Source organism: Epinephelus moara, chromosome 2 (assembly GCF_006386435.1).
Source record: "Epinephelus moara isolate mb chromosome 2, YSFRI_EMoa_1.0, whole genome shotgun sequence".
Taxonomy (NCBI): Eukaryota; Metazoa; Chordata; class Actinopteri; order Perciformes; family Serranidae; genus Epinephelus; species Epinephelus moara.
In genome coordinates this window covers 30,115,480-30,176,427 of record NC_065507.1, presented here as the reverse complement: position 1 = coordinate 30,176,427, position 60,948 = coordinate 30,115,480, and the positions used below count along the sequence as shown (strand labels likewise).

Here is a 60,948-nt window from a genome sequence, read left to right as displayed (position 1 = left end):
ATATGTATCATTTTGTCATATGGATTATTGTTAATGTATTATGTCATAATCATCATCCCGGAAGAGGGATCCCTCCTCAGTTGCTCTTCCTGAGGTTTCTACCATTTTTTCCCCCTTTATTTTTTTTTTTTTTTTTGGGGGGGGGGGGGGGGGGGCGGGTTCCTTATCAGCTGTGAGGGTCCAAAGGACAGAGGGATGTCATATGCTGTAAAGCCCTCTGAGGCAAATTGTGATTAGTGATATTGGGCTTTTTAAATTAAATTAAATTAAAATTTAAATGGTTGTTAACCTTTATTTTAACTCAGAAACACATTGAGGTAGAGACCTCATTTATAATATAGCCAAGTGAAAAACAAATAAACAAATAGGGTATTCACTGGTACCAAGAACACAAGTAAGAAACTGAGTTGAAAATGGCCATAAAAGTAAATAAATAAAGCTAGTAAAATGAATAAAAAACTAAAATAATGGGGCGTCGGTGGCTTAGTGGTAGAGCAGGCGCCCCATGTACAAGGCTGTTGCCGCAGCGGCCGAGGTTCAACCCCAGCCTGTGGCCCTTTGCTGCATGTCACTCCCTCTCTATCTCCCCCTTTCACGCTTGTCTGTCCTATCAAATAAAGGCTAAAAAATGCCCCAAAAAAATATCTTACAAAAAAAACTAAAATAATAACTTTATCTCAGTGGACAGAATTATCAATTATCCAAGTGATATCTTACATTATATAAATATGCCACAATTAATATTAAACTGTGGGGCTGTAGAAGGGTTCTTCAGTTTTTATTATTTATTATATGCAGATTAAAGACATAAACCCCAAGTGCTACCACAAGAAAGTGAGAGTCATTGCGTACTTAAGAATAGTGAAAGCAGTAATCAACATGCCAGGAACTGGGTCAGAGGAGTCTTTGGCAATAGCAAACATCATTAACAAACATGTGGCCCAGATTCTCAAACCCTCACTGAACATAAACCTTTGTAGGAAGTTTATGTGCTTCTCAAACAGTCTCCCTGTTATTCACTCAGCGGGAACCTTCTTAGGAAATGTTTTGCCTCTCAGGAGAAACCAAGTATGGAGCTGCCACTAAAGAGCAGATGAGACAGACAGTAATAATATATGTTTTTTAAATGTTATTGGTAGACTGGTGGCCTTAGAAATCTGTGCAGCAGATGAGGCTCATCAGCATTTTGGCAGGGAAGGAAATCTCTCTCTGCCCTCTAGTGGCAAGTGAGTTCAATAGTTCATTGAGTGAATTAGATTTTGACTCTATACATTCACATATAATTAAAGAGTATGACTTCTCAATAATAATAAAAAATAGCAGCTGTGTGTTTCTCACAACTGATAATAACATACTACACCTGTTTTACATCTGCATTTCAGAATATTACTGATGCAAACATCAGAAACATTAATAGCTTAATTTATCGTTGTCCTTTAGAGCAAGTTAAAGTAATGAAATAACTGTTGATCAGTTTGAGGGTGATAATACGTTTCAGTCCTGAGTTCTGAAATTTGGAGTTGGATAGCGTTCTGTTTTGATTTGTTTCAGGGATTGTGGCTTTAAAATGGTTGGACTGCAGATTTACCAACAGAGCCTGCTCTCTCAGTCTTTGACATTATAAGGCTAAACACAAATAGCGCTTTGCCACCATACCTGTATTTGTGGCATTACATATTGTCTGGGTAAGGAAGAGGAAATATATTGCAGCATAGGTCACACTCTGCAGTCTGGTGTCAACTAAACAACAAAAAGGTATCAAAAATAAAAATACAGTGAGCTGATTATATGAGTGTGACCTTAACTTAAATTGACAGGATAGTGTTATGGCATGCAATTCAACCAGGAAACTTTTATATTTAAAAAAAAACAACAACAAAAAAACAGAGCATTTGAAACATGACCACATCACGGCCCTTTCTTATCAAATGGAATAAATAGAAAAGACACTGAATGCTCCTCAGGGCAAAGAACTGTACAGCAGCTGCCTCGACTGTGCTCTGCAATACTGAGAAGAAACTGGACAAAAAGGAAGGATATGGCATCTGCTCATATCATAACAGATCTTTTTAAATGTCACTCATGAACCTATTGATCATTTTGATCTTCATTGCACAGTAGAATGAGAATTTCAGCCTGAATCATTATTGGTTGAATTAATGAGTTTACTAATATAAATCATTTTTACACAATTTTTTTTTTTACGTTTTTCTTATGTTTCCATGAGGAATATTTTGTTCTGAAGTCTCATTACTACTCATTAAATTCATTTCTCAAGAAAGAAAAAACACACAAAACACTAATTCGATTTTTATCAATTTTCAGTGGACGAGACTGCCTATACTCCATATTCAGTTAAGCAACTTATCTTACTTCTGTTCTTGTTCCAAAGAAAATGACAGGGTCAGTGTTGCTATACATATTCTGTTGGCCACAATGCTTACTCAGTTAAATAAAACTATGTTAAATAAATAAATGGAATAAATAATGTAAATTACCTCAGCAGACAGAAAAACATAATATGTTCTGAGTAGCCTATTAAGCTGTCCAAAACTGCTTGTAATTGACATAAAAAATAAATGTGCTAACTTAAAGTAGACCCATTTGAAACTGACCCACACTTGCAAGACCTCAGAAGCACAGAAGCAGGAAGCTGTTATCTATTATTGATGTCAAGATGTTTACAAAGTCTTGTTTGTGGTGCAACTGCAACATGATCTTTTCTCTTCAGAAGTCCATTTCTGTGGAGTATGGGTGTATTCACTGTGGCCATAAAGGTTTTACTGACTTTTTCTTTCTTTTATTTTTCTGTTTTATGTTACTTTAAACTCAGTCTTGAAAGAACTCTATGTGATCACTTTGTGGGAATCCACAAGTCTGAACTGCCTTAAGTAAGAAACAGAAAGTCTTGGATTGAAAGACTCCCTTATCTTAAGTCAGACTGAAAAACAGGAAAAGAGATTTCATCACACTGAAGTGTGCAATAAGCTGCATGGAATCTAACACTAGTCCTCATTTTGTCAATAAAGTACTTCAAAATTCTAACATCTTTTCCTTGATGTCACTTTTGGTCTATAGTTTAAACATGCAAAGTTGTGACAACCCTTTTGAGACAGGTTTACCTCCATAGTCAGTTCTTGCAGGAGCATGTAGGGTAGTCAGATCATTAAGGAAATTCAGCTTACCTGGTTTGACTGCCTTCAATACTACTTAAACTGGTGGCAGTCAATCCCTCATCCCCCCGGGTTTGGTTTGTTTATATTGAGTTTGCTTGCCACTTCAGACAACATCATCACATTTTCCACTCGGCCAGTGCTGAATAGAACATATTTTCACTTTAGACAATTTTCAAATTAAATCTGACATCTTATCTCCTTTTGTTCTTCCTCAGATGAAGTTGTGCCAAAAGTACGCTTTTAACTAATCTACAAAATTTAATGAGTTTCGTTTTAAAGTGATATTGTGCAAAGCATGTTGGGCCAATTAGAGCCATTTGGTCCAGCTGTGTAAAACCATCATAACTCTTGACCAGCTTTTAATGTTTAAAGAGGTTTTGCAATACATACATAGTATGTCCAATTCAATATTGTGTTCATAACATATTATCGCATGGCACTGCTAGATAATGGTGCTGGCTTAATTGTATTGATAAATGCACCAACCAGATTGCCTTGCAGTTGTCTCATGATGATTGTGGTGTGATAATAGCTGCAGTGATGATAATAATGGCCGCAAGTGCTGTAAATGAGAGATTCTGTCAATTCAGAGGGAAGAGAGTGTATCTTATCATACAGTGCATCCTTTCAGACTCATACAATACAGTATCTGCCAAAAGCACCCACATTTCTCCTGAGCCCAACACATACTAATTGAAATGACTATGAAAAAAAGGAAGAAATAGTGAATGTGAACTCATGATACATAAAGCATGATGCACTTTGTGAAGCGCATTAATACAACAGTGTCTTCTTACAGTGATGGCAACTGATGAAAATTAGCTGTTACCTGCACAACACAATTCACAATGTGCAAATGCTTGAAACAAACAAACTAAAAGCATCATAAATATAAGGTCTCAGCAGGATTTCAATATCAAAACAAAATGTATCAAACATAATCAGTTTTGACATTTTATTATCTTATTAACGTAAGGTGTCTTTTGTTCTGTTTGCCTCTGGATTTGGAAGAAAGAAAGAGATGCCTTGGAAAGAGGTTTCTTAGCAACTGTGTATGCTCACACTAGCCAGCTAAAGACTGATGTTAAACATTTTACAGCACATTTTACATAACTGCATTCCTTACTACAGTAATTAAACTTTAAGAGGTCAATGGGAAAACATATTGGGAGATATGAAAAATAAATAAAGTTATTGCACATCTTTCAGGCTCTGTGGCAGGCAGTGTTTTTCAGGGCTAGTGTCTCATCCAAATCAGTTTTAATGGCCAAGTATGCACATAGAAGGAATTTGACTCCATTTTTTTTTTTTTTTTACTCCATTTTGTTGCTTTCAATGTATAAACACAGAAAAGGACATACAACAAAAGCAACAACAACAATGCTGAGCAAGGTAAACTTAAACATTTGACTAATTTGTACAGATATGAATATTTATACATTTTATGAAACACTCTTTAACTCTTGTGAACATTTCATCACAAACAGTCTTTGCAATTAAAATATAAGATGGAGAAAGGTTGGACACAGAGCAGTTAGTCTGGGGATGTTGGATTTCCAAAAGACCCTTAGTCTACAAAGTGGAAAAGTGGTGATTGTGGGAATGCAAATTTTGGACATGCATGTTTCAGTCTCAGTAAATCATATTGTAATGACAGCCAATAGGGCCACTGTGTGTTTTCATATCCTCATCATCTACTACATGTGTATATCTTCCTTGTGGTTTCCAACAAACAGCACATGATAAATTTTCAACACTGTACAAGTTCCCTTATAAAATAATTAAGCTACTACAATAGTAATGCATGCCTGCATTGTATCTTTAACTAACTATTAATCTTTTTGGTGTAAAGTCTCTCTGCTACTGGCATGTTTGTATCGGACGGATGGAGGCAAATGCATAATTTTTAAATACTGAGGGGGACATGTCCCTCCCGAAATCTAGACATATGCATATGCAGGCTGCATAGTCCAGGGTGCTTAACCAAACTTAAACACTGTTTTCATTCTCTTGGCATCCCCAGTCTATTAGAGAACTAATAGCCTACCATATTGTCTAATAGAGGCCGGGGCCTTTATTTATGTCAGCTAGAGAGTACCAAGTCTTATTTGAAACAGGCAGAGGCCAGTCTTTATTTCTATTCCCCTCAGTTTGATACGTGTATTTACTCATAATCTTCACTGTTTTCTGATCTGCTCCTTTTTTCACTGTGAAATTTATGTTACTGCATTTTGCTGTTATTACAAGCTCTGACCAGATGCACTTGCTATAGCAGGTCTACAATATTTTCGTGTTTTATGTTTTATATTCATAAAGTCATCCTAATACCAGATACCAGAAGCCTCTAGCGGGTGTTTGGTAGAGCTGTTGAGCTTCATTATGTAAAACACACGTCGCTTCCTTCCTCCAGTCGATTCACGCAATTGAGGAAAGTTAATGTTCACATATCCTTTATTCAAATGTTCTTCTTTTCAGGTAGGAGTCCCTGATACTACTGTAATGTTTATGTGTCAGGTAAGTACTTGTGAAGGAGACATTTGTAGCCTATTCCAGTCAGTGTTTTTTCATAACACAAGGCAGTTACTTTCATGATGACATGACTGTGGTAGCCAGCCTTCAATACCGCAAACCACAACTCCATCATGGGGACAACATTATTCCTGTACAGCTCATGTAAAATATGACAACAGGATGGGGTCTAATCACCAAAAACTCCTAATATTTCCTCAACTTTCCAACTCTGCACTAGGCCAACCTTTTATCAGTTAATAAATGTGTTACATCTTGTTACCCTGTGCAACCTCAAACTTAGCCTATCTAGAAAAAATTTGCTCTGTGACTTTTAAAGTTGGAAAACAAACATTTTTGGAAATGCCACAATAAATATGTCACATAATGCATAAATCTCATTAACAATTTTCAGAATATGTTGATTCAATGCATGTATCTCCATATGTTCTGAATATTCTGTCAGTGTTGTTTTGTCCACTATAGTATGAAATCGTACATTATTTATCAATCTATATGAAAGAGACAAGAGTTTAAGGTGCTTGGGTTGAATAAATGTTGATCAGTTCCAGTGGCATCATGATTTTAATCTATCAAAAAATGATGAATACATGCATAAATATCACTGCAATTTCAGTAACCCCTCAGTCCATACATTTTGCTTTAATTAGCCAGCAAAAACTTAAAAAGATAAAAATAAACAAACAATGATATGGGAATTTCTTTACTGTCACATGTGTTACTAACAAAACGCCCAGTTGTTTTTGGAAAGAAAAAAAAAAAAACTACTTCAGCATGACTATCCGGAAAATGTAATGGCATTATACTTTACTATGAAAATGAACAGCGGGCAGCTGTTTTTCTTTATGAGAAACACTTGTTCTAGTGTAAAACAGCAATCCAAAGTGTAAAGGGGCGGTGATGGCTGAAGATGCGTTTTCTGCCGATCAGTTTTGAGCGCGCAGTTTGTGCGAGAGGATACAAGAGCCAACTTGTGCTCCCACCTCATCCGACGCGTGTATTATGCAGAGACACATGTAGGGCAGTAGTGTTTCCGTAATGCCCCTCCAAGCAAGAGAGCGAAAGGGGTGGGCAGGGGATTGCATGACATGCCAATAAGTTACGGTGTCTCCAGTGGAGGATCCGACCGCTCAAGTTGACAGCTGCACCCTCTGGTTCTCGGTCGAGTGGGTCTTGAGTGGGTCTTGAGTAAATGAAAACTCGAAAGCAACAGGAGGTAGGTAAAGTTCCAGTGTTTCTTCTGTGCATGATCATTTTGGGCGTCAAAATACTGTATGGGATTAAGCACTTTTCTTACAAACTGTTGAAATGGTTTTCTTTCTTAGACAACATGTATTTTAACCATGTTTCAGATTATGTTGACTGTTGTGGATTTGCACAGACAGTGTGTGCAAAAAAAACTCTGACTCTTTTTTTGGCCAAACACCTTATGTCCTAAAAATACCATTATAAACTAATTCTGAACTACAATACGTTATTCCTCCATTCGATATTTAAAATTATATTGCATTGTCAGTGTGTGTCTTCATGGATAGCTTTGATGGTCATATTTTTCCACCTTCTGAAACATCAAAGCTAACACTGAAAATTGATCTCCTATCTTCCCCTGTTTTTTTATTTCTCATCCATTCTAAGTAGAGTATGTGATGCTGGAGCAGCAATGTCACAGCTGTATTACAAGAAAACTGAAAACTCCTCATACAGGGACCGCATCGCTCTGCGGATCGTGCGAGCTGAGTCTGAGCTCTCGGCCCTGGAAAAGGCCTACCTGGGGGCTGTTGAGAAGGGGGACTATGCCAGTGTGAAACAAGCCCTAGAGGAGGCTGAGATCTACTTCAGGATCAACATCAACTGCATCGACCCCCTGGGCCGCACAGCTCTGCTCATTGCCATTGAAAATGAGAACCTTGAGATCATTGAGCTGCTGCTCAGCTACAATGTATATGTGGGAGATGCCCTGCTCCATGCCATCCGCAAAGAAGTGGTGGGTGCTGTGGAGCTGCTTCTCAACCACAAGAAGCCACGTGGGGAAAAACAGGTAATGTTGATCCATGATAACATCTCACATACAGTTTAAATTCCCACAGGCGTAAAGTCTTATAGACATATTGCTAACCTTTCTTGCCAATGTAATTTCTTGTACAGCCTTGCATTCACAAAACTTCCTCTGCCCACACAATTACATCTCATACAATTACTGTTCTGTATACTCAAATTTGTATTTGTTACTAACCCGTGTCCAGAGTTTCCAGGAACCTCTGATGAGGTAATGACATCACTGAACATGGTTAAATTATGGCAGAGGAATCATGGTGCCTCACTGTCAGCTACTCACTCCAGTTAGGCTTATGAAGTGGTTTCCATTATGTGATATTTTCTTCAGTCTGTGTGCATTGCAAATGCTTACATGTCCACGCCTGCACAGAAAAAGGAGTCAGTGGGCAAAAATACAGTATCTGATATGGTTAATCTGCATCGAGGAGAAATTTTTTTAACTGTCCAGTTTGGCAACAACTGAAATGTTGTGGCAGATTTGTAAGATTGCTAATGTCAGTTAATATTAGGTTGTTTCTTTCATCTTACATGAATCAATTAACCCTTTAGAGCAAAATATACAGAGTAGAGTATAGTATATTACCCAGCTGTTAAGTTTATCTGTATTATTTACTTCTGGCAGCGTTGTCAAATGATCTCTGCTACCAGCTGGTCATATATGTTCATGTGATTCTGATAGCGTCCTTGGGATACACTTGCAACCTTTCCAGACTCCACCCCGCTCTCCTGCACTAGATTACAGCGCTCCACAACTCTGTAGATCAAAACCATTTTGGAAAATACATTCTGAGATTGTGGTAACATGCCTGCCTTTCATTAACACCCGTACTAGCTGAACAGCAAATTTTTAAGTTGCTAGAATGGTACATTGAAACCACTTTGGTCAATATTGTGTCAGATTGATTAAAATGGCTTTGGCAGTGAGATGTTTTCAGTCATTTTATTCTTTGGTCTAAAACTGATGAAGATACAGAAAATATGTAATTACTTGCTTTCCTCTGTTCTTAGTTTCAGACCGAGCTGTGTCTATTTTAAGAATCCAACTCTAATTTTCCTGCTTGAAAGTTGCAGCACTGATACTCTTTGATGTGCTGCTTTGGGTCTTTTTGCCACAGCTTTTACAACAAAAAGTAATTCTCCACTGTTTGGTTTGCGTTCAACTTCTTGACATCTTTGTAAATATGTTTTTCGACGCTGCTGGGTCTCGCTGTAATAGATTTGGTGTATTCTGTGAAGAGAAGGAAAAAGAAAAAAGGCTGTAGTTGCTTCCAACCAGCAAGATGTTTTGAGGCCAGCTGAACCACAAGCCATTAGCTGTGTGCTTGCTGTTAGACAAGATGTTCAGAGACATGAGACAGATGAAATTAGACCCATTCAAACCAGCTGTTTCAGATCCTGTGATGGGGTTTAAAAAACTTTTTCTTTTATGAACTATCTGATAAAATAGTATACTGTAAAATGATTCTTTTTCATGTCATGTTTCTTTGTTTTGTCCCCCTTTGGCCTCCTGAAAAGGTCCCACCAATTCTACTGGACAAACAGTTTTCAGACTTTACCCCAGACATCACTCCAATCATCCTTGCGGCCCACACCAACAACTATGAGATCATCAAACTGTTTGTTCAGAGAGGTGTTTCCATACCTCAGCCACATGCTGTGCGCTGCAACTGCTTGGAGTGTGTGTCCAGTTCAGACGTGGATGGTCTACGTCACTCACGCTCTCGTATAAACATCTACAAGGCCCTTTCCAGCCCATCTCTCATCGCCCTCTCCAGCGAGGATCCTTTCCTCACGGCTTTTCAACTCAGCTGGGAGCTGAAGGAGCTTAGCACAGTGGAGAACGAGTTTAAATCAGAGTATGAGGAGTTGTCCCATATGTGTAAACAATTTGCCAAGGACCTCTTGGATCAGACCCGAAGCTCTAGAGAGCTGGAAATAATCCTTAACTATCGTGATGACATTAACCCTCTGATAGATGAGAACACTAATGACCTGGCCCGCCTGAAGCTGGCTATCAAATACTGCCAAAAAGAGGTAAGCTCTTTGTTGATTATGATGTCCTCTTTATCACAGGATTGCTGTTGCCTACAGCAGTACAATAACAATTGTCTTGGTAACACTGGCACACATACAGACATACTGCAAACTGCCAGGCTTTAAAATATTGACACTTGTGGAACAAGTAAAACAAAGATTACATTCTTTGAACAACATGGACTGGATAACAAGGACAGTGCCAAGATGAGTTGTTAATGGCCTGAGATGGGTGGAGATGTCCTTTGGGAGTTTGGAACAACACATAATTGCCAGGCTGGCTCTTAGAAATGCATTACAGTAGCACTCTCAGACAGTCCCATGACAATTAGATAATTGGGGATAATGATGGAATAAGTGATGCCCATTTCCCCGAAATACATACTCATAATATTTTAATTAGGGAGGGAACCTTTTACTGTCCTTTAACATCTTTTGAGTATTTATCCCCTAGATGCAATGCCAACTTTCTGTCATTTGTTGTGAAATTGAGCCACTAAAATGTAAACATTTTGATTGCACTGACACAGGAACAGAATAAGATGTGTCAAAAGTATTTTATGTTGCTAAAGCACATTACTTATAAAGTTTATAATGGATTATATCTGTAAATGTACATATTTTACATGGATATTTGCTTAACACAGCAACAGGTGACAACAACGGGGCTGGTAAACAATGATTTCTATTCATAGAGGCAGGTCAGATAATGTGGAATTATTTCCTTTTACTACATTTACACAAGTTAAAAAAAAAACAGGTCGGGATTGTTCTGTTTGTTTCGTCGAGCTTATGGGTCATGTTTGTACATAGCAGTTGTGTAGAATTTGTAGAATTAAAGGCTCATAAAATCTGTGCATAATCTTTTACATATAAATTTGATTTTGTCCTTCAGCATTTAAGAGTCTTTGCATGCAGTGTTTTGGCTTTTCATATTTATTTTTTAATTAGACAGTTAGCAATGTCAGGAAGGAAGATCAGTGTGACTGTTAACAGCTCGATGTGCCACTATTGGTCTGTGGCAAAAGGTTTTACAGCTGAACTTAGAGGGCTTAGTGGCTATTTGTTTTGGACAAGTTTTATTTGGTCGATTTCAGACTACATTTTACATTAATCATCTACTACCTACATGACTACTTCTACTACAAATAACAATAACCATAATGAAAAGAATAATACTTATAATAATGATAATGGTAATGATGACAGATTTATCTGCAGTGTGACTGGACTTTCCTTAGACCTGAATGCCTGAAGACTCAACTTCACTTGAGCTGTGGAAACAGAGATGCTTTCAGCTTTGAACCAGTGAAATCCTGGAGCAACTTTATCTTGTGTTATTAAGTATTTGGCCAATGCAATTCAGAGTGAGGCTAAATAAAGATAAACCAGTTAACCTGGTAAAACAAAGAGCTTAATGTTTTTTCTCCATTTGTTGTTAATACCTTCATTCTTTGTGATTACATCTAAGTCCTGCTTAAGAACATGTTAGCTATACAAGCTAAATATTTTAATTGTTCAATGAGCCAGGGCCACTTCAAACAATGTTTTACTCTGACCCCCATCTTTAAGAGCAGGTGGTAAAAAAATCCTTTTTGTGTCATTTTCTGGACCTTTTGTTTTACAGATGTATCATCAGAATGCATTGAAGAGATTTGTTCTGAGCCATTTTAAAAGATACAATTAAGAAAAAACAATAAGTTAAAACCATAGCATTTCTGCTGTGTCACTGTAATGGCTTGTATTTAGAGAACTCAAAACTTGTTTGCTTATGAAAACTTTGTTGTGACCGACTGTAGACTTGAGGTGGACTTATCTGGAATGATAAGTCTTGGACTTGTCCTCAAAGAGGTTAACAATTTAGACTGCATCCACACCACATAAGGGACTGCAGGGTTGTTTGGCAATGTGGGGAGTGTCACTTAAAATGGCCCATTTGTGTGAGTGTGGAGGGTGGAGTCTGACTATAGAAGGCAAGCCATCTTAGCAACTGAGCATTTGACTTTTTTTCAACACCCCTTGCAATCCCACCGCCACAGGCTTGCCACACTACCTACATTCAAATGAACAGGAGTACCGTCGTTTTCGCTGCAACGCCTGATTTTGTGTGAATGCCGCCTTAGGTTGACTTCAGGTTTTTTCTGTAGGTTACATCATTTTTAAATACACAAACAAACAGACGTCTGAGCGAGTTTCATTTTCATTTTAAGATTGGATATTGAGGAAGTTGACTATCCCTTGGATCAGATTGGAAGATAAGTGTCATCATTTTTGGCCATCAGTATGCATGTGAGGAAACATAAACTGAATGTTGCTATCTACCAAAAATGACAGAATAACATAAGTATTTTCTGTGGAACCGATTCTGATCATGTTCAAGTAAACTGATTAATTATTATAATTTGAATTAATAGTCATTATATGGTATGTCATCAATAAGAATGTGCCTCAGGACAAAATTCATATTTCTATTTGAGGGGAAGGGTGGTGTGACATGTGGATGGGGTGATTTTCACCTTCCAAAAATGTCCTCAGACAAACTCTGGTACTGCCAGATGCCACTTTTTGCCTCCAGTCATGCTATAGCAAGTCAACAACAAGGACAGATAGGAAACATTAAACTCATCAGATTCTGCATTGATAGATGACCTCATCACCCACAATTTAATGCTATAGTACCATAATGGGGATCCATTTGGCTGTAACTTTGTTAAGATGAAATTAACTTCAATCACTGTCTGCAGATGTCGAGCAGATGTTTCTATCAAATCTTACAGTTCATCTCTTCTTAACAGAGCATTAGAGAACACTTCGAAAATGTTTGCCCACTTAAAACTTTTGTCTTTCATGCTTACAAGATAAAAATCTGTCATTAATTTTGTGTCTCACGAACCATGTGTAGTGTTTTACAACTCTTGTGATTGGATGTTAAATAACTTGTGCTAAAATAATGTAAAAAGCATAAGCAATTGCTTTGCTGCACATTATTTCATGAGTACCTTGACTTTTAAGTATGGCCTTTGCCTCTTTCTCTCCAATGAAGTGAAGAATGTTGAAGCATGTGTTTTACATCCCCAAATGTTGCCTTTGTAGCAGAAGGTGGCTTTGTAGTTTTCGTCATTTTAATGTCATACATGGGAGAGTTTGAGACTTCTGGAAAAAACAATTTATGTTACATCTGTGTAACGAGGTGTTTTTGGATCAGACATTTCCCAAATGTCTGCTGGTGCTACCTGTACAATTTAACAGTGTATGCTAGGCAAATGATATGTGCAGACACATGGTGTATCTGGGGAGAGCTGTTGTTTCTGATTAGCAACTGAAAATCTTTTTACACATGTTGGTTCAATGTCCTCACTTGGAGGGGTTCCTGATGGATAGTTTTAGAGACTTCAGGAAGATTCCACATATTGGGTTGTTAAACAAAAAACTGTGGGAGCTGTGCATGTCCTGTTGAGCCTCATGTAAGGGACAGACAAGCTTGCTATTTTGAGGAAGAATTGAATGGTTAAGTGGCAGCATTACTGTGTCTTGTCAAAATATTAAGGGATAACCACTCCTGCTTAACATACTTGTGGACTAGACACCACAGCATAATAATTAATAAAGATTTATCCAATGGAGTAAGATTTTTTTTTTTTTTTTGCAGAGACCAAAAACAACAGAAGAAGTTGCATATTTGTTGTTCTAAAGAAAGTTTTTTTTGCATGTATTTCAGGAATCATGCTTTTTTACACAAAAACAAAGATGTAAATGCCAGTGCTATTTCTAGCCAAGATAATCATATACAGTAATTAAAGTTTTACAAGCCGAAATGCAGCAATGGTGTGATACTATGTAACGCAAACATGACACTGAAGTTTTGAATACAACCTTTATGGTCCTGAGATAATGTTTTTGTCTGGTTTTGTGTATAATTTTGTTTTTCAGTGCTGTTTAGAGGTTGTGGATGGAGGTGGTTTAAGCTTAATGGCCTGTGCTCTGATTTGTTCATCAATTTCTAAATGGATTTCTAAGACATGCAGGTAAATAAAGCAAAAGTTTAATTTTAGTTAACATGTCTTTCTTTGTCTGTCCCTTTCTCTCAGTTTGTTGCTCAGCCCAACTGTCAGCAGCTGCTGGCGTCTCGGTGGTATGATGAGTTCCCAGGCTGGAGGAGGCGTCACTGGGCAGGAAAACTCATCACATGTATCTTCATTGGTCTCCTCTTCCCACTGTTATCCATCTTCTACCTGATCTCTCCAAAGAGCCGCTATGGTTTATTCATCCGTAAGCCCTTCATCAAGTTCATCTGTCACACTGCTTCCTACCTGACCTTCCTCTTCCTGCTCCTCTTGGCCTCACAGCATATAGCCACCACAACTGCGAACTATCAAGGCCCAGCTCCCACCACTGTGGAATGGATGATCCTGCCCTGGGTGCTTGGTAAAAACAAACACACACACACACACACACACACACACACACACACACACACACTAACAGACAGCTGTTTATCCTCATGTTATCATCCACTTTTGTACATTTGTACACAAACTGTAGTAACATACATTTGGAAAACGTCAAACTAAGGAGTGTGATTGTGCAGTATATGCTACTGGACTATCTGCACAGTGGTTGTTTATCACATTGTGTTCCTGTGGATACTTGAGTGACAAATTACAGTGACCAATGACCTTTGTTGTTTTTTCATCCCTCCAAGGCTTTATATGGACTGAGATCAAACAGATGTGGGACAGTGGTTTTGAAGACTACATAGATGACTGGTGGAACTTAATGGACTTCATTATGAACTCATTGTATCTTGCAACCATTTCTCTGAAGATTGTTGCCTATGCAAAGGTACTGCACATCTTACAGTGCAAAGTCATTCTAATCTCAACACAGTATTTTTAAAACTGGTATATTAACCTCACCTTTTAACTTTGTTACAGTCTCAATCATGATTAATCTAAAGTTGAATAAATTTAAATGGTATTAATAAATGTTTTTTCTTGAATTTTGCTGTAGAGGAGTCACCTTGTGCGCTAGAAAATAAGAAACTTTGCAGCATCTATTTTGGTGCAGTCTATTTATTCATTTTATTCATTACAGTATTGTATTCATTACAGTACAGTGGGCAGAAACCCAGAGACAGCTGGGAAATGTGGCATCCAACTTTGGTTGCAGAGGCACTGTTTGCCATCGCCAACATCTTCAGCTCCTTACGCCTCATCTGCCTTTTCACTGCCAACTCCCATCTGGGCCCCTTACAAATCTCACTGGGACGCATGCTCTTGGACATCCTCAAGTTTCTCTTTATCTATTGTTTAGTGTTATTAGCCTTTGCCAATGGCCTCAACCAGCTCTACTTTTATTATGAAACAAAGGAGGACTGCAAGGGTATTCGCTGCAGTGTGCAAAACAACGCCTTCTCAACGCAAGTTGGAGTTCTTAAATAAATTGTTTCTGACAAATCTGCATTCTTAATAATTAATGTGTTTGTTTTTAACCAGCGCATAGTGTGATTTATGGTTGTTTGTTTTTCAGGCTGTTCGAGACACTGCAATCATTATTTTGGTCTGTATTTGGCCTGATTTCCCTCTATGTGACCAATGTGAAACCAAAACATGAATTCACTGAGTTTGTGGGCACTACCATGTTTGGCACATACAATGTCATCTCCCTGGTAGTGCTTCTGAATATGCTCATTGCGATGATGAACAACTCCTACCAGCACATTGCTGTGAGTACCGTAGCTTACCTATTTTACAGTTTTACCACACTCATTTGTATTTGTATTCATTTGTAAATGGTTTTGAAAAAATGTTGTTTGTCTTTTCAGGATCATGCAGATATTGAATGGAAATTTGCAAGAACAAAATTATGGATGAGCTATTTTGAAGAAGGAGGAACTTTGCCATCTCCATTCAATATAATACCCAGTCCAAAGTCAGTTTATTATCTATTCGGATGGATAAAAACACATTTACTGATGAGAACAAACATAAAAAAGCTTGAAACCTTTGAAACCTTGGGGGTAAGGAGCTTCCAGAGATTCACTTTTATCAGTATTGCCACAGCTTACATTTTCTCTTCAGAAATGTATTAGTCAATAAGTTAATGATCGTCATGACCTCCTACTGAGAAGTAAAGTAAGAGCATTTCACCCTACCATTGTAAAAACAAATAACATGTTGCTCAATGGAATTTTTTGTCTTTTATTTAGAGACGTGCAGCCGAAAATGTAAGATTAAACCATGAGTATCAGGTTTGCAGCTTCGTTTTCTGTAATACACTGTGAAATTTTGATGTATTGTTTTTGGGTTGTCATTGATATTTTGATAAAACTTTATGTAAAATGAATGTGTAGTTTTACCTTAAAAAATAATTTGTATTTTATAGGAGGTTTTGAGGAACCTTGTGAAGCGGTATGTGGCCGCAATGATCAGAGATGCCAAGACAGAGGAAGGGCTGACAGAGGAGAATTTCAAGGTAATATGCAGTCAGTTACTCTTTTTTTCATTGCTGTGTTTTCCCTGCTGTTGTTTAATCTCTAGTTCTCAACAACTGATAGGAGTTAAAGCAGGATATCTCCAGCTTCCGCTATGAAGTCCTGGGAATGATGAGGGGTAAACCTCAAGGTGGGGTCACAGGTAACGTGGCAAGCTCCACCTTGGCTTATCCTGGAAACTCGTTCAGATATTTTCCCAAATTCCCAACTGATGATCCTCAACAGAAGCTGAATGTGTTTGATATGCCCACCCCCACCCTGCAGAGTGGAGCTGCCACCACTAGCTCTGTGGGCTCTAACAGACAAGCCAATAGCTCATTTGTTGCGTCCTGCAGAGAAGAGACTCAGAATGAGCTTTCCAACAATGTCTCAGATGTTGGGTCCCTTCAGAGACAGAACAGACCCCCCCTTCAGAAATGTGATGAAACATTTTCGCTGTCAAAGGAAGACACATTGGGAACTGGTGGACAAAACCAAGAACAACAAAAGACTAAGAAAGTAATCGTGGAAGTCTTACAGAAAATGGAGGAGGACATTCAGAAGACTGAACATTCTTGCAAAGAACACATTAAGAAAGTGCAAAATGGGCCAAAAAAATATAAAAATTGATTGTGATTGCAAGTGAAAGATGTTAATCATGTTTTAAAACATTTGTGGATTGAATTTAATTCAGAATCAATTCAGAGTCAGAATCAAAATAACAAAATTCTCTCACAGTAAAAACTTACACTATACATAAAGTTTAAATAATCTTGTATTCTGTAATATAACGAAAGGTATAATAATGTCATGTTATCTCACATTATATTACATGCATTGACCTATGATTGATAGAAGATATACAACAATACTGAGTGGGAACTGACCTCAGTAAGTGCTAACTTGATGCTCAGGGAAATGTGAAACAAGTTAGTCATGCATATTTTACCTTGAGCATTTAATTCCAAAGAGCCCTGACACCCTGCTGCCTATGCTATCCGCTTCCACCCTGAACTGTCCTCTTACTGTGATATGCAAAAGTATCCAAAATATCTGTCTGAAAAAATATATTACTTCTCATATGCTGACAGTATATCCAGTCATTTTTGCTGAATACAAATCAAGAAAATTAACACAGAGTAAAAACAAGTTTAGTTGTTGGACAAATTATCCCACTGATTAGCAGGCAATGTAGTAGCTAGCCAATTCAAAGATATGGGTCAGCTTCTGTGTCACTGCCATTGCCTCCCTGACCGTTATAGTATGAGAGGAAATGCTGTACTCACAATTGTGTTGTTGGAGCAGAGGATGCACACCATGTAATCCAGTTGAGATTTGTTGCACTTATTACTTACTATTATTACTAAACTAGCTACATCATATACTATACCTTGCTTACTGTGCAATTTTATTGCTTGTACTGTAATGCAAAGAAATTGTTCTGAAATTAAATAAAAGAGTTTGCTGAATCAAAAAGCAGTGTTTCAGATTTGAGTTAATTACAACACACCGTTTTACTCACCTTTCAGCTTGTTTTCTGTGTTAAAAAACATGCAGACTGCATTTAATTAGCATTAAGACAGAGAGTAGATGGCACAATGATAGAGAAGAAAACTACTAAAACTTGTTGAGTTGGCCCTTCTTTTGGTTTGCTTTACTGATTAAATCTTCTCTCTCATCTTGTTTACTGCAGAAAAGAATCAAGTAAATAGTTTGTTACCTTCACTCTGGCTGTATATAGAGAGGTCCCTCCGACATAGTGCACAAGACATACAGTTTACATGGGCATACTCCTTCAGAGAGATTTGTCTCTTGTGCGTTTTGTCCTGTAACAGGAGCATTATGCTCAAGGTTTTGTTGCACTGTTTATTGTAGAATAAATGCTTGTTCGGTATAATCATGTCCTCCCTATCCAATCAGTAAGAGCACTACTAATGATCCAGTAATATAATAACATAATCCTGAATGGGGCTATTCCACATGTTGATGTTGATTTAATAAGCTTCTAAGTTAAATAAGGAGCTTAACCACTGTTAAACTTTAACACTTACCATCAATTATGTTATTTACAGCTCTCTAATGATGTTATGATCATGGTTAAAAGAATAAGTGTTAGATTATTACCACCTATCAAGCATCAAGCGCCCTCTAGTGATGTGTAAGCTTGTAAAACACTAATGTAGTGTGGTCAGCTAAATGCAGATAAGTACACAGTAACATCACTGTGTAGAGACTGTACACCCACTGATATAACATACACATTTAAAGTGGAAAACTTCTAAACCTGTGCAGAACATGATGAAGGCTGTGTTCAAAATCATATAGGCCCACCTTCTGCTTTTAACCTGCAATCACTAACATATTAATTAGTGACTAAGTATAGTCTTAATTGATAGTACTTGCAGTTATTTATCAGTTGTAATGATAATTAAGTTTTTATTACTTATATATTTGCACAGATATTCAACTCCACACCTTCATAGCTTGAAGCTGCAGACAACCTGGGGTGCTGGATGAAATCTTTAGCTTTCTGTTACCATAGCAGCTGAGAGCAAACCACACTATCTTTAGAAAGCCAATCAACAGACTGTTTGGGGTTTTGTAGTATATCTGAAGAGCTTTCTCAATTTAGATTGATATTTCTTCTTTTTCCACTTAAAAGGAGCTTACCACCAAGATACAAAGGGAGGAAACCGCACTTAGGATCAAAACGTACTTTATCCGTTCTTTGAGGCGCATGCAGTGTTTGTGTGTGTGTGTGTGTGTGTGTGTGTGTGTGTGTGTGTGTGTAAGTAAGTGATTCAGAGTGTTCTGATTCAAAGTGTAAAAGCCACACTGCATTTCATTATCACTGCAGCATGTTCATCTGTGCCATTATTTCTCCATGCAAGTGAAACGAGTACGAGTCTTTAGTTAGAAAATTGGCTGCTCATTGGAATGTTGGGATTGTAAAGTTAATGTATTCCAGTCTTTGAGAGACGGAAAGCCCGGGTAGGGATTTTATGTCTAAGTGCTTTTCTAAAGGCCTTCACTAATCAAGTTCATAAGAGGCTTGCTGCCTTGAAAGTATCATCTTTTTAATGGACACGTGGTTGCTGAATGGATGATTTTCTGATCTTTTCAAGTCACTGGTTAAAAATACACACGTAATAGACAAGCATAACTGAGGCCACTGGTTTTCTGTTTCAGAGCTGTGACTCAGTATTGGATCCTGGGCTGAGTATTTTCCCTTTTTACAATCCATTGACTTAGTTGCCAGGAGGACATGACTTTCCTGCTCACATTTGTAACATCTGGCTAGCCAGGAGGCTGAACAACATGTGGCACAATGAATAGTGTAAGTGATGCCACTTGGGTATGCTATGGGCAACAACAACTTCTGCTTAAGCTAAACAACAGCTGCACTTTCAGAACTTAATGTTGGATGCTGTGGTTCATTTTGCTTATTAGTAATCAACCAAAAAAGACAGAATACTACAAATAGCTGCCTTTATATGTTTGACAGGTGTGCTCATGCTGTTTATAAGGAGTAGCTTATTATCATCTTCTTTGGCTATTTCTAGGGCTTGAAATTATGCGTGTGAGCCATTTCACAGACAATAATTTTCAAAGTTTGTCTGTAGTTGTAGCTATGGTACTACTGCATATATGAAGGTACAAATGGCTGTGCCCTGTTAGTTCTTCACTTGCCAAACAGTTTGAGAAATGGATCAGGTTTTGTTGCCTTGAAAGGCTGGTGTTGCTCCAATAAGAATTTGACAATTTTATTAAAGTAGTTTGACAGATGTCCAGGCTGAATTAATGAGATACAAGTACTAGCTTGCTGGTAATTAGCTACATTTATATTTACATAGTGACTCAAGTAGTTTAATTACTTATTTCGACCTTTTTTTGTGTAGTTAACTGCAGAAACTACAAACAATTTTGAGCCATAAATGGAAAGGAATGGAAAATACTGTAATTCAACCCTGTATGGTCACCATTAGTCGGAAGTATTGATAATTGCCATTCATTAACAAAAAACAAATGTTCAAATAAGTTGTTGCATGCCCTTTGATGCACAACATATGCACACCCCTTCTAATGCACAACATGGGTCAAAAACGACCCATATCCATTTCCCATGTTATTTCATGCTGGCTGAGTGTTTCTTTGCTCTATCTTTTGAAATCAAATTATTTTATGATTGAATATTCCAAGTATTCTTTAAATATCTTGTTTTTGATCACAACAGATCATTATTTCCATTTTTCTTTTCACACTTTACGAACAAGAATAGTTTTTGTATTACTACTTAAAGTTTCCACACGGATCAAAAATGACCCATTCGTCCAAGTGTGATTTAAAATTAAATGACTTAATACTATAATAATAATTTGTTTCAAATAATTACTTTAGCAGTGAGTGTGGCCAAACACTCATTCAATATTTGCAACATGTTTATTTATCATTTTGTCACCTCTGATAACAGATAACATGGCTATGTAGAGACAGAAATGACATGCTGTGGTGTTAATTAAATAAATAACATAGGGCTATTGAGTTTGTTTAATAAAAGGACAAGGTATAGACATGTTCTATAGGAAAGGTAACCTTAAATAACTTCTGTTGTGATCTGGTTCATTCTAGAACATGCGCTTCAACTAGTAGCAGCAAAGTCTGGTAGCTCTGCAATTTTACTTAGTTTTACTGAATTTTTATTATATTTTTCTCAACTACTAATGGATACTTCTGTGAAGAGAAGAGTTTATTCAAGAGAGGAGCTTTTTCGTTGAAACGGAGCAAGTCTGGAGGACACCATCCTATTAAGTTAGTTAGCCTATCTAACTACATGGCTAAGTAGCTTAGCTAACTACTTAGATAACTACTTAACTAACTACTTTGCCAAGTAGCTTAACTAACTACTTGGCTAAGTAGTTAGTTAAGCTAACTACAATAGTTAGCTAACTACAAAGAACTAAAATAGAATATGTCAACAGCTAGCTAGCTAACAGTAATTACTTACAAGTAATGTACTCACTCTCAAGGTAACCTAAACCTAATCAAATATTATGTACAACTTTATTTCACAATTATCATCAAATATTTTCTTAGGGTATTGTTTGAACAATTGTAAAACAAGACTTACATGTATCGGATGTGCAAAGGGAGCTGTGCTGAGCTGTGAATAGTTGTCCGAGGTAAGTGTGTTCCTACTTGCAAACAAACAACTCAGCCAAATGCTGACCCATGTGTGCAAACTTGATGTAGAAATACAAAAGCTGTGCTTGTTCATAAAATAAGACAGGAAAAATAAAAATGATGATTTGTGCTCAACAAAAACAAGATATTTACTGAATACTTGGAATAATAAATGATAAAATACATTTATTTCAAAGATCTATCATAGAAACACTCAGCCATAATGAATTAACATAAAAAATGGATATGGGTCATTTTAGACCCATGTTGTGCATTAGAGGGGTAGTGATACAAAAAAGGTTTTTATTCAAAAAGTAAGAAAGGAAAACATAAAATAAGGATGTATAATGATCAAAAACAAGTTAATTGAGGAAAACCTAATACTGAATGATGAAATTAATTTATTGCAAAGATATAGAACATAAACACTCAGTCGGGTCACTTTAGACCCATGTTGTGCATCAAAGGGTTAAGAAGCTACCTGGTAATCCTGCTTGGTGCAAAACCCCAACTTGGTCTCTGGTTTCTGAAAGGCTGGTGTCTGACTGATGGACATTGTATACAAAACCAAGGCTGACATTCCCTGCACTTTCTGATCATCATCATCATCATCATCATTATCGTTATTATTATTATTATCGTTATTATTATTATTATTATTATTATTATTATTATTATTATTTTGTTTGTTTTTTACTTTATTCTTTTTTTATTTTTTTATTTTTTTGCAAACTCAGTTGAGGGGCATTTTTTGCTGGCATGTGACTTTTATGTACTATTATTATATGTTGTTATAGTTTCATATCACATGTACATTGTCAATTCGATCATTTTACAAAATAGTATGAACTATTTTTTCTAGGTAACTTTATTAATCAAAGTAGATTTCTCACGAGGGTGTCTCTGCAGTTGTTCACCTTCTTCCAGTGTTGCTTTAGTAATAGCTCCCCTAACACTGGAAATATCCACTTAAAATAATGTGAGACTCACTGCCTGCACTCCCTCCCACCACTAGGTGGTGCAAACTTCATTCTGAACGATTCATACGATAAATTCTCTGGCTTTTGTTTAGACCAGAGATTATGCAATGTTTCTTTGTTTGCGGTCCAAATAAATGACACGTTTACAGAGAAGATGCTGCTGGATTCTGTATCCCATCTGCTCATTATACGTCTCTTAATGTGGTGCTGAGTTTCAGGGCCCTAAAAAATACACAGAGCTATTTGAAGCAGTACACTGAGAAGCATATTTGTTTAAGCAGTTCGTTTAAAACTTAATATTAAGCCTTAAAATCTTTTTTTTTTCTTCTTCAACATAAACTGCTAACATGTGCATACAATGTTACTTGTTTTCAATGCAATACAATCAACTTTTAAGGTAAAGAATGCTTTAATCAAGTAACACTTTGTGCAGGATTTTGAATGTGACTTCTAGAAAATTCTGGACTGGAAATTTTACTGAGATTACAAAAGCATTTTGTGAATGTAAGCATGGTCCCATTTTCAATAACAGCCCTCCATGAATTATTTAATATATTAAAATGTTTTTACTAAATATAATTAATCAAACAAAAATGATAAATCACAGTATATTTGTATAAAAATGTGGCTGAGAAGTTCTGGGTGGTCCACACATGCATGAAATGTTGCCATCCTCCTTGAGTGGAGGGTGAGACTTGTGGTATATAAACTCCCACTCTAAGTCTGCTCCCTCTACTCTGGGTCTGGAGGGGCTAGCTAAGATATCAAGGATGAAGCTCCTTTTTGTAGCTGCCTTTGCACTCTTTGTGCTCTCTACATTTGACAAGGCTGACTCTTCAGCTTATGACAAAATAGTCGCCCACAGTCGCATCAGGGCAAGAAAAGAAGGGTAAGCTTACTAATATTTTTCATTATGATTATTTTGAATGTTTTTTTCATACCTTTGTGATGTTATCCTAGTTTATTTTGCATGCAGTAGTATTGAGCTTTGAGCAACAACAATCATTAGCTTTAATCATTTGTGCACATTTGCCCCTTCTCTATTTTTATATGTAATCTGCTGCATTATAATGCAGACACATTTTATTTTACAAATATCAATTGTTCATTTATGGCACATGTTACTGAATGATGTTACCTCTACTTGTTATTTCACTTAGAAGGTTGTGCACCAGCAGGGTATAGTTGTGGTATTATAACTCAAATCTGACAAACCAATTTCATCTCTAGTAGGCGTGGATGTCTTTATTCATATTTGACAGTCTGGTTTCAGAAGCACCAGGGACAGTTGCCAAATCATTATTCACACTTCACAGTCTGGTGTCTCACCCAGCAGGGCTGTTTGTCAAATAGTAACTTAAATTTATTTAGTTTCCATTAAACTGTACTCTTATGTTTTACCTGCTAATTAATGCCTCATCCCCTTTTGACCCTCAATTCTCATCAGACCCAATGTCTGCGCGCTCCAGCAAGTCATGGGGACCAAGAAGAAGTACTTCAGCACCTGTCGTAATTGGTACCAAGGGGCCATCTGTGGAAAGAAAGCGTGAGTTATACTTTTTGTGTTTCCAACAGGTTGAGTTGTTTCTTCTGTTAAAAGAAAAACATTACAAGCAAATTCAGTGACTAAAAAGTTTAACCTGACAGTAAATTCTGTAAGTTTTTTGAAAATGTAGCATTTCTCTTCAGTGTCTGCTTCTTCTTCTTCTGCTGCTTCTTTAAGGGTGTTCATGGAAACTTGAATGTTTCCATAGAGACAGACATCTGTTATCTTACTTCGAATTAAACTACCGCCTAGAATGAAAAACACATTCATGGACGTGGCCCTAAATCCTTTGTATTGGAGACGGTCCTGTTCGATCCTATAAACTGTACATTAGGGTTTTCATAACTTAGGAAGCCTGGTCGTCGTTGAATGCCACTGTGGTGAACCACTGATTCCAGGATATGATGTGGCGGCAAAATGTTGACTCTATTCATGAATGGAAAAGAACTCTGCTCAATCATTCTAGACAACCTCTTTTTCTCTTATTGTTCCAGCCCCCACAGCACTTTTGTGTTTAAATATGGATCGAAGCCATAGCTATTTTACAGTCTTTCTCCCTCCTTCACATGCACAAACACACATTCAGCCTTCCCTCTATGCTTGCATTATGCCTAAGTCATGCTTAGCACTCTAAATAGGCTTAGTTCTTCATGATGAATACACACTGCTCATTGAACTTGGCAAATGATAATGTTGGAAACAGCCAAAGAATTTTATCTATTTCAATGGGAGTCTGACATGAGACTGTGGGATCAATTAAACCTAGCTGGGCCAAGGTTGAATTCACACAGTAAGCTGGTTTACGGATTTATACCTGCTATAGTATGCAAATCAAGTTCTCCTGAAAGCACAACTTATAACTGGTAGATTCCAGTTTGAGTTACACCAATGTATTCAACCCAGAGCTGCACTGGTGGCAGGAATTTGCAGAGATTAGTGGGTCGATTGAAGATAAAAAATATATTTTTGGTAAATAAATGTTAATTAACTTGGTTTCTGATGCAGTGAATGGACAAAAATGGTAAAAAGCAAGTCAATTTAAGATTAGGTACAACTTATGTGTTACATGCACAGAATGATACAAAAAAGTGGGGTACATGCAGTATACATTTGCTAAGATCCACATTGTACATATAGGCTGTACTTGACTCTCAATTATGTAAGTCGAATCAGATTTGGCTGTTCAATATGAATTAGTCGACTATTAGCTTATTTTTTTCTGTACAGAGTTTGCAAATTTAAATGGGGTTCAGCTGGATGTTCAGTGTTATTGTGACATTCGTGTAATATAGTAAACAAGCTAATTATGCTAATGACGGATCAGAAATGTGCAACAACCTTTTTTGCTGACGCTAGATATCAAACAAAAGCCAGAAGCTGTATCGTATTAAGTTGCTGTGAGCCATAAATGTACCACTTATAAGCAGAAAGCAGAGGATAACGGTATCTCAGAGCATTAGAAGGGAAAGCCTTTCTTCCTCCAGGCAGCTGCCTCTGTGTCTGCAGCTGCCTGGAGGAAGAAAGGCTTTCCCTTATAATGAAAGTAAAGAGCACTCACTTTGTAGCAAAATACTGATACCAGTACATTGCACAATGACTGGCCAAAAGAAAAAAAACTGCTCAACCTGACACAATCTCAACTGAGGGGTCACCCACTGATGATTTGAATCTCCAATTTTCAGTTGCAACTGTAATATACATACACATATATATCAAGTAAGATTTCCTAAACGCATTAGTTATCGTGACACAGATCATATTACCTTCCCCAACCAAACCTATAACTCTGCCATCATTCCTCCCACCCTGTCTTCTACAAGCTCCCAGATGCTTCCCAGCAGTTCACAAGCATGACAACAAAATAGAAATCTGTATTTCAGTTCAGCCATACGTTTAATTGCTTCAGTCAGCATACATGTAAGTGGTGCTGATTTAAAAGCAAACAATTTTGCTAATCATCAGTAAATTTCGCATCTAGCAGAGTACATACAACTTTGACAACAGCATCTGTCTGATTTAGACCAATCGGGACAACAAAGTTTATTCTTAATGTAATTGGTGTAGCTTGAATTGTAGATGTAAGATGTAAGAGATCTTGCCTACTGTACATAAAAAGCAATAGGGAAGCACTACCATCTTGAACATATAAAATAATTCTGGCAAAGTCACCGACCAAGATGATCTAATAGTGCCTATATTGCACTTTTTACAGTAGTTTTTGGCAAGTGTTGCAGAATCTTACTTTATTCAGCCAGCCAAAGTACTCGTACTTGTCCCAGTGAGGTTTGATTCAACAAATGAGAATATTACTGCTTCCAGAGCAGCTCTGTCTCGAAGAAAGATTTGTACAACCAAACTGCCCATTAGTGATGGGTTGAATTGGAATAAAGCCACATACAGCTTATATTATGTTAGACAAAATTATCATCATTCTTAGTGGAACAGTTCTTTTATAGAGATGCTGACAAGTCAAAAGTTTCCAATGCCATGGCCAAACACAATCCCTCTGTGTGGAGGAGCAATGTAGCGAGGGTTTTGCTGACTCTGCCCCAATGGGGCTTGTGTGATCTCATCACAATCCCTCCAACTCCATTCAACTGAGGTGCAGTTAGCCATGACCCAAAAGCCTCGGTCTCTACCCTGTCTGAATTAGTTGACATGGTTTTTCTTTTTGCTCAAACAAAAACATGATTTATTTTTAAGAGATGTTGGAAACCTTATGTCAGAAGGCTTTTTTCCCAAGAGCATCTTTTGGTTATTAATGATGATAAGTAGGTATAATTCAATCCAACTACATCTTTGTTTGTTCCCAACCCTGGTAATGGAGTCACTATTGCCCATTTTGATCTCCACGTGGCACACATATGGAGCTTTCCTGGTGTGCAGGTCTCACAGGGAAGCTGCTGATGAAGAGGAACTGCTGAACCATGGCGCACTCCTCATCTTCAATCTTCTTTTATGTTATGTAATACCAGTACAGTACTGTACTGTACATACACAACCAAATATAATGCTACTTGTTACACTGCGCCATTGTAAGTGATCAATTTGTAAAAGTCAATGACTTATTATTTGAATCATGTTGAGCTGATAAATGGAAGAAGAGGCTGTTTCCTTGTCAAAAGTTTTTTTAACAATAAAAACTGAGCAGTCTGCAGTAATGAACTCACCAGCCAACTCTTGACGCATGTGGTACTGTTTACCCCTAATAGGTACATCTGTGGTGTTCTTCATGTTTTGTCGGTCTTTTTATTGTTGCATACCGGTAAGTTATTTGAGATTTATATCTTTGTTTATTTGTTAACTTGGATCCCCTTTAGTTGCTACCCTGGTAGCAACTATTCCTAATGGGTTCCGCACATAAAAACTCAACACCAACATACAACATACATAAACACTCAACACACCAACCCACATACTGTACTTCTCACCCAAAACCCATATTCCTCTCCCACTGTAACTGAAATGTACATTTCCAAATGTCTGGCTTTCCTAGAGCTGGAAACAATGATATAGTTCCAACATGTTCAAACCTGCTGACGCAAAGGGTGCAGTCATGTTTATATGTAGCAGCTGCACTTTGAATTTTATTATCCTCCTCGGGCTACAGTGTCCAGCACTATTTACAGTAAGTGGAGAGCAGACACTGCTTCACACATGTTTGTCCAACAGCAAATAAACATTTCTCATTTGTATCTAATTGATCTAAACAGAAATCACAATAGTTATTCTCTAAATTATAAAAATCTGTAAAAGGAAAAGCTCTAAAAATCTGGTGACAATTGTTTTTCAGATTAGCTCAACTGTTTCCACAAAGACCATTGGACCCTTTAAATGTTCCTGGTGTCAACCAACATTTCCTAAAACTCAACTGTAATTACACTGTAGCTTTTCAAGGCCAAAATCCCAATGTTTCTGAGGTTAACCTAATGCCAAGTGGAGTCCAATCTAATTATTTAGCTTCAAAGAGGAGGTCTTGGTTTTATAAATACACAACTGTAATGGTAGCATAATCCTTGAGGCACACTTTCCCTTTCCATTAGGTTTCGACCTAAACTGTAGGATCACATGGTCTGTTTGGGTAATGAAGGAGATGATGAGTAACATCTGGAAACGCTATAAGACTAATGTGAAATGATGATTTAGCTCAAAACATGGCAGCCCCCCAAAATAAAAATTCCTTATACAGCTATGTAAAAAGATGCTTGTAAACAGTCTTTCAAAGGATGTGCTACTTATTTGAGATGATATCTACACTTCTGATCTGTGTGTTTTTCCTCCAGGACTGTGCTTTATGAGTGCTGCCCAGGGTACATGAAGCTGGAGGGCATGCGTGGTTGCCCTGCAGGTACAGTGGGTTAAGTGTAACAGTGTGGTCAATGTATAAAGGTTAGATCAGGCCATATCCTCCAACTGTAGAGCAGCTGTGTGCTATTTTTGAAATTAAACCAAATAAACTAGAAGAGGATGGTGCAGCATATTGTCAACAGATGTTGAGTCTTTCTTTCTAAGTCTATTATCAGACTGACAGGCTGACATCTAATAATGCTTACTGTAAATCTCTTCATTAGTGGCTCCGATTGACAACGTGTATGGCACCCTGGGTCTCGTGAAGGCCACCTCAACCCAAAAGTACTCTGAACTTTCTGAGCTGAAGCCTGAGATTGAGGGATCTGGATCCTACACCTTCTTTGCCCCCAGCAACGAGGCCTGGGAGCTTTTGGATGAAGTGAGTCTAAAACAAAACAAAAGGCTGTGGGAGCTCTCTGTCTGTGAGATTTTAACATATAATTTTCTTCACCTAACAGACAGTAAGGAGTGCACTGGTCAGCAATGTCAACATTGAACTGTACAACGCTTTACATTATCACATGGCCAACAAACGCCTCTTGACCAAAGATTTGAAGAATGGGATGACAGTCACCTCCATGTATAATGACCTCGGTCTCCTAATTAACCATTACCCCAATGGGGTGAGTATTATCACTCAGTATTATCATAGCAGTCCTCTTACTGTATAACTGCACTAAAATAACTTTAATTGGTATAACATTAAAGTGTACATTATGTGCAGGTGGTGACTGTGAACTGCGCTCGGATTATCTATGGCAACCAGGTTGCCACCAATGGAGTTGTGCATGTCATTGACCGTGTCATCAGTGCTGTTGGAAACACAATCCGGGATGTCATTGAGATTGACGATGACCTGACAACTCTAAGTGTGAGTAATGCATGTTTTGTCAAGGAAAAACATCCTGAACTAAGTGCAAGCACATGTTGCATAAGTTATTAGAATAAATGATTAGTATGCAGAATTCAGAAAATATTGCCGATGCATCAAAAACAACAAAACTGGACAAAGTCCACAGACTAAAATTTACCTATGCAGGGATTTAGAAGTAAATGAAAAACACAGACAGACTTTACATTTGTGATTTAGTTACTTAAAAAAATTTCTTCAGGTGTTGGGGTTGTTATGTCTATCACCTGCAAATGATTCTGTTGTTCTCCATTGTATATTGAATTCCACTAAACATAATCCTGCTGGTAAAATCACCATTTAGGATGTGGCTCAAAACTCTGGACTTCTGGAGAAGCTGGGTCAGCCAGGACATTACACTCTCTTTGCCCCCACCAACGAAGCTTTCGAGAGTTTGGGCAGCGACGTGTTGGAAAGACTTCAGGGTGACAAGGAAGTCCTTAAAGGTAAACCAGAGTTTCAGTCATAGAATTCTATTGCTGTTCCAAAAGATCACTCAAGGCCAGTCAAAAAATAGCAGTCAGCAGCAGAAGAAAATGATTTATATTAACTGTTACAAACTAGACCCAAATTTACATTTATTGATGAAAGTACAGGAAAAAGAAATGCTGTGATTCCCTGGCGGCATGTTTCCTAGACTATGTCGCCCATAAAGTGATTTTTTTTTTTTTTTTTTTTTTTTTTTTTTTTTTTTTTTTTTTTTTTTTTTACACGTTCAACTTCTTTCAACTCAAAACAGATGATGCTACAATGGATCTGGAACTTAAACACATTTGGCAGCAAGCTGTACATAACAAAGTTTTGTCGAAGAGTAATAAGAATAAGTCTCAAGTTTCAAGTAACACATGAAATTGTTGGTGGGAAGTCAAACGATGCAATACATAATTTGACGCTTTGGTAATGTTTTTGGCATTCATTTAGAGTTACTGGTTGTGAGTAGGTCAGGATCCATACACTGTAGCTGTTAGTATTTTTTTTTCAAACATTTGCAAGAATTATACCACTATAATCGTCAACTGGGGCAAGTTAAAGCCTTCAAATGTACTGTAAACTCTTTTAACTATCCCGAAGAAACCAACAAAAAAGTGCAGAATTTCAACATTTTTAACATTAGCTTGTTTTGCGTCAATACTGAGAGGCAGGAAACAGCTGCTTTATTGAGCAAGCTGGTCATATTGGCAACAACCCAAAAAATTTTATTAGCCCACAGCTTGCCTTATGATGTGAGATCAGACCATTTCACACAAAGTTAAACAGAACTGTGATGAAATCTCAAGTCTTCTCAGTCAAGGACCCAAGGGATCCAAAGGGTCTTCAGGTTCCCATGGTGTTTTATCCTCAGCTGCAGTATGCTGAGAGAGGACATAAAACAGCCCATGCAGCCAGCTGACCTACTCTGCATTAAAATAAATATCTACTTATACACCTAAACCAGACTTTGTCTCACTTTTTCAGCTCTTTTGAATTTCCATCTCCTGGACTCAGTCCAGTGCTCTGAGGCCATCATGACTGGCACCTCTTACGAGACCCTGGAGGGCAACAACATTGAGATTGGCTGTGATGGCGAAAGTCTAACAGTCAACGGCGTCAAGATGGTGCGCAAGAAGGACATTGTCACCACCAATGGTGTCATTCACCTTATTGACAAAGTGCTCATGCCAGACTCAGGTTAGACTCCCATCTTTTCCTCTTATTCAAGCATATCTGGCTTACTACATAAATATGTATATTGTTCCTGGTGCTTTTTTCTTTTCTTTTTTATAATCCTTATTTTAATGCTTTTGGAATTTCGTATGCCCCTTAAGCTAAGCAGGTGATGGAACTGGTGGGAAGCTCCCAGTCAACATTTGGTGATTTGGTGTCCGAGCTTGGCCTTTCTGCTGACATGAGAGCAGACGCTGATTACACTTTGCTGGCTCCCCTCAACATTGCCTTCAATGGTCAGTAATACTGCTTGTAACATCACACAGACCCCTGTTTTCCATTTAGCATGTGGCTAAATATGAACCCTGTCTGCTCTACACTTAGTCACAGTCTGGAATAAAGGGGAATATTTTTTAATCTCCCCTTGCCTGCTGAGTCATAAGTAAATAGATATGTACATATTTGGAGCTTCAGGGAAATTATGGATTTATTGGGGCACTGCAGAAACATTATCCCATGTAAGACCAAATACCCACTCCCCCAGAAAACATTCCTGGACTACACCAGAAGGGAGTGGAGATGTTTTGTGTCTGTAACAAGAATGTGTAATTAATCCAGACTGAATACTTTTATCTTTGTAGGCATACAGTTTTAAATGGGTGTAAGGAATGCACAAGTAACAGCTGGATATAACAGCACCCTTATATTCAAACTGTAAATTCTTCTATGTACAGTCCATCATATCTCATGATGTGTAGGTAACTATGGTTCGTCTTCTGAACTGTGCAGTAAATTAAGTCTCTCATAGCAGATTTGTCTTTGCTCACAGTTGTATTGCTCTCTCTCTGGACAGAATGATAAGAATATAAATACCTGTTTCTGTTGCTAAAGCCAAAACATTAGATGTAAATCTACAATGTTACGATATGTTTTATTTAAATGGGAAATACAATTTCCTCTGTAGATGAAGTGATGTCCATGGATCAGAGCTTGCTCAGGATTATCCTGGAGAACCACATCTTGAAGAGAAAGATTGTCCTGGGACAGTTGTTCAATGGCCAGCAGCTGGAGACCATTGGAGGAAAAATTCTCAGGGTCTTCATCTATCGTACGGTGCGTCCTCTTCTCTGAAGTTGTGCCCAAAAATTATGGCACGATTCCACTAAACACACACTATATGCATTACCCCTCTCATTTGACCATCAATCCTCATGTCTTTGAGATGTGACATTAATCCCCTTGCCTTTAACTTGTGGATTGTTTCTGCAGGCTGTGTGCATTGAGAATTCCTGTCTGATAAGAGGTAGTAAAGAAGGAAGCAACGGGGCCCTTCATCTCATGAGGACTCTGTTAAAACCGGCAGAAAAAACTATGTTTGAAATTCTGGTAGAAAATGGAGGGTTCAAGTAAGTACAGAGAAATGTTAGTGAAATTGGACTACGGTATTAAAACGCAGCATAGTACTCAAACCACATCTTTCTGTATCTTTCCATTAAATCCACATGGCACATATGGCAATGAGAAAGTGCTGCTGTTGCAATATGTCAGCCCTCAGTGGTTTCTGTAACAGCCAACTTACTGTTTTCTTCTCTGTGCTGCAGGATCTTTTTGTCTCTGATGGAAGCTGCTGGCTTGACTGACCTGCTAAAACAGGAGGGAGACTTTACTCTGTTTGCCCCAAGTGATAAGGCTTTCGCTGGTTTGAGCGAGAATGATTTCAACTTGTTGAAGGGTAGGTCTCCCAGACTCCCTTTACCTTTTAATGTGTTAAAGTACTCATGTTGATAGTTTAAAATCACACAAAATAATGATAATAATAATAATGATAGTTTATGTGCTTGCCACTCTTAATTTCAGGTGACATAAATGCTCTCAGAACCATTCTTCTGTATCACATCAATAAGGGTGTCTTCATTGGTGGCGGTTTGGAGTCTGGGGTGACAAACCTTCTCAAGTCTCTTCAGGGCAGCAACCTCAAAGTGATGTCTGTAAGTATTTAGCACAGTAGGACTAAACATCTTTTATCTTTGATCAATAAACTTTATACCTTAAGCAATTCAAGCTTTATACCTTTTGTTATCTTTATGTATAAAGGTATAAAATGTATTTTAATTATTCAGTAAAATTATGATATATTATTTTTATCTGATAAAAGCTTATCTTCAGTTTTGTAACTGAGTAACCTCAGAAAGCTAATAACATGATTTACTGTAGAATAGAGTTCATTCCTCATACAGGTTCATTCAGGTCCATCATTTTGTGGTTTTCTTGTTTGTAATTGTTTTAACTGTCTCCCCCAGGCAAACAACACTGTGCAAGTGAATTCTGTCCGAGTCCCTGAATCTGATATCATGGCCACAAATGGAGTCATTCACTTCGTCAACCAAGTCTTGTATCCCGGAGGTACAATTTTCTAACCAGTCAACTTTGTTCATATTCCCTTCCTTTTGTAAAATCTGTCAAGAGATGCACTTTCTGCATGACCCTAACTGTTGTAAAGGCCCAACAGCAGTTAACGCCCTGTGCTTTCTTTCAGATATCCCTGTTGGAAGCCAGGATCTCCTTACACTATTGAGGAGGTTCATCACTTACATGCAAATTAAGGTGTCATATCAAAAAGTTTGTTCTTGTTATTAAAGCTGCAAGGCTTATAAGCTTATAAAGGGCAGGGTGCAGTTTTCTCTCTACAGATGTTGTTTTTTTTTATTATTCCTTGGCTGCCAAAATGTTCTTTATGTAACCCAACATGCGTACAAGACAAGAACCTGCTTGAAGACCATCTGTGAAAAGCATGAAGCTAGTGCTTTTAAAAAAGGGTGTATCTTCTGTAACAGATTTTTATCTTTTTTTACAGTACATTCCAGGATTCAGATATCAGGAGATTCCCCTTACATTTATGAGTAAGTAGCCATAATATTGTGCTTATTTGTGTTGGTTACTGTTTTTGCAAAATGCAGTATTCTTAATCTTCTGAGAGGCACCCTTCACTGTCATTAATGGCTTTATATCTCCTGTTGTTATCAGAGACGATCATCACTCGTGTCGTCGAGGAAGGTACAGTAATGATGATTACAGAGTATCATCATAATGTGATTCCTAATCAGTAAAAGTGACAGGTTATGTTTGATTAATGAAACAGTTTCATGCATAGAATAGGGGGAAAAAAATAGGGAGGCTCCTGTCTGTTGAGTTGAAACATGTACTGATAAATCACTGACGCTTTTCATTTGTCCAGATAATTTCACACACATGCAAGTTCATGCACACACACATGCAAGGTTTGACAGCTGAAGTAGCATTAATAAGACAGAGGACAAAAGAGGATCTTTCTTTCTGCTACTGGCTAATTACTTGTACCAGTCAGCAATAAAAAAAAAGAATAATAAAAAACAAAAATAATAAGCCTTATATCTAAAATATCAAGAAACACAAATAGAAAAAACAACACAATTTATTAAATTAAAACAGCAGTGCAAATTTAAGAGACTAGACTTTAAAGACTAGATGCCAGAGATCCTGTGATTATGAATCACATTTTTGTTAAAGCAACCTTTCTGATCCAGTGAAAGGTCCATTTGTTATGATACCTGCGTACAAATGGAAAATTCTCTGTATCGAGGGGCTGTGCTGCCTGTCATTTCAATATAGTGACACATGCCTTCTTTGCTTTTTCAGTTCCCGATGTAACCAAAGTGACAAGGGTTATTCAGGCGGAACCCTCTGTGACCAAGGTCACCAGAGTCATTGAAGCTCAACCCTCCATCACCAAGGTTACCAGAGTCATTGAAGGTCCACCCTCCGTCACCAAGGTTACCAGAGTCATTGAACCAGAGTCATTGAAGGTCCACCCTCCGTCACCAAGGTTACCAGAGTCATTGAAGGTCCACCCTCCATCACCAAAGTTACCAGGGTCATTGAAGGTGATCCCTCCTTCACCAAAGTTACCAGAGTCATTGATGGGAAATATTTTTTACTTGAATCAATATGCCAGTAGCTTTATATCATTTATCATCTTACAAATTTGTGAATGCTGTCGTCTGCAGGTCCTCAGTACTCAGTCAGCACTGGCACCACCAACATCGACCTGGAAGGTCAGTGAAACTAATTCAGACTTGAAAACAGAAATCTGATGAAGCAATGCATAAGATTTGGGGGGATTTAGTGGCATCCAGTGGTAAGGACTACAGATTGCAACCAGCTGAAACACCTTCTGGTTAGAAATCCTTTAGTGTTCACTGTTAAGGAGGTTTTTAACCGGGAGCCGGATTACCCACAGAGGTTTCTTCCTCCACAAAACAAATAAACAAGGTGACTTAAACTGGTAGAAACACAGAACAAAGCAGTTTAACATTACAATCAGTTTTTGTCCAATGTTGTTCAGCATGTTAGAGATGAGCCGCTATAGTCCAGAGGGGTTGCTAACCATGGTAGTTGATGCAAAAATGCAAAAATGCAAAAATGTATATGACACTGTCTAGAGCCAGTGTTTGGTTTGACCATTATGGGCTACTGTAGAAACATGGCAGTGCAACATGGCGGACTCCATGGATGATATTCTATTTCTGCTGTTATATCCCCCTAAGTCCTACTAACTGAACCTGGACCCTCAAGAAAGAACAATTGTGTGTTTTGTTTTTTTAAGCACTATAAAGAATGGTGTTCAATGTTTTATCATTCAGTTCGCTGCACGTGTGCACATTAGCCTCCCATTTGGTTGGATTTGCAAGGACATATATTTTCCACTGATACATATAAAAAATTTTAAGTCAGATTCACACTAGTTCAAGTGATATACTACACACAACACAAACACAAACATGCTACAGTATAATTGATGCTAATAGGTGATTCAGTATGTAAATTTTATGAAATTGCAGGTGTTTAAACGCATGCTCAGGTACAGTGTAAAGATTGTCATTGCTATATTAAGGATAAAATAACCAGAATATAACCTAATTATTCTTTGAGCCGAATTTAAAAATAATCCACTTTCTCATCAAGTATGTTTTCTTTTTCCTTCAGGAATTGACCTTTCAACACTTAACGCTGAAGGGGACGCTGAACGACTTACCAAAATGATCCAAGGTGAGTTTCATTAGTTTGTGCATCTCAGAGACTGGGTAAGAATATTTTATAAATAGTGTGTGACTTATATGTTTGTGTGCCTTTGAAGCAGGCAATACGAGAAGAACCTCTACTCGAAGAGTTGTAGGTAAAGAAAATAAATCAGTGCAATTTCAATAAATGCAGTGTAATCTGGGAGATAGTTCAGGTGGTCAGTCGGAGTCCGCTGCTGTGTTCTCATGGCATAATCTTCTCCCTGCATCATATATCCAACACACCCCTTCAATCATGGCAGGTGTGCTTAAAGGAATAATTCAACATTTTGAGAAATACACTTTAGTCAATCACTTTTTTGCTGAGAGTTAGATAAAAAAGATTGCTTCCACTTTCATATATAAATGGTATTAATCTTCTCATTTAACTCTTGGCAAGAAAGTAAATCAGTGCATTTCCTGAAATGTCAAACTGTTAACACTGTTAACTGTTTGAACCAACTGTGCGCTGCTAACCCTTTTGCTGCCATGCTTGGCGCCACAATGTTCATGTAAAAGCTATGCTGACACTTGATGCTAAGGCCACAGTGGCTGCTGTTCATACTGTATAGCATTTCATGAGCCCCTTTTTCACTGCGGCATCCACCTGTAGGCTCTGAGTCTATATGCCTCAGTATAGGTGAAGTTATCATCATCACTCCCCATTCCTGCTGTGCTGAGCTGAGCTTGGTGTTTCTTTGTAGGGAGTGATGAGATCAGAGCCAAAATGCCAAACTTAAACGCAATACATAGTCTACATTCACATAATAATCTATTTCCATAAGTTGAATGATTTACATGTATTTATGGTTCTAACCTTTTCCTTTTGTTTACCAGCTGGCAGGAGGAGGGCAAAGGAATGAGGATGGGCGGATGAGAATATCAACGTTATAAAGGCAGAGTGAGACACCAAACCCGGATGATAAAAGTGATGTTTTAATACAGGGGATACACTTAGAAAGTCAGTGATTCCAAATATACTGTAACAGGTATATTTGACAAAAATAAAACTATTCTCATAAACAATTTAATGGTGCTTTGAATGTATATCTAGTACGTGTGCAATGTCTGGAAAGAGTTCAGCATATTCAAACAGAGTTCAAATTAACGTTTTGGCATGACTTTAAAGACACAGAGCAAGTCAGGGTAGCAATAAAATCCAAGCCATTAGAGAAGTAATAAAAACATTTCAGTTCTAAATTTCTCTGTGCATTTGCTAGAGGTGAAGGTTAAAACAAAGAGATTTTACTGGCTGTTTCAGAAGATTTATAAATCTTAGCATGATAAACATGAAAAAAATAGAAGGTTTGTTTTCAGGCTTAAACTGTTACATTCTTTTAATTTCTGTGGCTGTAAAGTGGTTAAGGTTTTGTGTAAATTTTGTCTATGCTTGTTTCATGTGGAACGATGTATCCAACTCCAGGGTTTTTTCCTTTGTTTTTTATTACATCTTCCAATAAAGTGCATTCTTTATAAACATACGCCAATTTGAAAAGGGCATCTGAAGAGATTGTTGTTTGGAGTCATTTCTAATGTACTTGTAAAGTTCTTAAGTAGTCAACATTGGTTCAGAAAAGAGAGTCAAATTTCAAATCTAAATATCATGTCTGCATTTTGTATTTCCAAAAACGAGGTCTTTAAATTAGACTGCAATATTTCTGAGTCATTCTTTTCAATGGCCCAGTCATTTTTCTGTATGTTTAAGAGGGAACTTCCAAGAGGACATTATGTAAAATATGAAATAAACTGGGTTCAATGTGCAAAAGTACTCTCTTTCTTTCATTTTTCACAGAAAGTGTGTAATTCCATATAATGCTAATAAGATGCTAACTTACCTAAAAAATACAACTTATTTTATGCTATGATACTACTACATAGCTTAATACAAAAACAAGTCATTCATTTTAACTTTAACTTCAGTAATTACGATTTTATTTACAGTGGGTATTATGAAATAAACAACAATGAATGCACTGTTATATGTTTATCAGAAGATAAATCATATCAAAGTCGGTGTTTGTGACAACACAGCCAGTTAAAGTTTTTGCCCTGAGGTTGCTGGGACATATTGTGAGCTGTTACGCGCAGACATTTGGGACAGGTCCAGCTCCTCTGATATTTGGCTCATGTGCAGAACTCCTCAGTGCTGTTTATGGCCTCTTGGATGGAGTAAAATGGGTAAGAATCTGAGTGACTGCCAAGATACAAACACAAACTCTTGCAACATATAAAAACACAAACATGGCAAAATATAAAAAGCAATGTTTTGTTTATCTGTAATGTTATATTAAAATAATTAACTGTATGCAGCAACAGGCTTTATTGAGTCAGGCAGCTGGTGCACCACTGTTTGAAGTGGTGAAGTCATTATTGTGGTGCCATTTAAATGCTGCTTTATTTAGTCATTTTAAAATGACATCTTAAGTGAAGCATTCTATCTGTTCAGTGGCTTGTGGAAAACCAAAATAATAACCTGCCTGCCAACCAAACAAGAAGTACAAAAATATGATGCTTTACTGTTTACTATACAACAAGACCAACAGATATATGTTTGACAAAAAATTGAAGATAGCACTTAAATACTGTATCTTGATGCATAAATGAACATGTTTATATCCATGGGTGTTTCAACAAGTCACTTGCTTGTTTGACACCATACCAAAGAGTTCACTGCACACATCTGATTGAAACATGCAGAGCTGACAGGCCTCCCTACTGGATACATGTCATGACAACATATATTAGGCTGCTCAGTTTGGTATCATGTCAGTATTTGTAAATCTACATTCTGTATTTTTCTTACATCTTGATAAAAGATAAGTAATTGTTGCTGTGTAATGTAAATATGGAATGGGAGGAACTGTAATGCTGGAGGTGGGCTGGGAATCAAGTCTCCATGACCATGAAGGTAAATCTTTTATCCTTCTGTTTGTTCATGTAATATTTTCTCCTTCACTAACATCTCTGAGGAATATGTTTAGATTGTGTCAGCCACTGTTACATTAGGTTTGGCAGCAGATATTACGTGACTATTTAGACAAATTGCTACAGTAACATGCAAATGTTGCTACAGAGAGAGTTAATACATTCTGCAGCCAGATGCACAGCAGGCAATATTTTATACATTTACAACATCGTCTGGAAATTGAGAAAACATCTGCTGGAGGGTCGTATTGCTTTTCCATTTGGTTTTGGATTTTCCACACTTTAATATGTAGTGATCTCCCAATCAATTATAAAGGCATTTATGGGACTGCTGGTATCACCAACCACGGACTCAAATTTCACATGACGGTTTCCACTGCTCGTCACTATCACCAACAGACAGCTGTTTGCTCATCCTTAAGTGAAACCACACAGGCAGAAATTTTAATTAGTAAAGCATGTACAGTTCAGATGAAAGAAAAGCACACATTTTCCCTAAAAGCAGTTATTGCTATATCTAACTGAGATGTTCAGGAGTCAGTGATGCAAATTAATGATTTATTTATCTCATCAAACTTCACAATGCATTAAGTTTACATTTGCATATAAGTATGATGAATAGTATAATGTTCTTGATGTAATAAACAAGTATACCTCATGTGAACTACAAATGTTGGAGTTCAAGGAAGGTTTCTTCTGTTTTTAATTGTCCCAAATCACTCATATAAGCATACCAGGAGAACTCTGTGGTCCAGTAAATGTGTGTATCAGTGAATGCCTTGGATGCAGCTGTGTGAAAGTAACTCGTCATCTGGATGCATCACTGACTCAAAAGAGCTGACATTTTCCTGGCATGGTGGCTGTGTGCTGATCCTAGGATGAGTTTCTGCTGTATTGCCATCATGTATGGACCTGGCCAAATAAAATCTGTCTTCATCTACATGAGGGGAGTACAACTGAACATTATGTACCCAAGCAGAAAAGCAATTTAAAATTTACTTATACAGAAACCAGTGTGAATCTATATCCTCTTGCTGAGGTTTCAGTGGCAGTTCCAGGTCAGAGCGGTGCTTCTTTACATTGCATGACTGCAAAATCATAACAAGTCGGCGGAATTAAGAGGGTGACTGTCAAAACGACTATTTGCTTAAATAGGTAGTAGGTTTGTCTGACAGTAGCTTATTGACACTATCAACTAGGCCGGTAGCTTTTCTATTTTTGTTAGTCATCTCACTTGACTGATGTGAATGCACGTATTACTGAGTTTATAAATTCTATATTGCCTGTGCCAGATAACTAGCTTTGTTGGTGTGGGTATCACCAGTATTAAGTTTCATGAGGGTGCCATGATACCCTGACAATGATAAAACTTATGGTTTTGTGAGACCGACGTCAGCCATCACGATTTTTATCTTTTAGAAAACTTTCCAGCCTGTAGGTCTGCTCCCCTTTCCCCTCTCAAATCCACTGTGACATATTTCATTTTCACTGGACATCTAGTAAAGGCACTAGACATTGTTGGATCCCATTTGTATCACCTCTAATTTGTCTTATACTCATGTAAAAATGTGAATTTAGAATTGCTGTTCATAACAAGATACCATTCTCCGTCAGTGTTGTTGTTTCCAAGTGGCTGATAGAGTCACGGAGAAACTATTAGTTCTCAGAAGTTCAGACTACGCCACTTCCACTAACAGTCAGGTCACGTTTGCTATTCTAAGAAGTGCATGATACACATCTGCGTGTCTGTAGGACTATTATCAGGATTGGTATCATATGAGTTGTTAATTAAAACATCCTAAGTAACACTATGAAGCCTAATACGAAGTAAGGTAATTTCACATTTAGCATAGTTGATAAGAATCTATAGAGCACAGCGACTTCTGTTTTCCATCTCTGTGGTATGTGTCATACGGAGAAGCAGATTCAGAGGTTATATAACTTGTCATGGTCTGACAGACTGCCAGGAATAATTGCCAGAGTGACATAAATGGAGCCCAATAAATAACCCTCTATATTTAAATCAGACAATTTATTCAATCTTATTATCCAAGAGCTTTATTTACACTGATGCTACGTGGCTTAAAATATTTCTGCCTTCCGGTATATGTTCTATAAGTATGCCTTTATGTATTTCCACCCTGGAACGTCTTTGGTTAGCTCTTTATTTTATTAGAAATTAAATACCAACTATAATTGATAATATCATAATTATTCATCATAATGAAGTCATTTATCCTAGCCACTTCTCATCTTATGGCTATGTCCAAAATATGCAGTCTTTGAATTTTACCTGACTGTTTCCACTCACGAACACCAAGAAGTTGTTACATAATATTTGGGCTGCTAGAATGATGTATGAGAGGAAGATTATAGGTTCATCCCCTGGATGAATTTATTGTAAAAGAACAGATTTCACATAGATGTTTTAATAAGCACCTGTCAGCTTTTGTTTCTATCACTGTTGATAGCTGCCAGTTTATAGATTAAAGGACACTGTGCATTTTGAAATGAGCAGGGATGAGCAGATCTGACATGGTGAGCTCTGCAGATTGTTGAAGAAACTGTTGGTAAAGTACAAGGTTAAATTCTTATCACAGTCCAGAATGTGTAAAAAATTGTCATAAATGAATACTGTTAAATAAATACATCAAACCTTTCAACAAACTTGGCTCACATACTTCCATCTTATATTTTTTTGTCTAATCTACTGAGACAAAATTACAACAAAACCACACTGAAACCTTACATCAACCTTACTTGAGCAACAATAGCCAGCTATCAGTGGCTAACTGAATATTTTAATGTGGCTGCAGCTGCTTTGTAGTAAAAGCTCTATGGGGCCGCCTTGCTTTATCCCTTTCATCAGATTCACTGAATTCAAAGAAATACTGAGAATACTGGTTACGAGCTTTATCGTTATTGCTTCTTAACCTTGCCATGACAGTAAATATTTCACACGGTTTCTTAGCCACACGCTTGTGCACCAAATAGACCAATATCTTTATGATGTAAACATTTATGCTTCAGATGGATTCGATACTCTTCTCATGTGAGAAACAGACAGTCATGTTTTATATTACTCCATGCAGGGCCAAAATACCAATCTTTGGCTCTAGTGTCAATAATTGCGTAAAACGCAATAAAAAGCACATGTGGATTAAATAATATCTTGAGTCTGACAAAAAAACATGATCATTTTGTTTACCCACAAATCTCTTCATATTCTTTTTCAAGGAAAGCCATCTGCCAAAGTCAGCTTGTGACACAATTCGTAAACACAAAATATTCACAACAGCCTCCACTACTACTACTTCAACCACCAATCCTCAAGTGTTCAATGAGGATCTGATGACGCAATATCTGTAACAAATCGGAAATTCACTGGACGATTGCCACACAGAAGCAATAACTTAATGGAAAGAAATCTATTCCTGCACCCTTTTCTGATGCTGGATTGTTTTGGATAAATCACATAAGAATGGTGCTCAGCATAGGCGTTTCTAGTCCATTTTTGGGGGTGCTGAAGCACCCCTAAATTGAATCCCAGAACCCCTAAAATTTGAGAGATTTTTATATATATGTATATATATATTTATTTTTTTTTATTTTATTTTTTGTTACTGTATGTCCTTTTTTAACAAGCTAGAAAAGTGTCAAAACCATACAGTACTTGGTTGAAACGTAATATTTTAACAACAAAAATACAGCAGCCCCCTTGCCTCAAAAATGGTTTGATCCTCCCCATCCCTCCCACCTTTCCCCGACTCTATCTGCACAGAGCAATGCGCTGCCTTTTAGAGTGGGTGATATGCAGTAGTGGTGTAAGTACCTGGCTTAAACCAGGATATGTGGCACATTTCTTAACTTCTACCCCTCAGTACCAACACATTATTATCATTACCAGTCCTCATTTTTGCTGTATTTAATCGTAGGTCACTGTTTATGTTGTTAGGTAGGAGTTAGCTGACGTTTTTTCTAGCTAGGAAACGTTACAGGTGGTCAGTACCACTGTCCTCTATTTGAATTGGAATGAGAGAAGCTATCTGTTGTGTCTTGTGCATGTGTTAATATTAAAGCCAAGGTGCTACTGACTAGCTAACTGACTGGATGCCCATTAACATTATAACTCTTATTGTGACAAGAAGGAAAAACGCAGAGACAAACACTGAAAAAGTCAGTTACTGTTAATGTGTTAATGTTACATGTTGTGCATTTCATTTCAAATAAAAGTCCAAAAAATAAGCCCAAGGTCCATTTTTGGTATATTTTGTACTCACTATAGGAGGCTGGTTTACTCCAGAAACATACATACTGTTTATGTGTATGTTGAGGAGCTGCTGTATCAAAATGAGTTATCCTCCCCTAAAAATTAGGGTTACGATATGTTTCTTTTATGATTCCAATCCATTCCTCTTTTGCTGTGGCTCAGAATTTAAATAACCTTTATCAGATTTGATGGTTTAGTCACAGACTTTCCCAAAAAGTGTTTTTCTTTCACAAATGTGGGAATGAAATTGCGTTAAAATGTACAAAACAGTGAAATTTATCTTGCCTGACCGGGCAGCTCTCTGGGTGCTCAGCACCCCTAAACCTCTGATCCTAGAATCGCTCAGGACTTTGATATCCATACTGAATGGTCAAACTGCTTGACAACATGTGAGATGTAGTGAGCAGTTCAGAAGTGTGGCCACCTTTGAATATATTTCCAGCCTATAAGTTTGATACTATCAAACTTTTAAATGCACATGTTGCACTTCAGATGATTCCTCAAAAAACTTTTAAAGGTTGGAGGGTGATAGCTGGATAGCTGTCAATTTTTTTATGCACGTATTTTGTGTGATTTCACATGGTTGATTTTCTGTTTCATGTATTTTCAACATACTTTATGTTTTACATATTTAATCTTTATATGCTTTTTATGTTTCACCTACCACCATAAAAAACCCTTTAGGTTAATACAAAAATTATGCTGTGATTTATACTGCATTACACAACGTGTTAATGTGAGAGTGTTTGTCATTTCAGTGTATCTTAAGTACTGTACCCCATAACCCTAATACCATGGAAATGTAAGATGAATTGAGTGCTTACAGACAGGTCCTTTTGTACCTCTCAGAGGAAATTGTGGCAGGGATAAATTTTTCCTGAAACTGAAGCTTTTATCCATAAATAATTCACTTTTTCCCCCTCATCTTCTTCCCCAAACTGTACTTTCCAACTCAAGGCTCCTCTGCCTTCAATTTCTTTTAAAGATGTCACTGGGAGGTTTCCTGCAGTATATCACTTTGCATCTCACATTAATATTTTCTCCCAGTGCTGAGCTAGAATTCAGTATCTGAACACTAAGACTAGTGAGATTACAAAAAACAATACGGGCAGTTTGACCAGCTGCACTCTCATGTTTTTCCCAAATTCCATGGCTGGCTCAAATCACAAGAGGGATCAACAACAACTTCCCAAACAGTTTGTTCAACACGCACAAGTGGGTGGACAAGATTTTGTAATATTCGATTATTTGGAAAACACATAAAGTTCTTTAGTAGTAAGAGCTTCAATATTTGAGTTATTCTCTTAGACTCTTCCAGCATAAATGCAACAACATCACTGACAGAACCTCAATCTTGTTTTTATAGCTTTTCGGTTGTCATTTATGCATTTCTACTGAACATACTGTGGAGTTGTATATTTGACCTGGTGACTTGTTTTGAATTATAACCTGGAAGCAGACAGCTCCTGCGTACTGATGAGCGGGACACATGAGGATACGAAGTTCAAATCATTCTTGTTTATAGCAATTCATCGCCTTCAGGTTCAACATCTTTCATTACCTGGGCCAACCCAAATACTGTGAAATGCCTTACTTATCATGAGCCCTGGCTTGCAGGACAGCTTGCATGACACAATGAGGATTTTAACTATTTCAGAACCCCCGAAACAATATGAAGGAGACAAAGGCGATTTGTTTATTGGTATATCATTGTATGCCAGCTAATTGTCATGTAATGGTAATTTCTGCAAAATAAAATGGCAGTCTGGTGTACACTACTATATTTACTTTTTCTTTGTCCTTTTCAACAAAGAAACAAGCTCAACAGCTGGGAAATGTTTTTCTGTGCAACTTTAGTGCTTCCAAGAAGAATGTGGTCACTTGTCTAAATCTGACTTGAGAAAGTCTAGTGTGACATAAATATGAGTATTCTGCTTTTCTTCTGGAGCACCAACCTCCTATATTGCAGACATATATTAGATACTGTGTCATAACACACTTTATTTTTCCTGGATACTCATTTGAGCACCCTTGGCTTAGGTGACAGCTCGGAGATTATTCAATATTATTGGGAAACAGTTTTAATTGGGCCGCATAGCCAACAGACCATGCGCAGGTTTGGCTTCATCTGTGTTTTTTCATGACTCACCCCTATGGAAAATATCCAGACATTTTCCACTGTGCCAAAGGAGGACATGCAGCGCAGTGTTCAAGTGTGTACAGTATCCAAATGGTGTAAAGTCAACCACTCAGTGATGTAACTCCACACAATACAATTAACCACAACTTTTCCTTTTAGGGAATACCAACAGAATTGCAGCACTGAGGTTATGAAAATAATGTTACATAACCTGTTAAGGAAGTAGTTAAAATAATGTAGCTTAAAGAGGCACTTCACTGATTTTACACAGAGAGATTGGTTTATTTGGCATGGGGGAGAACAGCTTTTCCGACCCTATCGGCAGACAAGATTGCCAATATTGGATGATTCTGCAAAACCCCAGAATATGTTCAATGCAAATTTCTAAAATTCCCTGTTTCTACAGTAACAGCACATGACAGCTTAGTGGATAGTGCTGGTGTCCCATGTATAGAGGCCTTGCTTCAGCGGTTGAGAGTTTGACTCTGGCTTGCAACCCTTTGCTGCATGTTGTCCCCCCTCTCTCTCTCTCTCTCTCTCTCTCTCCCCATTTCACACTGTCCTGTTCATTAAAGGCAAAAGCCCAAGAAAATAATCTTAAAGTAAATAAATAAATAAATATCTTAAGAAAAATCTCCTCTTGCTTCCTTTTAACGTACTACTTAGTGTAAAACTTTGCCTGGGAAAATGTAAATATAGGCTCTTCCAGTCTGGGTGCTGTTTGTGGTTTCGTCTGATTGACAAGTATTAAGAATAACTATATAGAAATAGCATCTTCTCACTGATAGTCTTGTTTGCTTATGTAAGTTATAAAGATACATCACTATTGAATTGAGACTGTTTCATAACCAGTTAAAAACTTCTTGTAGTTGCTTTAAGATCAGAGAAAGATTGTGGTTACAGATAATAACATGGCAAATGTTAACTGCATGTATGTGATGCAAACTGCAGTGTCCTGCATGAAAGCTTATGCACCACGCCAATCTCTCCATCCTTACTTTCTGCCTCACTATATATCGGGCACAACACTCCCTGCAAAGTTGGCACAGGATGTAAACTGTGTGGCGTGGAATCATCCAACAAAGACATTATACCTTGGAATTCTGGCCTGACTCTTCTTATATAGGCTTCTGTATAATGTCCTCAGTGGTTCTGGAGAAAGTTTTGTCTGGTCTGAGATAATAACCCATGTGTCGATACCAGATTTACCTTGGCTTGGGCCTGGGGGCTAAACATTTTTAACTGAAAGCCTATAGATTACAACTGGGGGCATGGAGGGAAAACACGTTGCATGTGTGGAGGTTCCAATCCAAGACTCTATCAAGTCACATTGTGGGGAATATAGGGTAATTCATTCTTAGAGCTTGGACTAAAAGTTTGGATATCTTGCCCTCTGCTGCATTCATTCTGACCAGTCTTTTTGCTTAATTTGTTTTTAGTGAGTCCCCCGACTTTATAGAAGCTAGAGGGCTCTATTAACAAAGTTACTTATTTATTCTCTGACTTAAACCAGTTGTAAAATATGTCCCCCTTGTGTTTCCTTATTTTCAGTGGAATCCAAGTATTAAGAGTTTTTTTTCTTAAGTTACAATGCATCAGAATAGATTTATGAACACACGTGCACAGCAGGGAGCCAAGGAAACTCTGAATTATGCTCCCTCAGGGAATGCTGCCGAAAACTATCCACTGCACATTACTTCATAATTAAACCATTAGTGCACAGGTTCACACTATCATTATTGTTCATTACAGGCTACATATAACTGTTTTGTTATTGCTGCTGGTCACAAGAGCGGGAAGGCAATATTTCACTCTTTTCTTTCAACATCTATTAGCTGATGGCCAACAACCCTCCCCTTCCCCTCCTCCAGCAGTTTCTGGGATTCATGAGCCACGTAGATGGGATTCCCTGCATTTTCATGGTCCAGATTTCCAGTCTGCCATTTCCTCTGTGTCCAGCCGGTGGTAGTGCGATGGTCTAAGATTTGGCTCAATGTTTCTTTGTTACTGCAGGGAGCCAAAGTTCACAGTTGCACACAAAAATGTGAACATAATGTTCTTAGGAAGTCAACTCATTAAATCATTGATTATACTTCAAAACACAAGGACGGATTTTTGTAAGAAATTCCACATAGGTTGTTTTCTCTGGAAAGAAAATCGTAAGTGAAAGGAGCAGATTTTCATTTGGTTTCATTAAAGCCACGCCTGACCTAACCTCATCATCCCCACGGACTGCAGCAATTAAGTCCATCATCACATATTCATGTTGTAGAGCATGGTTTAACCCACAGAAGTTTATTCTGAATTCAAGACAGTCTTCAAAGAAACTGGTCAGGCTAAATTACTGGAAAATGATGCTCAACATATTTTGAATTTTCCATGTGATGCAGTGCTGAGATCCATAAATACTGATCACTTGGACATTAATATTTCACTCATTAGAACTAGCAGACAAAATGAAATATGTGATGAGTTCAAACAGCATTAAAGGCTGTTTAAAGATCCCCATCAGACTTGTTTTGAGATGTATACAACTACTGTTTGTTTTTGTCGTTAATGTGCTAACTGGCTAACTAGCATGTTGAATCCATTCTGTCAGTCTTCTGGTTTCCCTTTTTGAATGACGAATACAGAATACTGCCGCCTGCTCTCCTCTCACACACACGCAAAATATGCGTGCAAGTTGGCCATTGGTTGTAGTCTTTGCAGTGTGTTCAATTGCAAGTTTTGGGCCAAGACACAGATGACGTGAGGCGATGCAGCTGTCTGCCGTCCTTGCCGTAGCTCTTTGATGTTGGTTTGGTGTGTCTGGGTCTTAATTTCTGTGTACAAGATGTCTTCTACTTGACTGGTCTACTTAGTCTATGTGCTCTGGACACTTCAACACTGCACAACACACCTCTGTAAATAGCATGTTGGACTCTGATTTGCTGGCCAAACTGTGATCCTGCTTGTATGTACGTGCCTTAAAATTGAATATAAGGTGAGCAAAGAGAAACTTTCCCCCTTCGGCAGATTAAGTTGAAAACAGCCATAGCTTCATACTCATACATCATTCTGCACAGTAAAGGTCAAACATCCATGTGACACCACAATTAGCAAAATACATGTATTGACTGGAGGGGGACATTAATCAAACTTTGAATCTCTATGGGAAATTCAAGGAGACATTAAGATTCAAAAGGTCAATCATAAACCTGATGCTTTACTTTATGGTGGTACAAAAAATTTTTAAAGCCTTTTTTATGGGTTTGTGAGATAAGATAAGGAGTCCCAGACCGCCATGACTGTGCATAGGATTACAGCTAAAAATGTCATGTGTCTTAAAACACGTTTATTTTTGCAGTAATGTACACAATGACTGTGGAGCCATAGGGTTGCGGGGTGCATACTGAATACCTCCACACCAGGTCCTGCCATGTTATTCATACATCATCACACAAAATTTATTACATGCTTAAATGACACATTTTTCAGACCCTGAAATGTGAATTGGTTGTTTCGATTGTAGCCTTGAGATAAGATAGCAGAGCCACACCTTCATGCAGCTGATGAATTCCTCTATCTGTGCTGGCATGCTGAACACATCTCCATTTTTTTTACACTGGGAAATTTAGCCAAGAGGGCTGTAAGTCATGATGTGTCGAGGCAAGTGGTGACATTGTTTATGTATGGCAAGATTTTTATTGGCTTTTTACTGTGATTGTGGGTTATGTTACACAAGTAAGTAAATAAATGAATCTGAGTTTGTTTGACCTTTTTTTTTTACAATGTCCATCCAGTATCAAAAAAGGATACAACCAAAATGAAGAAATCCACAAGAAAGTTTATCATAGTGTTAGTAGCTGTATCATGGCACAAGGTTACTTTTTGTTTTGGTCCCTTTAACTCTACAAATCCCTACTGTATCATGCCGCATTTGATGCTCACACACCCCACACACAAAAAAACATTATTCGAAGCAATGTTAATACCATGTATTTAAAGTTACCACTGCAGATCATCAGTCATGCTTTTTTTCAACGCTGACTTTTTACAGCCTACTTTGTCAGTCTTAATGATAATTACAGTTTCTTTTCTCTCTTAGGGATGCTTGCTCTCTTAGGAATGCTTGGACTGAGTCATTTTACTTCAAAGGTGGCTTCTATTTACCACTTTCTACTGTATGCTGCACCCTTTAAAAAAAGTCAAATAATTTACAAAAAGATTTTTATACTTTAATTTTACTACAGATTTTAGAAACCAAATGCAAGCAAAACCCTCAATATGTTTCTTATTTTCCTATCTCTTAGATCGGCTGTTGGCTGTCTTGATGTTGATGTAGCCGACCCAATATGTTTGGCCTTCCCCCCATACTTTCCTGCCAATGACATTTTACTGTCTTGGGAAACTGCACCAATGATGTTTGCATGTGTTTGTGAATCTTCCATTACTGGCTTTGTCATTAGTATAGCTCATGTTCTTAATATTCCCGAAGTATGAACAGTGGCTTAAGGTACACACACGCGATATTCAACATGCAGATATGGCAAGATACATTTGACGTGACTCTTTCTCCTGAATCTGGTTTGTGATCATTAGTAGCTCAGCAATGACTATGAAACATGGTCTGACAAAGAGAGAACTTCACTCAGAAGCAAAGTATTTGCGCAGCAAGGGGGATATTATTATTAATGACCACTGGCAACTTTACAGTTATAAATGGAAATGTGATTCATCAGGCTAGCTGTAAGCGAAGCCATTACATGTGTTTCTGTTAGTACAGGTCCTGTTCACTAAGCATCACGGACTTACAGCATAAACAGAATGATACATCTTATCTAAATATTATGTAGCCACAATTACACTTCAGCAAAACTACTTAATGTGCTTTAGCCTGAGAGTAACCCACAACCAAACACCACAATTCACTAGTTGAGCCAAACTGCCACTCCCTTTAATATTTTTAATGTAATTAAAAACATAAGAACCCCAAAACAAGAAGCAACAGGGGCAAACTTCAATTTAATATCTTTGATTTCGAAATTTTACAAAGGGAAAACTTTGCCCAGGCACAACAACAAGTTTATGGGAAACATACCTGACTTTAATGCAGATGACGTCATTTATGACACTCATTTCTCCTGAGGTAAAGTGCTCATGCATACAGTGTTGTCAGATTGCTGGAAAGACTTATATAGCCTCTGGTAAAGCTAATAACTTTTTTAACAGTTGAGTGATTTATTGAAGAAACTTTTTTTTATCTCTTTGGTATGGCAAAGCTTTTAAAGTTTTACCTTCATGTTATACTTTAATCACTCTTAGCATAAGACTGTTTCACATTAGTTGTACTCATTCCATATTTAGCACACTTTCAACCAGACGCAGCGGTTAAACTGAGGACAGGCTGTTTTTCCAAATATTAAAGCCTTGTTTCACCTCGAGAACGATGGCTCAAAGACACTTCAGCTTCTTGGAGTCAGAAGAGAACAGGATCTCGCTGCCCGTAAATCATAGGCCAAAGAGAGTTTTACTAGGGAGTGTAATTCAGCCCCGTTTTCTTCATCCACCATTAGAAATAACTTTTAAAAAAATAATAAAAGATCAGCCCCCTGTAACTTATGAGGAGATCAACTGAGAACAATGAACACTTGTTAAGAAGAGAATAGGATTATTACACAGTTACTGCAAGTTTTTCATACTTTTTAACTAGAAGCAGACACTGATATGATCTAATCCCCTCTGTCATTTCTCTCTGTACGTATGTACCTTGTGATTAATGGAGTGTCTGTAAATTTCTAATCATACCTTTTTTTTCTTCCTTTTTTTTATAAATGAAAGTTAGTTATAAAGTACTTACTTTAGAGGTTAAGAGCAGGACCCTGACTGCTACAGCACATATAGCAGTCTGATATACAGGGATGTAAATATAGACACTGTAGGCAGTGCACTGGGGCCCATGTCGTCTGGGTGTGGGGTGTGTGTGTGTGCGTGTGTGTCAGTTGTGCAGTCAGGACATGCATAAAAAGGCAACGTTACATCAATACCTCATCCCACAGACCCCCAGATTGTGTTGACCCCATGGCTACAGCTGCGTTTCACTGAAACAAAAGTTATTATTTTTAAACAGAATTCACAGAAGAGTTATTGTGTAATTGCTGCTGGGTGACACTTTTCTTGAAACCAGAGCACATTTTTTGGTGCCTGAAGGAGACACTTATTATAACCAGTATACACCCTATGCACTGTGGGGACAATAACGTAACATATAATAAGCCTCAGTGGACAGTTGAGGGGAAACTGTGACTTAAGATTCTGTTGTCCGTTAGGAGCTGTATTCATTCATGTGGGTTTTATTAGGAGTGTGCAAAAAGTATGCACTGTATTTGTATCTCAAACAAAACACAGTGTGGTTCACAGGACACAGCTGCCGTGTGTTTTTGCCTTTTTTTTGTTCTTTACTGCATTTTCAGTAGGAAAAGAAAGACAACATGAGTTTTGACACCGGCCATAATTGGGATCATGTGTTGTCTGTTTTTCCTCTCTGTCCTGTTTGCATACTTTTCGTCTCGTTCAGTAGTTATGGTATAGTTTATTTCATCACCCTTTAATAAATCTGTTTATGAACATGAAACACATGAAAGTCAATTAATAAAACATTTCATGTTTCCATACATTTGTTGACAGCATATTTTTATTTGGTGACAGCATACATTGTTCTATATTGATTTCAACATCTGTAGATATAATCGCTCGCTGTGTCTAAGTAATTAATTTCATATGGTATTGCAGCGACATAGTTTCCTTATGTTAGCTCATTTTATGGGCTTTCCCAAGAAGCTATAAATAAGTGAATACTGGCAACATTAATTACAAGTGACCAATGTAGCCGATGCAAAGACAAAAGGAAAGCATGTTTTTAATTTCCAAATTGTAGAAATCTTTATTTATAGTACACATGACAAATACACCTAATAAATACTGACATTAGATCTGCATAAACTGTGGCTTTGCTGCAGGGATACATAAAAGGCAAAACAATTTTTGAGCAAAAAAATCCCATGTGTGATGCTCCTCTCTTCGCACTGATAAGTGTTTTGCAATAAAGTGAAGGAAAGAAAGGCTCTTGTTTTTGGCATACGGGCAGGAGCTTATTTATACAGGTGGGATGAATACCTGAGAAAGCTGTTGAGCTCTTCACACCCATAGCTGTTGCAGCACTTCTTCTGACCATCATAACTCTCCACAAACATGGATCATAACATGCTCATATATGATACGTTATGGAACATGTATGGACTTTAATGGCTGAAACAAAGTGAAGTATATAACACCATATAAAAGACTGCAATAAATTATTGCCATAATTGTATCCACAGCTGGAAAAATCAAATTGCAATCTGGCAAACTCAAATAAAGTACAAAACAGGACATATAACTAATTATTAAGTGCAATTTTTGATGTTTTGATGTGCTCAGTGATGAAAGTTAAGACAAGCAGTCTAGGAAAATAAGACGTCAGACAAAGGGCAATGGATTTTAATGGAGCAAAATGTTCTATATAAAAGCTAATAGTAGTATTGTAAAAGAGAGAGGAGACTGTAAAAAACAGTCATGCAGGGCTGTACATTCATCACAGGCTCATATGTGGTTTCATTAGCTGAATTCTTTCGTAAGTGACTTTTTAATGTATATGGCCGTTCACTGACATACTGTAGTATGTCCCATTCATGCAATTAAATTGAGGAGAAAACTCAAAACTGAAACTCCCTGAAAATACAACTTTGTGAATTTAGATTGTTGAAATTGCTGAGGATCAAAAACCAGTAAACCATTTTGAATTCTATTTTATTTCTTATTCTTCTTTCACTAAGCACATGCACATCATTCGAATGTTGGCTGAGTGCTCACTCCTCATTTATCACTGTGTTATCATTCCTCTCTGTGAGTACTAAAACACTCGAGTCTGCTCATTCTGTGCAAAGAATGCTGACACGCTGTTTTGGGTTAATGTGGCTTCTTTGTGTGTGGCACTGTTGATGAAGAACAATAACAGTAAGAACAACAACAACACATAAAGCCGTAATGGTATCAACTTTTAACAGTGCAGCTACAATCACCATTAGTGGCTGTCCATGCTTGCTTTTACACTGGGAACGAGGAACTACGTTATCATTTTGATGTCATCCTGAAATATCGTTGCTCTGACCAAACCACATCCAAAATACTAGGCTATATTTAAAGGAAATCAGCCTTGAAAAACAAAGAGGCGCTCATATGTTGCTCATACAGTAAGTGAACCAACAAGAAAGACAGAGGACGAGTATCTCAAGGCTGTTTCAGTTCCAGACATTTGTTGTTGTTGAGCTCACCATGAGGAAACGTAGTAAATGTACAACTTCCTTGTGGAGGCTCAGCTAGCAAATAGTAAACATGCAATAAACTTGGGGTATAGTCACTATACCTCTGATGCATAATAAACCATATAGCTAATGTGCATACACAGGAGCTGCACAACTAAATAAAGAAAAAAAGTAAAAGTAAATAGAGGTTAAAGTGCTGAGTAGTGTATTTACTCTGAATTTATTCAAAGGAGAATTTTTTAATTATATGCACAATAGCAATGTTAATAATAATAATAATAATAATAAAATAATGAGCACCAAAATTTTAAGGACAATAGCTTTAATTCCTAATTAATAAAGGTGCTTTGTTTTTGATGGGAAACAAACATATCACTGGGTATGACATAGTTACACAGGATATGAACATGAGCTAAAGCCGTAATGTTTTATATCCTCTCATGTATGAAGAGCATGTCCAGTCTGGTCCCTCTGCTGTGGTATCTGAATGCTGGGAATCTGAGACTGATGTACGCCTTCAGGTTCACAGTGACTATCTGTACTCAGCAGAAACTGGCGGCAGTCAGAATAATAAAATGAGGACATGAAAGATTATGAAAAAGTGACCTTTTAGTAGATTATGCATGTTCATTAGGCCTTTAATGCATGTAGCCTTTTCTGTTTAATGCCCATATGTTGGCTATTAAATGGTCATTAGTGGCACATTTAAACCAAACTGTAGGCCTAATCATTTCCATGCTCGGACAAAATCCTTAAATTACGAGGGTTATAAAAGATCTTGATGAACTTGAACCCACAGTAGTAAAACCACCAGTCTTGTTTTTCTCCATCCCCATGTCTCATCAGATCTTTCAGTCTGAGATAGGATTTAGCGCCCTCTGCAGATTATAGTCACGTATCAGTACTCCTCTCCATTAATCACTCTTTTATACTGATAGATAGTTTAAACAAAGATACTAAAGTAAACGGTCAAGTATTTTTATGTGCTGCAGTAACATTGGAGTCATGTTGCATTTCAGCAGTTTCAACACACAAAGTGGTTGAGCTAAACTTCAAGTATTTGTATTTAATACGGATGTACAATAATTAGAAATAAAATTACTGCAGCTAAATCATCATCACTGTTATTATTATTATTATTATTATTAGTCACTATTTAGTGTACGCTACATATAGATTCAAGGCAGTGTCACATACAGTTGTTTTGAATTGTCCCAAAAAATTTTAACTAAATCTGACCACTAGAAAATTAACGGAACGGAGGGCAAAAAAATGATATTACGGCTTATGGTTATCTTCATTTCTCACCGTCAGTAGTCTGTTGATTGCTGTGTTGTATTTATATGCATTACATTGTGCGGCGCTTTATATTATCATTTTTGTTTGTTTGTTAATTAATTGTCGTTGTTTTTAAATATCCGTAGTCATATGTCTGGAGAACTACAAATGTGATCATTTCTTAGCTATTTTCTAAATGATTCCCTGAAGCCGCTTTATTTTGAAAGTGTTTTCCGGAGGTCGCAGTATCCTGTGATGTTCGCACTGGTGGTAACTTGACTAACTAAGATATGGTGCAGTGCTTCACCGTGTCCACTAGATGGCGGCAAACATATTTCACCCATCGTCGAGATCAGGGCATTTAGAATACAGAGCGCTGTCTGCCCTCCAGTGGCCACAGTTAGGAACTACAACACACTAGTTAAAGCAGCATCAGTGCAGTTAATTTGGGATTAAGATGTTTTTGGGAATCATTTCAGAATTAAATATCGGAAAGGAACGAATGAAAGTGGGGAATGGTGTACAATAGTTTGATTATAATGCTTAAACAATTTATGGTCATCATGACCACTGGGTGGCAGCAAAGTCCATGGGTCCTTTATTTCTTCTTTTTTGTATCAGGTTCAATCTATACAGTAATTTTAAAGCTAGTTATACAATTTGACAAAAAAAGAGACAAAGCAACAACAATAACAAATAAACAAGAAAAAAACAATATACATTGGGTATCAGTTAAATTGGATTACAGAAAAAAGTGTCTAATTTCTGTTTTAAATTGTTGCACGTGTGGCATCATTTTAGTCCCATTGCATTTGTGAATGTAAACTTTTCTTTTATAAAATAAAGAGGCTCCAAATGCACTGCTTTTTTTTGCAATCAATATCATTCTTATTATTTAAAAAAAAAAAGTCTCTTTTTTTCCTAAATAAATAATTGGACCAGTCAACCTCTTAAAGAAATATTCGAGATCTATCCAAAATAATTTTATATGTAGGCATTCATGAAATAAATGACAATTTCACAGTTACAAAACACACATTTACCATTAATTTCATCTCTAAATTTTGAGAGAACCTAGTTTACAGGATAAATCATATACATTTATATGTGTATTTTCTTGTTTTGTTGGTGACACAATAGTTCTTGTTAAAATTCCAGACTGATTTCCATTTAATATTTTCAAATCTAGAGTTCCATAAAAGCTTGGCAGGAGGAGTGGGCCCCTGGCAAAGTCTCCTGACATGACTAACCATCTAACATAAAGCTACATTTAAACTGCGGATTAAAAAAATGTTTATAAACCATCAACTGGGATAATAATGCTTCATTATGGTAGTTAGACAGGTTTACATGGATCTTATCAATATAAAAATTGCAATGCAGTATGAATTCAATACCACATACTTTTTTTCAAAAATAAGTTCTGGAATAATGTACCATAGTTTAGCCTTGTCATTTTTGTCAATTCACATCGATGCAGCGGTGGTGCCATATCATCACTTCCGGTTGATACTTTCAAAAATAAAACTAAAAGTGTAACGCACATGTAACACATTGCATGTTATTTTGTTGTGTTGAAGCGAAGCGTCAATATATCCTGTCACGACACTTCGACTTTAAAGGTCGATATGGTGGACAGTAGTATTTAACATCACTACGCAACATTGGGGAGTCGTGAGTGGGTCAATCAGCGACGAACAGCAAACCACAACTTTAACAGGAAGACGGTTGCCATAGTTAACTCTGCTGGACAGCTAGTAGGATCCCTTTTGACAAGCTACAAGTTAGCTAACGGGCTAATTAGGCTGCTCTTCGGAGTTTTTCGCTCGCTGTGGTAAGTGTGGATACCGTTAGCTTATGAAGGAGCTAACGCTAATTAGCTTTTCATATTATGTTAACGGACCAATCATATTAATGTTGCTGTTGGTACAATGACGTGGTGTAATGGATGAGTTCGTGCAAAAGGAGACGCTAGCTGTTAGCTTGTGTTGGTAACTTTCTCATTAACATTAGCCTGTTTTAGGCTAACTCACTGTAGCGACCTCATTTACACCAGATAAACCAAAGCATATGACTGGAGTGAAACTCGATACCAATAACAGTCACGAGACAATGGCCAGTTTAATTACGTCTTTCTGAGTAATACAAAATGACTTTTGATTGTGGATAAGGTGACCTTAGTGTCTGCTCGTGTTTTTCTTTTCTTCCAGTATCTCAATGTGCATGAACGCACCGACAGCTCTCTTCCTGTTCCCCGTGACAGCTGTTAGAAAAACACGCGCCACATTGATAGCAATTCGGGAGAAAACGACGCGAAATAGAATAAGAAACAAAGCTGGAGATGTAATTACGATGACACTTCTTACTTTAATAACCTAATCTGGCGAGGAAACAATACAGCAGGTAGAAAATGACAGGTCCAGTTTGCTAATTTTAGTGAAATAATCTGTAAAATCATGTTGCACGCGATTGATTATATGTTAATTGCGCGTAACTAACAGATTGCCTGGAAATTATGTTTAATGCAATTTGCCATCTGCAACTAGTTGTGTAAAAGTGTGAGTCAAAGTCAATTAAGCAGTAAAGTATACAAATAACCTTTAGCCTCATGTGTGACAGTCTGTCCTCTCACCCTGTTCATGTGCTTGCCTCATTGTTAGTGCTGTAGATGTGAAGTGTCAGTCCATGTGTGGATGGATACAGCAAAATTTAAATAAAGCTAATTGTAAGTCTTGTTTCAGAGGGAATGGAGAAAGCTAAACAAGATGCATTCGACAATGCCAGACTTCAAGTGATCAAAGATGGCTACGAGAGGGCCTTTGAGTGCATCAATAAAGCACTCACAGCAGATGAAGCTGGAGACAAGGCACAGGCCGTTGAGCTCTACAAGCGAGGGCGGCAGCACCTTCTCAGGGCCATCAGTGTGCCTTCACACGGAGATGAGTGTGGTGGCAGCTCCTGGGAATCAGCCAGACAGATGCAGCACAAGATGCAGGAGACGCTGAACAACATCACCACTCGCCTGGCCATACTGGAGACCAGCTCTGACGTTGGATCTGCACCTACATTGAACACTAGCAGTGTGTATGGCTCCGATGCTACAGACACATCTAAAGGAGGTCTCTACCCAAAACTTGCCACCAAAAACAAGCCAGAGAGGCCAGCTAATCCAAACCTACTTTCTGCCAATGGCCAGGCAGCAGGAGCGGTAGGAGGCATGCCTGCATGCAGTAGTGGAGGTCTACCTCTCTCACCAACCAGACAGCTTGTGCCTCCAGCCATACAGCCTCCAGCTTACTCTCCCCAGGCAGCTGACGGCCATCTGTCTATCTCATATGGGACAGAATCAGGGGAAATGTCATTGGTTGGGGATGAGTTCTACAGTCGTACATCTAACTCAACACCATCTCCCCAGAGTATGGGTGAAGACGGAGAGGAGCTGGTGTATATTCCTCATGGTGTACAGATATTCTTTGTCACACCTGAGGGGCAGGTGAGCGCTCCGTCGTACCCAGGCTACCTGCGGCTGGTGAAGTTTACCAGTGACCATTCTGACAGTATGCCCAACAGACCACCAGCATTTCTGCAGGTAAGTTTTTTTTTTTTTAAAGATATTTTTTGGGCATTTTTAGCCTTCATTTGACAGCACAGACAAGCGTGAAGGGGGGAGAGAGAGAGGGAGTGACATGCAGCAAAGGGTCACAGGCTGGAGTCGAACCTGGGCTGCTGCGGCAACAGCCTTGTACATGGGGCGCCTGCTCTACCACTAAGCCACCGACGCCCCACAAAATAAATATTTCGCCAGTTGTTTCAGAACACTAAAACACTTCCTGGTATAAAGCTTGAAAGGACTAGATAAGCCTCCGTCATGCCCATCTGATGCAATAAGTGCAAGTGAGTCACCACTGCAGTGTCACCAGTCTTTCTTGTGCTCTTTAACCTGATTTTGTAAGATGTTTGCTCGGCTCATCAAGACCTCTTTTGACTGTGTGAGTCAGCAGGAGGAGATAGGCTTGTTAATCATCTCTATCCCTCACCCTATGAACGTGATCATGTGAGCGTTGTTTACTTAGTGCCCTAAGCCCAATGGGTTTATAAATATGTCATCCTCCTGGGAAATCCCACATCAGGATCATTACTGGCCCAAATTTGGATGTAGATGGTATCTCACTCATGACCTACTGGACAAAAACTTCTTTAACATTTAGAAAACATGAAGCTTTGCAAACATATCAGCTTAGGCTTTCATAAAAGACTTAAATCAAAACCTTATCTAATTTATTGAGCTCTGTTTTGAGCAATTTGTATTGTTTTAGGGGGGGCAGTATTTACCCTGCTGATAAAACAGCCAGCACACTAACAGTAGAGGATCATAAGACTGAAATTTGACTCTTCATTGGGGAATTTCCCAGGTACTATTGCCAGGGGGTGACATCAGGGATTCACATGAGTGCAAGTAATTATCTAAGCCCTGCTTACACTGTTATGCCCTATAATCTTGTTAGACATGCAGCCATCAGAGGGAGACAGTGTCCTCTGGTTTGTCTTCTCTCAGACCGTTCACTGTGCCGCACTAATCAGAGTCACCATTAGACATGTTAGGCTTGTCATTTTGAGGTTATATTTGGAACCCTATACTTTGGCAAGATGTCTTTGCCAAGCTCTCTTCCCCTCGTACCTTTGACTTCCATGTAAATTCAGTTTTTCTTGTTCTTTCTGTGTATTTGGGCACATTGCTCAGAAATAAATTGGAAATTTGAGGCTGATAGACTTAGTCATGACATCATACATAAAGTTATTTATCATCAAATTTTCTTTTCTTTCTGTTATTTTGCTTCCTAACAGGTATGTGACTGGCTGTACCCTCTCATGGCCATGGACTCTCCAGTGTTGTTGTGTAACACTGGTGTGTTTATGTTTCCGGACATGATGGCGCCAGCTCCAGGCTATTATGTGGGGGTGGTGTTGTCCTCTGAGCTGCCTGCTGAAGACAGAGTGATGTTCCAGGACCTGCTGTCTCAGATGACAGATCTCAGGGTGCAGGTCAGTGTTGCTGTGCAGTCAGACCTGCGATAGCACAACACATGTTTCGGCTCTCTTTGGGTGACAAATGCAAATGGGGCCAGTATGTTTAAAAAATATATGAAAAAGGTCATCTGCAGCTCAATGCCATGTATTTTTATGTTGTTTTTCTCACTGACCAAAAGCTCAGAGAAATTGTTGTCTGAAATGTATTTGTACTTGTTTTCACATCAAAATATGTTCACATCAGAAGTTTTTGAATTCACCAAAGAATTGTTACACAATGCCTTTTGGCAAATCCTCTTGTGCCAGTGAGAGTACAGAGAGCTATTTTAGGCAAATGAGACTGAAGTTGGCGCTCTGCTGCTATTGGTAGTTGCAGGCATGTGACAGTGGCTGCATCTTCATTTTGCATACTCTTTGAAAGCTGAGATCCCACTCATCAGTCTAATAATGCCTGAGCTTCAGCTGCTAATGTTAACTGAATAAATCAGTGTTTCCCATACAGACCATCTATTTGGGTCAGGGTCATTGCCTAAATAGATTTGTCCTCACACTTAAAAATATTTCTTTGTTGATAAATTCTGTGTTGAAATGCAGTTGAAAGTGCAGACTGAAATAAAAAAGTGCACTAAATGGTGCAACTGTTAGTTAGCTTTTGATTTCATTGCTGTTTGGCAGTCTCTAAACACTCCCTTCCAGTCATCACGAACAAATTCTGCAAACGTAGCACACACTGCAGATATTAAATCTGTTCCTCCCATGAAAAAGATTGTAGTTACTGCTTATACAATGCTTTGAGGGCTAACAAGCTTTAAACTTTTTCATTGTTTTAGCCTGGCATGAAACTCTTGCTCCTGCTTACTTCTGAGCTGGCACACTTCTCTGAGTTACCCCTACCTCAGCATTGTAGGGATTTGAGACAGGCAGGTGAGGAGAATTAATCAGTTATAATGCTCTTATCTGCAGCCGTTAGAACAACCTCAGAGTTTCAGCTG

The 60,948-nt window shown here is 37.8% G+C and overlaps 3 protein-coding genes across 9 annotated transcripts in view; all 3 read left to right on the top strand.

Annotated features, from left to right (window-relative positions):
* Positions 1–6,651: 6,651 nt before the first annotated feature.
* trpc4b (transient receptor potential cation channel, subfamily C, member 4b) lies at positions 6,652–17,726 on the top strand. 5 transcript variants are annotated; one of them, XM_050074383.1, is made up of 11 exons: positions 6,652–6,921; positions 7,344–7,743; positions 9,276–9,794; positions 13,883–14,219; positions 14,497–14,636; positions 14,906–15,213; positions 15,324–15,519; positions 15,619–15,813; positions 16,003–16,020; positions 16,179–16,268; positions 16,351–17,726. In XM_050074383.1, exons 2-11 carry the CDS (start codon positions 7,366–7,368, stop codon positions 16,894–16,896), a joined length of 2,727 nt encoding a protein of 908 aa, XP_049930340.1. In that variant the 5' UTR covers positions 6,652–6,921; positions 7,344–7,365; the 3' UTR covers positions 16,897–17,726. The 5 variants fall into 5 exon arrangements, with proteins under 5 accessions (XP_049930340.1, XP_049930325.1, XP_049930334.1 ...); XM_050074368.1 differs by having other exon boundaries at positions 16,003–16,044; XM_050074377.1 differs by having other exon boundaries at positions 7,341–7,743; positions 16,003–16,044.
* A 5,463-nt stretch (positions 17,727–23,189) lies between these two features.
* On the top strand, positions 23,190–37,685 carry postnb (periostin, osteoblast specific factor b). Its single transcript, XM_050068625.1, has 23 exons — positions 23,190–23,316; positions 23,875–23,973; positions 28,257–28,321; positions 28,545–28,702; positions 28,782–28,946; positions 29,048–29,194; positions 29,538–29,679; positions 30,689–30,901; positions 31,039–31,173; positions 31,842–31,990; positions 32,147–32,283; positions 32,479–32,609; positions 32,735–32,865; positions 33,178–33,280; positions 33,414–33,481; positions 33,732–33,777; positions 33,902–33,931; positions 34,553–34,686; positions 34,740–34,797; positions 34,921–34,968; positions 35,900–35,962; positions 36,054–36,089; positions 36,811–37,685. Exons 1-23 carry the CDS (start codon positions 23,198–23,200, stop codon positions 36,834–36,836), a joined length of 2,403 nt encoding a protein of 800 aa, XP_049924582.1. The 5' UTR covers positions 23,190–23,197; the 3' UTR covers positions 36,837–37,685.
* An 18,808-nt stretch (positions 37,686–56,493) lies between these two features.
* spartb (spartin b) overlaps positions 56,494–60,948 on the top strand; it is an 8,129-nt gene continuing 3,674 nt past the window's right edge. For 2 of the 3 annotated variants that reach the window (XM_050068018.1, XM_050068024.1), the window contains exons 1-3: positions 56,494–56,762; positions 57,670–58,517; positions 59,774–59,971. In XM_050068018.1, the coding sequence (XP_049923975.1) occupies positions 57,675–58,517; positions 59,774–59,971 (1,041 nt within the window). In that variant the 5' untranslated portion in view covers positions 56,494–56,762; positions 57,670–57,674. The remainder of the gene's footprint in view (positions 56,763–57,669; positions 58,518–59,773; positions 59,972–60,948) is intronic. The other variant, XM_050068008.1, reaches the window with a different exon arrangement.

Excerpts from the sequence above, each read along its gene's own strand:
- trpc4b (XM_050074368.1), top strand. The coding sequence starts at position 7,366 with ATGTCACAGCTGTATTACAAGAAAACTGAAAACTCCTCATACAGGGAC. Across the intron at positions 7,744-9,275 it reads AGCCACGTGGGGAAAAACAG|GTCCCACCAATTCTACTGGA; the intron begins GTAATGTTGATC and ends CCTCCTGAAAAG. Across the intron at positions 14,220-14,496 it reads GATCCTGCCCTGGGTGCTTG|GCTTTATATGGACTGAGATC; the intron begins GTAAAAACAAAC and ends CATCCCTCCAAG.
- postnb (XM_050068625.1), top strand. The coding sequence starts at position 23,198 with ATGAAGCTCCTTTTTGTAGCTGCCTTTGCACTCTTTGTGCTCTCTACA. Across the intron at positions 31,174-31,841 it reads CCTCAACATTGCCTTCAATG|ATGAAGTGATGTCCATGGAT; the intron begins GTCAGTAATACT and ends TTTCCTCTGTAG. Across the intron at positions 36,090-36,810 it reads CTCTACTCGAAGAGTTGTAG|CTGGCAGGAGGAGGGCAAAG; the intron begins GTAAAGAAAATA and ends TTTGTTTACCAG.